The sequence below is a fragment of the Galendromus occidentalis genome, unplaced genomic scaffold (genome assembly GCF_000255335.2).
Source record: "Galendromus occidentalis unplaced genomic scaffold, Mocc_1.1 scf7180000077515, whole genome shotgun sequence".
Lineage (NCBI taxonomy): Eukaryota > Metazoa > Arthropoda > Arachnida > Mesostigmata > Phytoseiidae > Galendromus > Galendromus occidentalis.
In genome coordinates, this window is record NW_003805503.1 from 1,528,962 (window position 1) to 1,599,135 (window position 70,174).

A 70,174-nucleotide genomic window follows, 5' to 3' on the forward strand; every position below is an offset into this window, starting at 1 on the left:
GTCAACACGTTGTGAGTCGTACCTGGAGCACTGAAGTGTGTTCTGACTGTCTGCGCGTCGGAGTGTGCCAGCCAGTCACCAGTCGGCTCGATCTGTGCTCTTGTGTATGTGTTCGGTTGGGGTCATCCACCGCTCCCAGCAGCGGCGGCGGCGGTGGCAGCGGCAGAGGTCCTCGAGCGTCGACTTCACTCGAACGACAAGGGAGCCGGCAGCCGCTGCGTTGCCAACTGGTGCTCCAACGCTGAGCGGCCGACGCATGCGCTCCCTGACTGACTTCTAGCACCAGCTTCGAGAAGAGGAGCCCACGCAATCGTAGACTCATCGCAGCCGCGGCAGCGTTCCACTCACAATGAGAACCGACGGCGGCCGCGAAGAATCAGCGACCGGCCCACCAGCGTGCGTTTGTTCGCTCGATAGAGCTGGTAGTGCAGCGGCGGCCGCCGCGGAGCGCCGAACGAGCGACCCTCGCTAGCTCCGGAGCGGACTCGCTCGTGACTAAGCGTTAAACTGAACTCATCCAAGCTCACTCTGCTAGATCCAACGTCAAGCGCTCAGACAGAACGGAGTGTAGTTACGCTCTAGCTCTGTCGAGCGTTCTGCTTTCGTTGATAGATAGTGTCAGAACTAAGCTCTCAGAGCATAGTTACGTTCGCAATCGCTCGCGCTGGTGGGCTTTCGAGGTTCTCGGTAGACTTCCGTGGGGGGCGCCCGGAGCAGCCAGGGATGCCACTCCTCGGGCTCGGGCACTCCTGCCTCGGAGTTCCACGGGAACCAGAAAAAGGACGGGGGTACCGGGATATCGACCTGAGGCCCCGCAGAATTCCAGGATGGAAGAGGCTGGAGCTCTCGCTCTTCTGAAGGGAGCCAGAGCTCCGAGCTTCCGCCGGCCCTCAGAGGATTCCCTCTGAGGCACAAGGGTGACGTTCCCGAATTGGATCCGGTTCCTGTTCCCCCGATCCGCGAGTTCCGCGTATATGAAACACATCCACGTCCATGAAGAACACACGTATTTTCCGTCCCAGCTCCCCCTTTCCCTCGGCTTGGAATCAATCTCGGTCATCAGATTCCGGTTTAGCCTACTCTAGCGTATTGCCTCAGAGCCGAAGTCGTCTTGATTGAACATCGGAATACGCAACGAACGTGAAGCGAGCGAGGCAGAGACGATACGCTCCTTCCCCCTATTGACGCTCGTGTTCCGCTGGAACGCAAGCAAGATTGCGCTTCATCGCTCGGTCCCCGAGGGCCCGACCGTCGGGAAATCCGGTCGACTTGTTGTCGTTGTCTTTTTCGTGAAGTACAACACGCCCGGGAAGAAAGCCGGGCGACTGATTGGTTGCATGCTCGCCGGCTGGCTCACTTGCAGCAGGCAAACGCTGCGGGGCCCGGGCCCTGGTCTTCGTAACGGCAGCGGCGGCTGTCCGGAGATGTACCACGGAGAGAAAGTGAAACGCGGTCAACGCAGTCGAGACGATCCTTGTGATGGTCGGCCACCACTGGGCCAGGCGTCCGTCCGGCTGGCAAGAAAGCAACGAGCTTTCGTATCGAATCAAGAAAGAAAACCAAACGACATCCGCGCCTGACTTGACTATCAGCTGGTTGGGCCGATGCGCTGCCAATGCAGCCGCCGCAACTGATGCCCAAGAAGCTTTTTCGGCAACGGCACCACTTCACTGCGACTTCACGCCGAAGTCAACCGGCCGGCCAGCCAGCCAGCCCGCCGTCCAAGCAGTCGGCAAGCGAGCGAGCAACCGACGACGATCCGACGAGAGAGAAGAGTCCGGATCCAGTCGGCAGCCGCCGCCGCTGCGGACGGCTGCGGAAGTACTGAAATATTTCTTCCTCGTTCGATTTTTTCTCTTTTTCTCTACATTTTTTTTCTCTTCACGATTACAAATTACCTGGCCCGGAAAATCGGAATCTCTCGCTGCCATCATCGCTTCTTTCTGAGGATTGGCCGGCCGGCGGAAGGATCTGCCGACTGAAATTCGTCTTTTCTCGCAACGGAACGCTGTCGAAAATGGAATCTGACGAGATATCTGTGAGAAAGCAGGTCGAGGTAAGAGGAAGGAAAAGGCGGCGAGTGTCTCTCGCTCGAACAGACGACCGACCGAGGACCGTCTCGAGAGGAGCTGCTGACGGCGAGGTCTCTGAGTACACACACAGTGGACTCCCAATAGCTTACAGATATGCAAACAGAGTGGTTGGGGAGATTGGACAGCGGAAGGATCAGTGAGACAAACTCGGAGTGTTTGATCAGAGATCAGAGTGTCGTCTGTTCGGGCCTTTGTCGGAGCTGTTGAGAGTTGCTGTAAATTTTTATGACGGCGTGTCTGGTCGCCAAGACTGCTCTCGAGTACACTAGATAATAATCGATCTATTTATTCACCTATCTCTGTATCGCGAGATTCCCTGCCGAGGCAAACGTCACGCAGCGCCCACTCACCGCGTTCCAAACCCTCTGACCGGGAGAGTAGACGGCTGGAACCTCTACGTAGTATTCTCGCGCGCCAGGTGCTCACACCCGAAACCCAGCCGGGTAGAGTCGACTCCAACGTCATCGAGTATCACGGAACTGTCGACCCAGGTCGAGACACGGCTTTTGCGGAGGAAGGTTCGAGAGTACGTCGGAATTTTCGCGAAATTGGATCACGGCGAATTCCGACGCTGCGGGCTATCAGTCTCTCGTGTAATGCTCTTTGTGGAATCACCGACTGACGGGTTCGGATTCTACTCAAAGTACGACAGAGGCTGACGACTGGCTTCGGGAACGGAACGAGAGCGGCTCCAACGGCACGCTAGTTTAGTTTAAGAATTGTGCTTAGCCAGGAATCTCGAGGCGGTCTCTCATACAGAAACTTTCGCTCGACGAGTCGACGACTATTTACGCTTGGGTGTCGAGTTTCCTCGAGAGCTCACAGGTAGTCAAAGTCTTTCTGTGCGTCTGTCTGTCCGACGGACCGTCCGTCCGTCCGTGGGTCCGCCGTCATAGACTGCTCCCAAGTCTGTACGGTGCTCAGTTCTCGACAACGTGTTCGTCTCTCAAATATGCTCTCCTACGATGAGCCGTCTGGGTCAATGTCTCATTTGCCTCCGGATCGAGTAAGGAAAACACTCCTCAGAGAGATGCGCCGAAACATGGAAGATCGCTCTTTCGAGACGGCACTCGAAAAAGTCTGTTTCGAGAAAAAAGTTCTCACGCTCGGACTGAGACCTTCGTATGCCAAAACAAGCCGCGGCAAGCCCCAGTCGACGAACGTTCCGAGAGACATCGGGTTTCCATCGTGGAGCTCCCGCGAAACCCGAGACCGAGGAGGTGATCCTTCCGCAACTCAGTACCTACGGTGCTCCACGGATGGGGCACTCGCTCCGAGATTCGGGAGCGGTGGAAATGACTGCGAAGCCGTCTTCGAAGCTCGAGGAGTTCTCAAGAGCCCGAATCCGGATTGGGTCGATCTCTGGACTCGTGGCGGAAAAACGCTGTTTGCGGGTCGCTCGCTTGGTTGTCATCGTTTTTGATTGTCGGAATCTTCCCTCGTCTTTGGCTTCCTGTCTCTTCATCTTTCGGCCATGTTCTTCAGCTATGTTGTTCGACGTCGGCTGCAGCCGGCGCTTGCTTGCACTGGTGGAGGCAGAGCCGCGAGCGAGCGAGCCGAAGACGAAGCAGGCGGAGAAGTTGCCAAGAATTTGGGTCATGGCAGCCGGAGCTCCAAAGGGGGTCAACCGCGGCTCGGCCAGCCACCGGGGCTCGTTTCTCTTCTCGACGGTCGGCTCTTCGACTGTAGAACAGCAGCAGCGGCGGCGGCGGCAGAGCTGCGGCCGCGACTTCGGCTGCTGCCGTGGCGGCAAGAAAGCAAGCAGCACTTCTTTTTCCGAGGGAGACAAGACCCACTGCCGTGGCGCCCAGCTGAAGAATACAACAACAGCGGCAACGAGAAAACCGAGTAAAACGCTGTACGCGGAACACGTACCGTAGACGCCGGGACGGACAGGCGAACAGATCGGCCGAGCGACCGACCGACCGACCGACCAAGATAGACACGGACGTACAGACAGCTTAGCCAGGCAGTCGGGCGGCTAGCCATTTGTCCGTAGCTTCAGAATTCAGTCCAAAGCTAGTCGGAACCAAGGATAGTGGGCATTTCCCGAACCAGGGCCGAAAATCCAGAGGCCACAAATCGCTATCGAAATTCTTCAATACAAAAATCGTCGGCGAATCGAAATGCCTTCCTTGTGCCCACGTCAGTGCTTCTCGTTCTCCGAGTGAGAAACTTGGATTACGGTCAGACGACGTACCGGCTTGCAACAAACTCGCGGAAAACTCATCGCGGAGTTTCGCAACGAATACCGTATTTATTTCTAATCACGGAATCGAGCGAGCGCCGACGACCCGGGCAAGAAACTAACGCCAGTCAACCAGCCAGCGATATACAGGTGTCTTCGTTTCTGAGCGACCTAAATTGATGCGGGTCACTGGTTCGCGCCGAGCTCCGGCTTGAGAGTATGCGCGAGAATTGAGCTCACGGAGCGGTCGTGGACCAGCGTTCCGACGCATTTACCCACATCGGAACCTCTGAAGTCGAATTCTGGGGCGGAGCTCGACGGGATTTACCTCGAGGCTTCCCTCCTCCCTTCCGAGAAGATCACGACGACATATTTCGTATCTTCCACGGAGCTTCCTGATCCGCGAAAGAATCACGTATCGGACGTTCTCGTGCGTTTCGGTGGGCGACAGTAACGGACGAAATCTATTTCTGACGAGTTGAGATTGGCTATTTTAGAAACAACGTGGAAATCTGGAGCTTACCCAAAAGCTTGCTGGCAATATTTGTTTTTCGCACCCACAGAACGGCGGCAGTCACTTGCGTGCTGTCAGTGCTGTCATGAACGCCGTGGAACGAGCATGAATCAGCTGATAAATCACCTCAGCTCGGTCATGATCGAGGCTTCTGCACAGAGTTCCAAACTCTCAAGATCTTTCGGTTGACACAATCTCGGAACCTGCCGGGTGCCCATATCTGGCCTTTCCCTTAGGAATTACCCGCTCAGAATCCTTCGAGTTTCTGTCTCGGAGATTAGAGTGAGTCACGTCACGAATCGGCAGTCAGAGGAGGAAACAAACGATGAGCAACAAGTGATGATCAAGCCTCGCAGTAAAGTCCTGTCATCTGTTCCGAATCCGCTCCGGCCACGAAGTGCTCCGCGACCGGCGACCGAAGGCGGGAGCGAGCGCGCAGTACTCCACCGGTGATACTGCCGCGTCTGCTGGTGGCAGAAGTACTGTTGGTACCGTGGCTCCGATTGTCCTCCCGGCGCTCCGAAGTTCCTCGAGTCGAAGTGTTCCGCGCATGCGCTCCACTCGACAGAACGAACCCGAGGAGCAGAAGACGACGTGCACCGTGGACACAATCGGTTCCGTCGCTTCGGCTGTTACCGTCGCCGAGCGAGCGAGCGATCGGCCGGTTGTTCGCTCGGTCGGCCTGGTTCTGTCTTCTGGCTGGTGCTCACTCTGGATGGATGGCTGGCTGGCTGGCGGGCTCGCTCGCTGGCTCGCTCAGTTGGTGGATTCTCAGAGAGGAGCGATTTCACTCAGCTCCTCCCTTCTCTCTCAGATCTCTGAGCAGCGTTCAGCCAATGCGAGATCCGGCAAACGCCACTCTAGCACTCAGCGGCCGTGGCACCATTAACATAACCAGATTCAGAATCTCGCCGTAGCCTGTCGCTCACTGAAAACTATCCGAGCGTGGTCCGTCGTTCGCGGCTCAGGTGGAGGATGGCTGCTTACCTCAAGCCGCGGCTAGAACCTCGTGTTCGCTTCGGGCCGCGGGAGACCCCCCGATCGGAATCGGAGGGATCGTCGAGGAATTCGGACGGGACCCGGGTCCTCTCGAATATCTCTCGACGAGGGAACAACCGGAAGGGAACCGTTGAGGGAGACGGTAAAATCCGCTTTCGACTAGATATTCCGAGTTCCAGGAGCTCGATCCTTCTCGAACTGCCGTCTCCTGGCAAGTCCTGTCAGATCTCGGAAAGATCGTCGACGTCGTCGCAGCAGATCCTAGCATCGGCTCCGATCTGAGTGAGTCTTGTCCAGACGCGTGCTCCAGACATAATTATGCCGAAATCGGTTCGAGTGCGTCATCCTCGTGACGTCAGACCCACGTTGCGTCCGTACAGTTCAGGAAAGAGAGAAGAGTCAGTGGTGTTCCGAGCCGACGGCGGGAATGAATACGCTCCGACTGTCTCGTCTTGAGATCCGTCAGCCGACGGGGAAAGAAACTCCGCGGTTTTCGCCGTATCCGGTATCCGTGGAATTGAGTCCGTGAGTTATTTCCCAGCTCCATTCCAGCTGGCCTGACGAATGCTGCCGAAGGCCAGAACTCTCGTGGGAGCGAGCGCGTTCCGAGCAGAAAATCAAAACTCCGGAAGAATCCTGGACGAGGATTTGAACGGAATTCGGAGACGAGGAAGAACGCGATAAGCGAAATGGACCGACCGACTGACAGACAGACAGACCGAGCGACTAAGAGAGAATAGATCAACAGTCTCTTGGAACATTACCAAGTCTGGAAACGGTGACCGATCCGGCTGTATGCATATCGGCCCAGCATCGGAGCTGGGATTCCCACACTCGCTCAAGTTTCCGCAGAACTCGGCTGAGCCCGTGGTCGGTGGTAAGCAAGGCATGGCACCTCGACCGCGACCAACCTCGACCGGACCGAATCGGACCCAGCCCGGAGCAAGACGGGAATCAGGCCACGCGAGCTCACCGTGAGCATGAGGCAAGACCCTTGAAACGAGGAGGGCACGGATGACTCCGTCGGCGATGACTCTTCCCATGGCTGACTGTCTGGATGGATGATAGAGGGACGAACGGATGGATAGATGGATGGATGGTCAGATGTATGAACAAACGCAAGAACGGACGTAAGCCGTAAGGAACCCGTTCTTTTTCTCCATCTTCTTCGGTCCGACGAAAGCCAAGAGAAGACAGTTTCGCCGCGGCCGCAGACGCAGCAACGTCTGTAGAGAGTATTGCCCAACCGAACGCCGCGACCGGGCTTGAACCCCGCGTCTGCTGGAAGGTCTCCGACAACACGGCCAGTCATCCAGCAATCCAGTCATTCCACAACAAGGCTTGCGACACCTCGGGCCGCGCATCCATCCAACTACATCTGACTTCTATTACTTCCATCCGAAGTTGGCCCACCATCACACAGTCGGACAGACGTAGGGCCCGACCGAAAAGTACACGGACGCACAGACAGACGGACGCACGGATGGACACCGCTATCCGGACAGCAGTCCTGAACTCAGTCCACTGAGAGTCCGAGTTTCCAACGGCGACAGGCCGTAGCCTTCCGCGTGAAGAAGCACCGCCACGAACTCGAATGTTCCACGTCAGCCGAATCGAGCGTTTTCCTCCACGCCGCGAGCTCCGACGAACACATTCCCTTCTCTGGCGAAGAGAATCGCGATAGTCTTCGGCAATACGTGGGAGAGCCCGACGATATGTCCTCTGCTCCAGAAGATCGTCGAAGCGATTCCGTCTCGCTCCCTCTCAAACTATCAACATTGCTCCGTTTCCAGCGACTCGTCTGACCGTGCTCGACTAAATTCAGTGGACCGCGGACGCGTATTCTCGGTGTCGGACGAAGGACGATTCCTCTTCGAGCTTGACACACCATCGAGGGTCCGTGACCTATCGGGGAAGCTTCCAGAAAGACCGTTGCGAAAACCCCGACAAGAAGTCGGAGACCCTACTCGAACTTCACGCCATATGTATTCGGACATTTCCCGGGAAGCTCCACCGAGAAGTCTTTCCATGAGTCCCGATGACTGTCGGAGCATCGATTAGCAGACGGCCGTGCGTCCGCAACGGTGTTTTTAAAGTTCCGTTTTTGGCATGACAGCAATGTCACTGCTCATTTTGAAACCGACGGCGGCAGCATCACCCCTACCACGGAACGAAGACTTCTGAAGACTTCATCCCACGTCGGAGCTCGACGTTCGCTGTTGGGAGTCCACCGCGGAGATTTCCGAGTTCCCGTTTCGGGGATCAGATTCACCGATCTGGGGCGGACGATCTCCACGAATCGAGAGCTACGCAAACGTACCGCGGAACGATCCGCCGACGGCACGTCAACCGGTGTGCACACGAAAAACAGCTGTACTCACGGTTCGTATGTAGAGGAAGTGGAGCCAAGCCTCAGACCTTCGGGCCGGCCGACCGGCCTGCAGGCAGACGGGCTGGCGTGCAGGAATCCAGTGAGAAGGTATCCAATAGTGAGAGCTATTCACATTAGGTTGTTGCGAGCACGTTCAACTGTCTCCCCGTACACGTACGGAGTTTCGGTACTATGGAGCGAATCGCTCAGGCCGAGCAAATTGTTGGCAAGCAGTCAGGCAAGCGGGCTTGCTTCCCGAGTTCCCTGCTCGACTGGCTAGCTGGTCTCGACGGACTGCTGGTGCCTGTTCAGATGACGTCTTTCGGTATCTCTGGCTCCGCGGCTGCCGCTCTGAAGTCTGCTGCCCTCTCCCTACCCAGCAGCTAGCGAGTGAGCGAGCGAGCGAGCGAATAAACGAGTGAGCCAGCTCTTGCAAAACTGGTACAAACCAACGCAACGGCACCAGCAGCTCATCGCTACGTATCCACTTCCAGACTCTAGCTGCTTACCTGACTTCTCCCTCCCGCCCGCGGACGGCGGGCCGGCCCGCCGGCCGGCGGCGAGCTGGCCTGCTTGCTCGCTCGCTCGCTCGGCTGGCCAGGCAGCATGGCCCGCCGTAGCAGAAGATTGCCGTCGCCAGTTGAGTGAGAAAGCGAGGGAACGAGCTCGTTCTGATGCTATTTTTTCACTTTTGTTCTCCTTTCCCGTCTCGGACCCCGATGGGGACCTGGACTTGTCGTGGCTACTGCCGGCGAGGATCCTTCCCGACGACGGCAGCTCTTGCAGCAGAAGCGACAACGGCATTGGCAGCAGCGGCAGCGACAACAACGGCGGTTTCCCTGCTCTTCTTCATCCGGAACTCTTGTTCAGCGTCCGGACAGACGAACCGACGGATGGATGGACATCACTAGGGCAAGCGGCCTCATTCCAAGAGCTCTCTCGCTCACTGGCTGATATCGTGGTGGCGCTTGTTGTCGTCGTCGTCGTTGCCGCTGTCGCTGTCTGGAGAAGTCGGGACACCGAGCGAGGCTATCATCGAGGATCTAGTGGGAAAACTCCGCTCTGATCTCCATAATCAGGGGAAATTCGCGGGTACAAGTGATTCTCGTCTCGGGCAAGGGGTTCCGACGTGAGCCTTAAGAAGATTCGACTCGTACTCGACCGAGGATCCGAACGTTCTTAAGACCGGAACTCCAGCTCCGGTCTAGTTTCGGGTGGGTTCAACCATTTTCTGAACTCGACGCAGTAATCACGGAGTACGTTTGCGTGGGCGACACGGAAAACTCGTCCCGTACCGCCGAACAGGGTTTCTTGAAAGAAGGATCAGGAACCGTGATGGATGAAGTACAAGCCAGACCCTTCCATAGCGCCATTGCGTATAACGACGGTGACCGAGACGGTGGTACGTGTGAGTGTGTGGGAACGTATAGCTGAGAGAGTGAAAGACAAAGAAATTATTGAAGAGTTCAATTCACCTGCTTCTCGCTCGCCCGCTCGCCACGGGAAGAGGCCCCTCTCAGCCAGTCCGACATCAAAGGACCAACCAGGTAGACACTCTTTTATATCAGAATCATCGGAGGAACCTCCCCTCGAGTGCGAAAATAGAGTGCGTAAAGCATCTCTCTCGGCAGAGCTTCTTCGAGACCTGCTTCACTGGATTCGACGGGGGCGTTTCCGGTGGTACATGACGTTTTCGTTGAATTCCGTGCGGTCCGGGGCTGATCTCACTCGAGCACGATGCGCACGTTGATCTTGCAGTTTCTGATGTTTACCACGCGGTTGGATTCGATCGTCAGGAGTCGAAAACTTCGTTCTTTTCATCGACCCGGAGGCACTTTCCTCGTTACTGAGAGGAGGAGAACAAGGAAATCGGGGATCTTTGCCGCCTGGATGAAGGAAGCCTCTCATATGGAGTCCGTCCTAAGCATCGAGACCTCTCTCAACCGGTTCCGAACCTCAAATCCTAATCCACGAGACTCCGATTGCCATTATTATCGATTGCGTTCCCGTTTCCGTACTATATCTCAAATTGTTCGATCGGAGGTACAACGAGTTTCCCTCGCAGCTCCGCGCCACAAAAACCACAGAGAAGCTCGGGTCCTCGGCTGTAGACGGACCTACTATTATCTAACTGTGAGTCGAACGGAGGAGTCTGCCACCGACTGACGTGGCGGCGCGGCAGCGGTGGTGGTGCTTGGTGGTTGGTGTTGCTCCAGGTTCAAGCGAAGTATCGAAGATTGCCGAGTCACGAGCCAGACAGGTGGATCCGTTCTGCAACGAGTCCCGAGCGGCTTCTCAAACCCTCTGTATCGGCTTTCTGTGAGGTCATCTCACAACAAAAGCAACAACGACGACAGCGACGAGAAAGAGGAGTGTCTGGATTGGACAATACAGAGCGCTCACTCATGTGTGAGAGATTCTGATGCCCGTAGAGATAAGTCGGAAGGTGCTCCTCGTGGAGAACTCTATTCACGCGATCTCCGAATATTTTGTGGAGACTCGTTTCGATGCGACGCCCTCCAAATTCGAATTTCTCCCCGGTCGAGGAAGATGCGGAAGAGCGAATCCCACTCGAAACAGGTGCGAGTCGCAGCCGATGATATTTCCCGAGATTGAACAACGACGGCTCGGTCTCGCAGTTTCGCCTGCCGCGGGATGTTCCGTGAGCGTCCCAGCCGAAGTTGAACAGAAAGCAGCAGCAACCTGGCAAGGCAGGTGAGAGAGCCCGTGGCGAATGAGTCCGTCGTCTGAAGAGCAGCAGTCTCAGAAAGAGACACGCGGTTCGACGTCCGACCGAACGGCCGTGTCGACTTCGAATACGACTGCAGCAGAAGCGACGACAGCTGGTTACCGAGGAACCCGAGAGATGGCCGGAGCTCGACATCATACTCGGGACGCAGGCAGGCAGGCGAACGGGCGGGAAGGTAGGCAGGATGAGAGACACAAAGGACGCGATCGGGAGACCGAAGAAGACGTTTGCGGAAGTTGTCTCTGCGGCTGTCTCCTCTATTTGAGACTTGAGAAGCGTACGAACGAATCACCTACCATTTTGGAGCCTTTCAGTGATCGCTTGAGGACTGGAGTTCGGTTGGCGACGGAGAACAGCCGGACTCCTCCGGTACGCTCGTGTGATGCCTGGACGCAGCAAGGAGGAAATATAGAAGTGTAAGTTTTTTTTCGATGGGAGCCCGTGTCATGCACACGAGATTGGATGGCTGGAGTGGCGTGACTGCCGTCGGTTCGTTCGTCGGTCCGTCCGTCTATTCGTTCATACATCTGTCTGTGAGTCGGTTGCTTACTTTACGGAGAGAGGACGCCATTGAGCGGAGCTAGCCAGCGATCCAACGAACGAGTCGGTTCATGCCTATCAGAATCGAGGGAGATTTTGCCGGCGACGGAGGACGACGGATTCGATGACGACGTAGCTTCTCTCGCCGCGCCTGAGTGCGTCTAGCTGGTCCGGCTGTCTCCCCGTGTGGGTACAGCTGCAACCATCCGGCCGGCCAGCCAGCCTACCGGCCAGTCCGCTCATGGAAAGACAGATAGAGGAGACCGTCGAGGATGCTTGGAGCCTGCCTGCCTCTCTGCCTGCCTGCCCGCCAGCCAGCCAGCCCACTGATTCCACAGAAACCCTCCAAAGGCACCCTTTGGGAACGAGTAAGCGAGCGCGCCCACGAGATGACGAACTACGAGTACCTTCCGCGATGCATCGCATCTTCGTCCCTCGGGTAGAACGTCAACTCGGAGCGCATCCGAGTCCGGGAAGTTCGTATACGAAATTCATTTCGTGGGCTTCCCGCATAGGCATCCGGGTCTCGCCCCAGTAAATTGCATCTGTCGGCATGGTCAGGGATTCTTCCTGAATCAAGACACGGTCACCTCGTCACGGCTTTCTCAGCTTCGGTTAGATGTCAGCTATCTTCAGGAGCCTAAAACCGATGATTGCAAAATCCACGTCTGCGTGATGGATGACAAGCGGTTTCAGCTCGACTTGAGCCGTCCCGGGATTCTCTTCGAGTACGTATACGCATGATGACTTCCTTTCGGCATGAATCGACAGCTTCTCTGCACTCATGAGTCGTGTTCATCGGGCCAGGAGATCACCGGAGGAGAGAGAGATGCTAAAATGGGGAGATCTCACTACGTTATCAGGACGATGGTACCCACAAACACCGGCCGCGTAAAGGACTGTCCTGCGACTTTCACACAGAGGGCAGCGGAGCGTACCGACTCCTCTTTCATTCATCCGGGGAGACTTCCATTCGAGCTCAAAACGCTGACCGCGCGCTCCGCTGCGGACAGCTTAATGAACAACTGTACATAAAATGAGCTCTTCCGCTCCTTTATCATAGGAGTTTTGCAGGTGGAATAATTACGCTCTCATTGTCCGGGAGAACTCCATCGTGAGCGCCCCTCGGGCAGCTCGTACTGGTTACCCTCGTCAGCTAGGTCGCGCTCTTTTTGCTCGCGTAATTTTCGCACACTCTCGGGATTCGAATAGGATGATAATCCTCGCTGAATCTAGCTTCGGATCTTCTGATTCTGCGGAGAGCTTGACCGTGCAATTAGAAAACCGGGGGATTATGGCTTTGGATTGGATCTCGGCCTGAGCTCCCCTGGCTCCGAATCGAGACGTCTTGCGATCGAAACGGGAAGTTCTCATCAAGTCGAAGGAAATTCTCACATGAGCGAGCATGTCTGATGAACTTGTTTTTCTGCTTGGGAGGCACTCCTACATGAAGTCATACATAGACATGCGAGCCGAACGCGAATCATGCATGTGTATCTAAGTGTTTGTGTGCGTCTCGTGTGTATGCGTAAGGCTACTCCTCTGTAGAGACGGCAATCAATACATTCAGACATCGCCTCAAGATGGAGCACGTCGGGGGAGCAGGTGACAGAGACGTGGCCGCAGACGCACGGATCAGTGAACCAGGGAGCGAGCGAGCGGGCGAGAGAGAGGAGAGCGGAGACTCGTGGAGGAGAAATCATAGGACCTGAAAATAGTCGCTGTTTTCACGAGCCAGTATCTCGTTGATTTACTTTTCGTATCGACCGAGTCCACCTGAGTCCAAATCGAGGAGACGTCATGCTCAGAGGAGCCGAAACTTGGAGTGGTGGGTCTCAGCGATTTAGGCTCGGCCAAATGGTCTTTTAACTCTGCAGGTGATCCTATCTACCAACTGTTTCTCTCGACTGCGACAATCAGTCCAGAGCGAGACTAACATGCCATCGACATGGCCTATATCCGCACGTAAATATCATTTCAGGTATTTCGGAACCAGGTCCTCCGGATCGTTTCTCAGATACCATACGCATTCGTCCGCTTGACATCTTTTTTTTTATGCGAAAAACATCGAGTCATGCCCTGTCTTCATGCGGGCTGATTCCACTGAATGAAGAGCCTACTCCGGGGGCTTGTAATGAGCGAATTTTTGGGGGAAAATAATCTGTATCACCTCTGAGACTCATCACTAGGCTCCGAAAGACATGCTTCGAGGATTCATGAGTTTGTTGACTAAAAAACTCCGCTCAGATTTCTATAGCTTCTTAGCGGCAATTCGACCTCGTTCGAGCGTCGCGAACTCAACATGATGAAGCATCGTTTCGATTGAGGTGGCGTCCCCCGTCTCAGATTCCCCGTTGGCCGTCCAGTCGCCTCCGAACTCTGAAAGGCCTCCTCCTTGAGCAGAAACAGTGAGATGGCCCGGCCAGTAGCAATTACATCAGGCGTCCGAGTAGCGAGAGCCGGAGAGCTGAATAGCTTCGAAGTCTCCGAAGCAGCAGCTACAGACCCTCAGAAGTAGCGAATCTTCTTTTTTCTTCGATTACCGCTTCGATTTTCGGTCCGCCACAGAGAGGATGAGGCCCAGATAACCTCCGCGTAGAATTTTTCTCTCGTTTTTTAGGTTCTCTCTCTGTCTCGATCTTTCCGCCGTCTTCGAATTTCGGTCCATTCCGTCGTGCCGAGCTCGTTTTCCCCACAGCTCTCAAACTGAAAAAGATGCGTAAGGCTGGTTGGATCGAGCAGAGATGATGGATACTTCGGCTATTGATTTTCGACAATCCCCAGAGACTTTTCGAGTTTCTCACGGCACAGTGAAATGGTGAAACAGTCCTAAGGTCCTTCCATCAATTATTCGGTCCGCCAAAAATCGTCAGGGTGAATATCTGTGTGTAGCTATCATATCCGCACTGCAGCTTGAGTCGCTTCCTACAAATCATCTCAAAGTTAGGAGTTATGTCAAAGCTAGAAAGAAGCGCTCAGGAATCCTCAGAGATGACTGCTTCCCTTGTGTATTTTCAGCGTGGAAAACGATCCACGGGAGCAACCGAGTGAAAACGAGAGAATAGGGTCGCTATATTCAGATCGAGTGATTTCCCGGAAAATCACAGGCCTCTGAACCGAAGTAATCCGAATCGAAGCGGGAATCTCTTGCGGGTTTTCCTGCATCTTTGCTTTCAAGTATTGTCTCTGTAAATGGCGTGTAACAGGTCACCCCACGCGAGAGAGCAAGGGCCTCTGCACAGCGTCGCAGGTAGGCCATTAGAATGCATATATTCCTACTCACAGACTCAGAGGCTCTCACGGCAACAGCACGGACAAATAAATCCTGAGCGCTCTCAACGGGAGCTTGACTCTGCTCGAACTAAAGAATGCCTCTAATCAGACTGCTAAGAGACGGGCGATATGATGCTGAGCAAAACATTAATATCGATTTGAATTCGACTCCAACGAGGGTTCGGAAACCGCGGAGGCGTCCTTAGTCTTCGGAGATATCGTGGCAATTTATCGATCTCTCGTGAAGTCATCTTGGAAGACCGTCCTGCCTCAACGTCCGACGCCGTTCCGGTACTTGCTGAATAACAAATGGAGCTTGCTGCTATAGGATAAAACCACCTCGACGACGGGTTCTTGATCATTCATACCATGTTTCCCACACAACCGTACCCAATTTCTTCGCTCGACGTCTCCGTAGAGAAGTTGTGCTTTGAGCCTCCGTGCCATCGGGAGGTGAGGATCTTCGCAGCCGTCGTTGCTCTCATGTTCTGGAAATATCGGGACCCGAGCCACCCGAGATTCACTTTGGAGCCCGACAATCAGTCTCTGTCCCCCGCACTTGTCGGTTAAGAATCCGCGAGCAGTTCAATCAGACTTCGACAAAAAGCTAGGTGGAATGCACCCGGGCCATCGATCGGACGAAGCGATCAGAATTATTCAAGGCTTTTGGAATTCGAGCTTGCGATAAGTCATAAATGTGTGCATTTAGACAGTGAGCGTTCAGAATGGTAATCTGGCTACTCGATTCTCCGGCAATCGAATCCTCGACTCAGCTCCGGCTTGTGAGAAACATGTGAGAACGCCGCTGCCGGGAGCTTCCTGAGCGGAGACGTGTGTGCAATGCATTTTCAGGGAGCACTTGGCTGAGGAAGGCGCTGAAGACGAAACATAAAAACTTCTACAAAGCAGCCAGTCTCAACCACCAGAGTCGGGATGAGATCTTGAGCCACCGTTATGCTAGCTCAAATTTCTCTCGGGCAGTCCTCATTAACGAGGAAGATAATTGCGGCGCTAAGAGTTCACTGAGCCTGACTGACAATGTAAAGAGCGCATTTCGCTTTCCGGAGACTGTCTATTTCGGAGACGTGATCGACCTCTTTGTCGGAAAAGTTATCGAGATCCGCAGCGGAGCTCAGAAATCGTGGGGGAAATATTCGCCCCCGTATTCATGCCTCATTTCGGACAATTGTCCGTGTGATTCACCATCAAAACGGGAGTTTCTAGGATGGGGCGAATCTTCGAACTTCCTGCAATCCTCAATGTGTGAATTGTTTCGTCGCTTCCCGTCTCGCCGATGTTTCCCTCGGTTCCATTGCCGGAAACAAAATTTGTAGGGATCGTCTTGTTTCAGAAATTCTCCACAGTAGCGGTTTCAATCGTTGGGAAAGATAACGGTGCGAAGAAAATTGCGCGGAACGGTCGTTATTCATTTCCATTCCTTTCCTGGCTAGCGCAATAGTTGAACACGGGCTGAGCAGCATGAGGAAAAAGGAACTTCTACAAGCATAAAATAACTCCAAGAGCCGTTTTTTCGACTTGAGCCGCCCCGGACTTGGAGAACGATCAGAAAGAGTCAAACTGCAGGTGAGTGTCTGAAGTCATTTCTCGATGTTCCCAGGAACCTAAAACACGAAAGCTGTCTGGCTCAGAGAGAGAAGTCGGCTTGAGGTCGTTGGAGTTTTCGCGAAACGCTCGCTCAACCCAAAAGGGTTAGAACGGGGAGCATCCGTGGGCGGAGGCCGTACGTCTGCGACCTATGCCGACCGAGACTTCAAGTGGACGACGATAGAGTTCTTCTGAGAAGGCCGCGGGTTGGCTGCCGCTGGCGAGACTAGTCGCTCCCTTAGCACAGAAGAACTCGAGGTCTTCGGGTCGATCGATCGGAGCTTGGTTGGAAAGATGGATAGACGGTCCGACGCTTCTAAGGCGTTCTCTGAACTCTCTCAGCTTCTAATGACGGTGTGCTTTGAATAAGAGTTGAACCTCGAATAGATTACGTCTTGAACTCGGTGAGTCGAACTCCCCCGGTCCGCCTCTTGAGTGCGGAGCCAGTCTCTAGAAGGACGCTCATGGATTCAAGGCAAAAGCAATGCGATTGCTCGATACTCTCGCATATTCTCCCCTCGGGAAGAAACGCCACGAGCTCCCGGGGTTCATTTCGAGCAGCGACTTATTCGCGTATTCTGATTATTGAATAATCGGATGAGAGCCCTGCGGCTCAGAGTTCGCGACAGCGGGCTCAAACCGATGTTCACCACACTATCATCTGTTATCGATATGGAAGCCGAGCCCGGTTTCGAACGCCGAATTTCCATAGAGGCGCCAGCGGAGCGTTCACCGAGCAGTCCGAACAAGAGAACGAAATCTAACGAACGTATTCGGTTCCCACAGCAGAGCGTCATCGCACTCCGTACAGCGTGAGACTCGCAGGACCAAGTAAGCGATACCCACCGGCTAGGCCTCCTCTGATAGAGGGATGAGTGGCGGTGGCCACGACGTCAGGTGGGTAGGACTGCAGTCATCGAAAGGACCGAAGATCAAGTATCGAAACTCTACGAAGAAATGAAGGTACAGCTGGCGTTTCCGCAACTCGGCACCTCAGACGCCGCCGCTCGTGATGATCCACTTCGCTCGCCCGATAACAGGCTTGGGAGCCGTTCGGTTGTCGTTCGTGCTCTAATTTAGATATTTAGCAGCCGAAGGGCAGCTCCACATGCAGACAGGACGCCGATAGATGTATCGAGTTCCTAAGAGGCGAGAATCACGAGCTAACGAGTCCATCAACAACGTCTCAATGTACGATCAACCGAAATCCCGGCAGTGGAGGGAGCTGGTCATGATGCCTGTGAGTGTGAGAAAAAATCTTCTTTTCCCATTCTAGCTTCTGTTGTGAGTGAGTCCGCCTCGGAGGAATCAGCATTCATCAGACGGAACGTGCTATTTTTCTGCCTCCAGAAGTGTAAAGCAAGAGAAGCAACTCTTCTGTGGCGATGACCCGCTTCGAAGAAACTCCTGCAGAGTTATGCCGCAGCGGCTACTGCCATCTCCATCGCTGCGGCGAGCATCGCTACGTCCGTCGTCGGGATAATTTCGAATTCTTCTCCATGTAGTGTCGCACTCCGCCGATGTCCCCACTGAGCCGACAGAGGTCCCGGAAGAGCCTGCATGCACAGAGACCGTCACGTCGACTGCATTGACTCAGCCTGGGTGATTTGGCAACCAGTCGTTAGACAAAGGAGCTTAACATAATCCGGCTGTCCTCCCGCTTGACCCTACGGCCGTTCGATGACAATCGCTCTGAACCGAGGAATCACACGTTACAAGTGTTTCGGTTCGATCACAGCCGAGCTGGCGGATTCGTTCAATAAATCCAGTCCATCTTCAAGTCTCTCATTGAGACCTCCGAGATGGTTGAGAAGCACGGGAAATCTCTTCGGGCACTAGGCACTTCGACGCGAGAGTATTTCACCATCATTAATTGGATGGTGCACGCATTTCTCGCTTCTTTTGCGCTGCACGGATGGGACCCTCCCTAGAGTACGAGATGGGTCGCCTCAGCATGGCTAAGTAAATTTGTTCCCAGCCTGTCCCAGGGAATATCTGACATCTTCGATGGAGCGAAACCGAGCGGTGTGTTGGTAGACGGCCAGGCCAGGCTAAGCTAGAAAAGTGTGGCATGGATGTTTGTCGCCAGTCGCCCGCTCGCACAACTCGAACGAGACCGCGTCCCCCGTCGCGTTAAATAATTGCAGTCAAAAACCTGGGCCAAACGACACGCAGTGAGAGTCTGCCGCCTATCTCTCCTCATTCTCCTGCTAGTGCTTCCAATGAACTCGTTTGATACTGATTCGAGTGCGCAAGCAGGCTTCTTGTCTCATGAAATCCCTCACGAGAGACATCCGGTGTCTTCTTTTCTGAATGAATTCATCTGGAGACGGAGTCAGTACTCCAGATTCTATTTGTCGGAGCCGATCGGGAGACATCTCCACCCCGGCTTGCCAACCGCGATCCGGCGATCGGCCTTTTCTCTGCGCAGGTAATCTAGAACGGTGGAAATCGTGCGAGGACTGGCGCCGGGGGTCCGCATCGCGATGGGGCGTGAGCTCTCCCGAGATTCCCTGCTCTGTACTCTGACGGTAATGAGCTCCGGGAGAGCATTCTATCACGCTTTACAAAAGCCCGAAGCTGGAAAGATGCGCGCAGAGCGGATGAGGAGTTCCGAGATTGAGCTCTTCTCACCGGAAGCTCCTGTTCACTGATGGGAGGTGAGTTTCAACGAACGATTCAAGTGTTTGATCTTGCCTCCTTGGTTTGCTCACTGGTACCGTTGACGACCCTGTGAGGAGATAAGTGCTCTTCCATAATGAATGGTTTGGATTCCATGCGATAATTCGGGAGGATTCAGCGGTCCGTCGGTAAGAAGTTATTCCGCTTTTTCGCTCGTCCGACTACGGTCCGTCGGAACTCCCATCTCGGGATATCCTAGTGAGTGGATTAACGGAGGGGAAGTGACCACCGTAATAGCAACTCTTCCGCGAAAAGATCTTCCGAGCATGAATTCTCTATTTTCCGTCAACTCCCCCGAGTGTTGAATGCATTCACGGTGAATTCCCTCGGTAGGAACGGTTGCAAACAATCGAGCAGTCAGCTATTCGATTCCGCTCGATATTGAGCAACTCACTCGAGCTCTCTCATCCTAGCTCCCGATGTCGGAGCCGGGCTTCCTGTCGTTTAGGGTCTAGTTTCAAGGAGTTTGCTATCGAATTCTCATTCGTTAACCAGGTTCCGTCACATCGAAGAAAGAAACGGGAAGATGTATAGAGATCCGCAGGCACTCGGATAAATCAGGAGATAAGGCTAGCCTGGTCTTGTCTCATCACTGGTAGCGGCGCGTCTCCGGCTTCATTGAATTATCGGCAAGGTGAAGTCGGCATAGGAGAGCAGGAAATAGCGAACTCACTTGAAGCCTCTCTGAGGACTTCTCGCCGTTATCGTACGTAGTCTTGGGGAGACCTCAAGCCAGGGAGCACTTTCCTCCCCTCCTTCGAATGCCGCGGAGATGCTTCGTACCCTGGCACATACGAAAATTCCCATATGTGTAGACTTCGCCGACTCTGATAGGAACAAGCGAATCGTCGAAGCATCTTCTGGGATCTAGGAAATTCCAAAACTATCGACACCGGGACACCAGGTTATTGTCACCCGAATAAGGGGGAAGAGGCTTGGGACCGCTTGTCACGTCCAGCCTCCAGACGGAACCCTTCCACCCGCATAGCGTTTTCGCTAACCGGTCGATTCAAGCGGGATCCCCGCTCTAACATGCGGTGAGCTCTCTTTCGCGCAGTTCACTGATTCCACTGATTTACCGATGTACCGACGAATCAAAGGATTCTACAGTGCATATTTCTCTCGGAGCTTGTCACATACGTGTGTCGTGTTGTCTTTTTCACCAACCGGAATCGCCTGAATTCTTATAGAAGCTCACGGTCGGCATTGCGTAGGTCATACGTCACCCTTGAAAACCGAGACCTAGAGGCCGATCGCAACTCTACGACCAGAATTCATGTTCTCTGTTCGAGCCGTTTAGCGTGGATTGCGGCGTCCTCAACGGTGCAGTAGTGGCGCTTCGAAACGGCTTGAAACACACCCGGAGCCTCATGAGTCATGTCAAGACCTCATCGGTAAGTCAGCTATACGGCGACACGAGTGGGTAATTTCGGAGGATTTCGACTTCCATCTCTACGAGAGAATGATAGATGCCGTCTATATCTTCAGAGACGGGCAGTCTGAACTGTACCTACGGGCACGCTTCAATCAACGGGCGGCCTTAGGGTCGGAATTCAGCTCACCGAGTCGCGAAGGGTGCAAGCGTCTCCCGCGGATTGTTTGCGAGAGTAGGTGGTATTCTCGAGGTAGTCAATCAAGCAATTCAATACAGTGGGCCAGAATCGGTGACTCGACTCCCTCGGAGGTGGGCGGGCAGTTTCAGATCACGAATGGGCAGGTTTTGAGTGGTCGCAAAGAGGACGGGCATGGCTTTCATATATTAGATTATTCGCGGTACTTGGAAAAAATTATGTCGCGAGATGTTACTCCAGATAATCTTCGCAAGGTTGCTTTATAAAGTCACAATTGTCTCGAGTATGTCGCTAGCTATCGTGGACGTAGTGGATCCTAGAGTAATAGCCCGGTAGGGATTTTGTAAGATATCGCTCCGGGCGCGCAATACATGCCATCATCGTCCCGGGATCGTCAACGAACTCGCAGCCTCTTGGGCTGTACTACGGCAAGTCCACCAAGGGACGGCTCCTCAACCGTATCTTATTCGACGGAGTCTAAGGACGAAGCTAGTGCTACAGATGTACGGTTTCGGTTCAGAGGTGGCATAGCCGATTCAATGAGAAAGAGGTCGATCCACCTCGCACATCGCTTTTGAGTGGAGGCGCTCAGGGAAGTCGTAGAAGAGCTCAGTTGCGAGTACGCCAGTAGATACAGGAAGTTAAAACCGAGGCCAGCTGGATATCTCGTCCCACGAATGTCGATCTCTATGAGTGCCCTCCTCATGATCAGTGGGTGAATAGCGGGATCGTCAACTGATCCAGATTCGTCAGCCCTTCCTTCTATCCGCGCCTCCCATGGCTCAGCTCAACAGCTAGGCTCGAAAGAGCTCTGGCTCAGAAGATCTGCGACGGCATTACTAGAGGAGCATGTGATCCATGGGTTTTTCGAAGGATATACCCTCATCGCTTACGGCCGGGAGAAGCAGACCGCCGGATTCGAACCTCCCGCCGTAGACGAGCAAGTCATCAGCGCGAGCCTGGATTTTATCCACTTCCCGGTCTGACCGCCCAACCATGGTTTGGTACTCGTGCATTAGTGCTCTTACTATCCGCCACGGGTAGTAAGAGAAGATTTTCTTGACTCTCTTGTAATTGAGTCAAGGAGACGAAGCTCATGGTAGTTCTGGCATGGATAGCGTCTCTTTAAGATGGGACGGGCGGCAGAACCTGTGAAGCTCCTCGGATCACCCTAATCAAGTATTTGTGGTCAATTGCGAGCTCGTACGTGGGTTTCTCGTGGCCTCGCAGAGCCTCCCGGATATTTCCCTAGACCATTGAGGATGAACCCGCGCGGTGCTCGATGTATCGTGCTCAGCCCAGAGCAGCGTTGTGGCGTTGCACACGATTCCTCCTGCTGAAAGCTGGGCCCCTCCCCTTGTCGCAGACCTTCTCTCATCCTCGGTCTCGCCCCCAGGAGTCTGATCGCCTTGTGTAGGTGGTGCTCAGCGGGGTTCACCTCTGTAATTGCAAGAGCTCAGCTCGAGTCGCTTAAGTGGGGTTCTCTCGTGCCATGTGTGGACACGCTCGGGGGATGAATAGTCACAAGCGATTAGATCCGAAAATAATGGAACCCTGGAAGTCTCGGGAGATATGGATTACCATGAGACTTGGGGAGAGGCTGCAGGAGATCCTGCCGTGAAGGAGAATGTCGCCGGGAGCCTTCATGTTTTTTCCCATCTCGGTTCCTCTATCGTGAAGGGCGTGCGGCAGACGAGCCACCTCGGGACCATCATTTTTACTGGGACCGAAAAACTTGTATTCAAATTCGAAGCTGTTGCAAATCAAACATGACGTCATTGGATTTGCGGTGGAAGACGCTGCTGCCTCTGGGATGGGGTCAGGCGCCTGTTCAGGGGGGTGGGGGGGGGAGAATCGGGCGCCAGTGCCCCGATCGGCGTCTTGCATGTTCAGCACTCCACTTTAAGTGATCAAAGTCATTCTATTGACGTTAAAATTCGTCAATCTGAGTATGACCTCAAATCCCGCGAATGTCTTCGATACATGTACTTGGTGCTCAATTGAATTTATGTAGCCATGCTCGATCCTTTCGGTTGAGAGTCCTTCTGACCTTCGTGATCCAACAAGTGATCGCTGGAAGCATGCCTCATGTGTGATATATGTATTTCCTTCGTGGGATTCAGTATTTCCGCGAAGTGCTCCCGTCTCCTACCTTCATGCCGAAGGTCTCGACAGAACGCGGAGGATGATCGGAGTCTCACAGATTTCGGATAGAACAGCTTCAAGGGTGTGACGTGTGACCAGAGAGAGTAAATCCAAGCGGATTCTCGAGGAAACGAAATAGCGTGGAAAGAGGATGCCTCCAGAGGTCGGAGACGCCCATGATTCGCCCACTCTTATGCGGGGGCTGAGTTCATGTTGTCCGTACATTCAGAAGGGAGCGATTCTGGTTGTTTCTTGAGAGAGTTCCCTCCATTGTTGAGTCGTGCGACCCGGTAGGAATTCGAGATCGAAATAACCTCAAAGACCGTGCATCGCGACTTTGATCAAATCTCCATCAATTCCATCGTCAGGGAATTGTCCCCTTGATCGACTGGTCCAGCCCGATAAGTTGTGTTCCGCCGGTCGAGCCCATCTGAATCTTCGCTACTCTTCTCAAATATGTACATCGCACAAACTCAATATTTTCAGAGGAAATCCTGTATTTATACATTATCCGGAAGTATTCCGGGTGCATCCAGAATCACTCAGGGAGACCTTCAAAACCGCCAGGCATAACCACGTATATTGAATGGCAGATACCTCCGTAAATTCCCTTCCCATCGGTGCATTGAACAATTGGATCCGTTCTGAACAACACGAGTTATCGGGTCGCAAAGTGCCTCAAGTTTCGTTGCATGGAGGACGAAGTACATTGATTCTACCCCCTGAGTGAAATTAAAGACGTTTTCACGTCAAAATGTTTGCTTCATGCTACTTCTGTCGCCGTCTGGAACCGATTCCCGAGTTTTCGGGGCCGCAGTCATAGGGGTCCCCCAAAAAAATTCTGTATACGCGCCTGCAGGGGGTCATTCCGGGGGGTAGGGGGCATCCAACTTGACCCAGATCATCGTCCAACGAGAGCTCTCCGTTGTCGATCTCTGCGCGAGCAGGCATCCGAAGCCCGTTGTGTGGCCGAGAACTTGTTGAGATGATCTTGGTGCCCACGGTGCTCTTCGGGATCTGCGGCGTCATCTCCTCGATTTCAGTTGAGGAGAAACCAGGAATGACAGCGCTGCTAAGGGGTCTCCAGGCAGATTCGTTATTGAAGGAGACTAAGCTCGACACCCCGAAAATTTCTCGGTACCCAGGGGAGTTGGGAGTGGCGCGAGCAATCATCATTCTCTATACCATTTCGTTATCGATCAACCCGAACCAGCTGACTTAAGGGACCGTATCACCTTGCGGGGCTGATCTATATAAACGGAACCAATGCGGTTAATTCGGGGGATTCGAAGCGCAGCATCAGTCGTCACGCATGCGAGCTTCGCGAAGAATACCAGAAGCGCCGAATCGGCTGCAATGAAGTATTCCTATCTCGACAGGCGGAACAGTCTGCGGCCAGCATTTTTGCATCAAGCGTCAAGTGGGATAAGAATGGAGCGATCCCAGCCCATCCCTATCCGGGAGGAGAACAGAATGATTCCGCGGAATCCAGTCCGAAACTGGAGACATGAGCCCCTCTCGGCTAGTTTTTGCTTGCCAGCTTTCCTTACACGCTCCTGACTTGCAGCTCTGATTGAAACAACGGGAGCTTTCGCTGCACGATCGGCGTCTGGCGCATCCAGTAGCTCGAGTGCAGCTGGCTCGAGTCCATAAAGAGAGTTTCTGACGCTTCTGCTTGTGGGGGATCTTCGGGAGATTCTTTCGACAGCCAAATCGATCGCTTGACTATGGATCGCCACACCCCTCACTATCAGATTCTAGAAATCGGGGCCACCTTGAGCCCGAATCCTATCAATGGGTTAATGAGCGACATTTTAGAGAGACATTTCCGCCTCGAGTCGCCGCTTCGCTCGTTCCGCGACGCAGAGCGATCGGGATGATTGACCTTGGGGAGTACCGAACATTTCCTCGATAACCGCCTGCTGCCTGATTGTGATCCTGTCCTTCAACATCGCGAACTGCATCTGAACGGCCTCCTCGGGAAGGACGGGAGCTCTTCGCTTGAAAGTTCCATCCATCGAACGTATACAAAAAGCCCGTTCATGACTCCGGAAGTTCTCGTTCTTGGAAGGAGTCGCATCGGAGCCACCTTCAATTCGATGCCTCGGTATTCGGCATGAGTCCATTTCCGTCATCAACAGTGGACGTGTCATATGGTGAGATGAAAAGGCCAATATTACTTCCCATCGTGAACCCCTGCAAGTCGTGCGTCGAGAACCAAATCGGGGAGTGAGCCGTCGTCCCTATGAGGTCGGCGGCTCTCTTCCAAAATTTGCTCTCTCTCGATCAGCTCAGGGCTCTGGGGACAAGCCCAGGTTTGACTCCTACGAGTTCTCGAGCTCAAGACCGGGTAAACCGCACCGTTCGGAAATCAATGCTCTCCCTGGCTGAATGGTGAGAAACGAGCGAGAGAGAATGCGTCTGAAAATTATCTTTGAGGAGTTTATTGTTTTGTATTCAGATAATTCGCAGCCTCTTGAGCTTCACTGCCGAGTTCGGGGGCGGACGGGTCTGGAGATGGTCGAAGGAGTGGGCTTTGGTTTTGAAACGTCTTCGTTCGCGTCTTCATATTCGTAATCTTCTTTTGGTTGCTCTTTGGGGGGCGCTTTTTTCCGGTGGAGAGTCGCACTGAAAGATAAGGTCGAGTTCGATAATTTTGATTCACTGCGGCTCGGGGAGGCGTTGGAAGCTTCCCTAGGACATCACCGACCTGAATCTGTGGGGCTTCGGAGAGGTGGCTTTCGGCCGCGGTAATGGTGGCTCCGTGGCCTTTATCTCGGGTGGATGTTCATGGCCGAGGTCCGCGATATCTGAGATGGGAAGTGTTCAGAACATTTCGAGACATCACCTTCTTAGTTAGGGGAGAATCGAAGAATCACATTCGATTGCATAAATCCCAGCCCTCAAAAGCTCAGTCGGACTCACTTGCGGGATGTTTGATGAAGCTCGGTAGTGTGGGTTTCGTTTTCACAGCAGGATGGGGGGACGGACGACTTCGAACCTTAAAATGATTTTTGGAGAACAGACCCTTAGCGGGAGCCTCTTCTCCTACTGGGCCGGGCGTGGTCGACGGACCCTCGACAGACGCGTTTTTCGTAGATGGATCCTCCTCAGTGGCGGCGTCGTAGTCGTCGTAGTCGTCATACGCCGGGGCGACCGTCGTTTTCTTGCTCGACTTCCGCTGAGCGTTGACCGTACCCAAACAGATTGCCAGGCTCACGACGATGATGATGTGAAAGACGCGCTGAAAGACAGTCCTTGCTCAACCTGACGCACTTATAGCAATGTTTCTACAAACTCGGAATTGGATCCCAAGTTCCTCCGTCCATACGTGGGTGCAACGCTCTGGGGGATATATTCAATCAAGATCTAATGATTCAACACTCGGGAAACTATATCACGCGTCCGACAGAAGAGGAGTTCCCTCCTCACATCAGAATGGAAACTTCAGCGCTCGTTCTCTGTGCTGAGGCGTATGAAGCCGTATTGACGCACGTCGCGAATCGTCGATACGTCCAGCAATAGCCGCAATCCGACGTTCTGTTTAGCCTGCAGCTCCTCATGGGCGGCAATATCTGCGGCGATAGACACCGTAAAACTGTCATTAAATCTTAATGACATTCACACCAATGGGATCGATGGTTAGCGTGCCGAAAACGCTGATGTATATCAAACCACGAGCTACAAAACTGGTGAAATGAAACGATTGAGAAATACTAACGGCGAGCAGATCCATATGTAGGTCTCAGAAAAAGAGTCGATCGAAAGTAATTCGAAGGCCTTCCACCAATTTTGGATGGCGCTTACTAGGTGTCGAAGTCAGTCGGTTAGGCGGCGCTGGTGGCTCTAGTGTTAGCCAGAATAGTAGGGGAAATAGGAACAGGAATCGTCTTGAATCGATTCTCGATCTACCATCGGACGACTTCATAGCGAGACCAGGCGCATGAAGAGGGATGTAAAGAGTTCCATCGGTAGCTCATGGTTGTCGCAGCGGGACCGAAGTCTCCCTCGATGACGCGAACTCATTGCACGGGGGTCTCCCACATACTAGGAGTCTCCTCTAAGACGGAGCACGGAGAGCACAGCTCTGATTCGTCAACACGGACTTCCGCCGTCCACTTATTTACCTCGTGCGGTAGCGGCTTGAGAAGGGTTCCACGAGAGCTCCGGAGCCTACCCTCACATCTATCAATATTTAGGCGGATCCAGATCTTACCATGGCAGCCTCCCTTGTCCACCGTGTGGACGTCTGACACAAGCGCGCTAAACTTTCTGCGCCGAGCACTGCACCAAGCGATCAGCTCTAGCCCCAAGCTTCGGGAAAGGAGCATTGCGCGTCGAGAATGAAAGAGCTACACCTTCCCGAGCTATCCGTATCTTTCTGCTCCTCCTCCAGGGCTACAATGTCGCCCCGATGGTAACGTCGACGCATTCCTGGCGTTCACCACGTCGGTTCCTCAAGTTCGCATCTCATGACGCGCAATGACGTATCTTTAGTCTTGAGCCTCTTGGCGGTCCGCCGCTCGTGGTGGAAAAATCGCCATTTCAGGTGTCTGGATGGGATATACGAACACACTCTCGACATCAGAAAAGGATCTTATTCGATTCAAGGTCGATCATTCGTTACGCATGAGATGCTCCTCGAGAGAACACTTCCAGTCAGCGATTGAGGGGATTTTCGTACTGGATAGGCCTTCACCGGATAACTTCGCTCCCGGACTGGAAGGGATATACGAACACACTCTCGACATCAGAAAAGGATCTTATTCGATTCAAGGTCGATCATTCGTTGTGCATGAGATGCTACTCGAGAGAACACTTCCAGTCAGCGATTGAGGGGATTTTCGTACTGGATAGGCCTTCACCGGATAACTTCGCTCCCGGACTGGGAGGGAGTTGTGGGGGGAAGCAGCGGACCGCCAGCCGGGCGTGTTTCTGCGCGGCTGAGTTCTGGACTTAAAATGTACCGACGACAGCTCGGTGCATTTCCCCATGTTGGGATTTGAGCGGCAAAACTGTCCGCGGGGACGTTCTCTTCGCCGAAGAATCGTTTGATAGAGTTTACTCACTCTTCGTGTAGAGAAAGGGGCTGACAAGCCGGAACATCACTTTCCTACATCAGGCGTTCCTGGCTCCCAGTATCTTGTGCGGTAGCGAGATCGCCGGCCTCAACTCGCCCATTCTGTACGGACGCGCTCTCCGGAGTCACCCTTCTATTTACCCCTTCTATGCCGAACGACTCGAGCTTCTCTACCCTCAGGACTGGGAGTTCATGTGTCTCTCTATACCAGAATACCAAATGTCGACTCCTCTTGCCACCTGGTCTCCCACCGGATGGCTCGCTTACGGCCCCACCCCCGTTTCCTGATACAACTCTAGTATTCAGTCGAGTTCAATTCCGCATTCTTCTCGGAGAATTAAGCTCTGTGAAATATGTCTTCAGCCTGAATACCGAGTGTTGACGCAGTCAGCCTACCGATCGCTTCCCGAAGAGCCAACAGTGCTGTCTGAGCAAAGATCATCACCAAGCATCTGAGCAATCCTTCGGGGAATCGTCTGCTACAATGCACCGGAGAGCGACGTTGCACTCCGTTGCCGTATCATGAGTTATTCGTCCCCCCAAAATCCTCCGTGCGGATGGACTGATCGGGAAATCTTCCTCCTATACCATTCATCTCCCAATAAGCGCCTGCGAAGCTGAGTGCGAGTGATCGGCGCGGTCACCCGCCGCTCTTCCCGCTGGCTTCTGCAAAACAATAACAGACACAACCATCTTTGTGTTCGTCGTCGCCTGTCGGAGGTGCGGAACTCAACACGGCCGCGAATCGTCGGGACAATCTGCAAGCTCGGAGTCGAATCACCGACGTGCGTTGGCTAAGCTCATTCGGTTGAATCGAAGATGCCGGAGGTGAGTCTTGAAAATCGCTCGGTATACTTTATCGTAATCGTAATATCGAATGCCCACAGCGGCTCAATGACGATGTCATTCGATGTCTCTCCGGTTCCGCCGGATGCTCGTCCTCGTCTCCGAGCACAATCTTCGCACGAGGACACTATAACGGGGCCAAGCTAGCTTCCGAGGAATTCAGTGATCTTCTGCTTCCGCGGAGCGAGTTGAAAGAAATACGCTCCTCGAGTATTGAGGATTTCCGAAACGCTCCTCAGTGTGAGTGGAACGTATTCCTGCGCCCCAACTTCGACGATGGACGATATTTGATCATCTGTTTGGATTTTCAGAGAGATCCGGATGGTGGACGTCTCGCGAGACGGGCCATGAGAAAAGTTGCAGAAGTGAAATTGAAAGCTCGACCGGAATTGGCGGCAAAGACCGAAGACTCCGAGGACTATTGGGAGAAACTAGGCTACGCCCATAGAACCGATCTTGTGGATCCTCGATTAGTCGTCGACAACTGTCCCAGGATCCATGTGAACGACTATTCCACGCAAAGATTCATCGAAGACTTCGAGAAACCCTACAGGCCGGTAGTTGTTCGGGGCTGCACTGACAATTGGAGGGCCCAGTACAAATGGACCGAGAAACGGTTGGATCGGAAATACCGAAACCAGAAATTCAAGTGCGGAGTTGACGACGACGGATACAGCGTCAAATTGAAGATGAAGTACTTCGTGCACTACATGAACAAAAATCTAGACGATAGTCCCCTATATATATTCGATGGACATTTCGGAGAACATCGGCGCAAGAGAAAGCTCCTGGACGATTACGAGGTTCCGATCTACTTCCGTGACGATCTGTTCCAGTTCGCGGGGAAAAGTCGTCCCCCCTATCGATGGTTCATCATGGGGACCGCCAGATCCGGAACTGGCATTCACATCGATCCGCTCGGAACTTCTGCTTGGAATGCGCTGATAATGGGTCATAAACGATGGTGTCTCTTCCCGACGAATACACCGAGAGAGCTCATAAAATTGAGGCCCGAAGAAGGTGGGAGACAGAACGACGAGGCCGTTGCTTGGTTCGATATAATTTATCCGAAAACCAAGAGACCCGAGTGGCCGGAAGAGTTCAAACCCCTGGAGATAATCCAAGGGCCCGGTGAAACGGTTTTCGTTCCCGGTGGCTGGTGGCACGTTGTGTTGAACCTGGATACTACGATCGCCGTCACGCAGAACTTCTGCTCTGTGACCAACTTCCCGATAGTTTGGCACAAAACCGTGAGGGGTCGGCCAAAACTGAGCCAAAAATGGCTCGCTCAATTGCGCATGCTCAAACCAGAGTTGGCGGATCTCGCCGAAGGCATCAATGTCAACGAGGATTGTGGGGTTGCCTCGGATTCCTCTGGAGGAGACACTTCGTCGAGCAGTAGCGAGGACGAAGACGAAAGCTGTTGCTCGAGTTGCTCATCCGATTCTGGCAAAGAATCTCTACTCGAAGTTAGGAGGTCCCTGAAGAAACGGAAGCGGAGCACTGACGAAGCCGAGTGTGTGATAAATAAGCGGACTGAGATTCAGACGTGACGGTGGCAATCGCTATCAGGCCTGGGGCCACGGGCTGTCAGGGCTGCCTACAATAATAATTCAGTTTCACTGAGCACGTAAGACGCGTATGATTTGTGGAGTGTGTCTGTTTCATGACAGAGAGCCAGTGCGGATTCTTCTTTCCGACCGGTCGCGCTAATGCCGCCTAAATGTAAATGTTAAGTTGTGTATATTATATCAAAGTGCAAGAAGGATGCAAGGAGAGAACGAGCGCCCGTACGTGATTGCTGTTCGGATGCATGTTTCGAAGACTATTGCGTGAAACCAAATCATACCAAGTGTGTGCGCGTTCCCCCGCAGTCGGGAGCGGTTTGCAGAGATGTATTTTTAAGCGAGGAATAAAGTTATTCCACGAGATCCATCGAGTCTGCTTATTCCCGTAGTCTGATCCGAACATTCCGTGAGCAATGTTCGGAATGCAGGGAACCCCTCTCCAGGAGGGCAAAAGGTAACATGTCTCCAGGGGAAAAACAGCAATTCCCAGGGAGAAATCAGAGTTTTATTCAATCACCTCGTCATCGTCAGCGACTTCGTTCAGACTTACAACTTCCAGGGAACCTTTGCCCTTGGTCTCTTTATTGATGAGGTCATCAAGTGCACGGAAATTTCCCGGGTCTGTGAGGAACGTCATTTCTAGGTCTCCTCGCTCGGAGATCTTTTCTTCCACAACCTCGGTTACGAGGTCCCTCAGACGGTCTTTGTGTGCTTTTCCATTGGCGACTACGATGTGAAGGGTCATCTGGGTTCGTTGTAGGTCGATCGTATCTTCCAGAGCGCGGATGACTTCGAGGGCTTGCTGTTTAGCCGTTCTGTTCGGCTTGACGGAAAAATGTATGTCTTTCATGGATTTCTCAATGATCGAAACAGGATACGGCCGTTTGGTCTCGGGATTAACGGTCTTGTCGGCCACTATGTTCGCGATGTCTTTGAATGTTGATTCCAGCTGTGTGTGACGTTCCTTCTCAGAAATCTGAAGCTCGCCCTTGCTTAGAATTTCCTCGCAGATCTTTGTCTGATCGTCGGTGCCGAAACATTTGACAAGATCCTCCTTCTTCGCGACCTTAGTGAATAAAACAGATCGTATTCGTCAAATCCTCGGAATTTTCCTTAGCTCAGGTCTCCAAGCCTCCAATCGCGAGGTTTCATGTCGAATCAGCTGATCGTCTCACCTGACCCTTCGATACGTTCGTGTAGACAACTTGCATCTGCAGGACTTCGTCCAGATTCCGCTCGACCTTGTTCCTCCACGACACAACCTTGTTCTTGTAACAGGCAATCTCGAATCGAGTACCGCATTTCTTCATTCGCACGATGGCGACATTCGTGAGTCGAATTTGATTCGTGGGAGTGAAGATCTTGGATTTTGACATCCTCGCTACTCTGGAGTATTAAGGAGAATAGGGAACGCCAAACATTCAATCACCAGAGTCAGGACTCGGCAGAAACTTCAGTGTCTCCTTCAGGCCGTTTCGATCCGAGATAGTAGAATTCCTGATCGCAAGTGTGGACTCCCTCGCGAGCGAGCTGGTTGCAGACGAGTGATCATATTCAGCTCTGACGATGATCTCTGCCTGGAGTAGGCGGGACGAGCGACATTCCCATTTCTTCGCCAACACCTCGCGGGGAAGGGGTGAAATTAACCCAGAAGCTCCCTGGAGCCAGATTTGCCAGTACCCATCGGTCTGAGAAGGATATTCGTATCCCTGAGCTCAGCCGCGGAAATCGAAAGAAAAAAAAAGCAGATGGTGTCAGAGACATGACTGGTCATTTGGACGTGATACGTCATCTGTGCCTGGCGGGTCCAGTGAACTTTCGCGAAAGTTCTCGCGGCATCCAGAGGAGGCAACCCCGGAGGTCGTAGGAGGTGCCGGATAAGATTCCGGATGAGTTGCCCTAGTTCCGGAATTTCAGTGCTAGATATCCTGGGGCCGCTTTGTCAGCCTCGGGTCCTGACTCCTGACGCGATCCCCCAGTCCGATTCTTTACCAGTCACAGGCGAGACGCAACAAGGAATCGTATTCACCTTGCCCGTGGAGTGCCTGTGGAATTTCGTCATCCTGATGCCAACCTTGATCGATCCAGCTGCCGAGCGGTCTGCTTCGATGGATGCGTCACCGTCAACGCTAGAGGCTCATCTATCGTACCTGCTTGGGATCGATGGAGCATACCTAACGCTGATTTCCGAGTCCGAGGGAAGATGTCATCGGAGGCTCATTGTCAGATCAGTGAAGCGGAAAGTCTTCACGACGTGGCAGCAAACAGCCACTCCGAAGGGCGAGGTCGGATCTCTCGGAGGCAGGGAGAGGCGCGAAATCGGCAAACGTGGAACGAGAAGAGGAGGTTCCTATTCGGAGCGCTCTTCAAGAAATGAATTCATAGTCGGAGGTTCTGACCATTGCGATTCTTCTGAGTCTCGAACTTTGTATGTACGACATCGGATCAGCAAAGGAAGCACAACAATGAAAAACGCGGGACGTCGGTCTACAGGAGTGGCCTACAGTGTCCCGGAGAGCGGGGCGTCAATCTATATGCGATAACAGTGGTCCGCGATACCCTCCAGCATATTCCACTTCATAGATCGACTCACGCTCTCGATTCTGTGCGCGGGCAGACTTCGCTCAGGAGCTTCATTCATCACAGGCCGATGATGACGGCGGAGGCATCCTGTCGCAGGATCGAGTTCTCTCCAGAAACCGAGAAATTCTTGGGGTCTTTGGGACGAGAATGAGCAGAATGGAGTTGATTTTTCCCCGGGAACTGGATGCAAGAAAACGCGGTAAACGATGCGAGGAAACACCGCGCTGCTCCACATCGTGACTTCACTCCGTGAGTTGACGTTACGCCGACTGGCCGGAGCGGCATAGCATTGAATGCTCCATACCGTAAATTCTGCTCACAAGGATTAGAATAGAGCAGGTCATTGGAACGCGTACCAGTCATCACCTCGTGGAACCTTATCTCGACGAGGGTACTTGCTCCTCTGGCGGTCGCTTCTCCCCGCGAATCCCCACTTAGAGTCTCCACGAGGAGCATCTCGTCAAACGGAAGCACCGGACCGACCGACGGGAAGGTCAGCGTCCAGGATCCGAAGCAAGGAGAAGCCTCCTGCGACGGTCGCTCCGAACTCGCCTCCTCTTCAGAGTGAGAGGCGGGAGCTTCAAAGATATGCTTGGAATTGTGACGGGGGTTTTCAAGAATGAGGCCCTTACAATCATCCCTGATGATATCAGCTGAGAGAGACACAATTGACGTGTACACGATTCTCCGAAATCGGCGGAGTTTCGACACCTCAATCAGCGGTAAGACACCACAGTCGTTAACCACCCTTCTGATTTCTCGATCAAATTCTCCCGATTGCACTCCGGAACCTCCTAGTTTTGCCTGACGATGCCGCGTCGGACGGGGCACGCAGCGAGGACGGCATAGGAGCCGGCCAAGCTTTTCCCCGTAGGGAACATCCATTCGGATGTCCGTGCCGAATCTGGAAAATTCTGACAAAATAGATAATATACACTATTCTGAGCGCGACACGTGCATGATTTTCCACGAGAACTCTCGCTTTCCGCCCGCGGTGTTCGTATAGCGGAAAAATCGAAATTCTCTCTGAGCTCTTTCATCCTCTTCTCTTTGGTCTCGATCTTGTTGTCGCGACGAGGCATTGAGATGGGATCGGATAAGCCATCGAATCCCTGAGCCCTTCTCGGAATTCTAAATTGATCCGCCGGCTCATCGGTACGCGGGTCTCTTTGTCAACTCCATTGTGCGTCTGATTGTAACAGACGAATTCCCCAATCGACTCATCCTGCCAAGTCTTCGGATTCGACGAAAAAGAGGCTCGAATTTCATCGACTCTTTCTATGTTCCCTCTCTTGGCTTACGCGCTCGCATTCCAAGGAAGCGATTGCTGTTGTAAGCTTCCGTCGCGAGGGATCTTCACTTTCAATTCGCAGTTTCCCTTCAAATCTCTCCGATAGCAGCCAGCAATCAGTCACGAATCGTAGACGCTTTTCACGTCATTATCAGTGCTCCATGAAATCTTCGGGAATGGCCCTCATCGATAGCGCCGAACGCACACTTCTCCGTGATCGGTCCTGAGATCAACTCCATCATTCTCTGCTCTCGAAGTCTAATCTCGAGAGAACAGCTCTCTCGAAGCACCCCAGTTGTTTCTCTCGTCGCCAGGGGGCGCGACCCCATCGAGCGCATGGTCACCAGGAACCTCCTCGAAATACGCGGGCGACCCGCGGTACAGCACTGTTTTGGTTCTGTCTTCTTTCGGTCCAATCGTCGCTGAGACGCCCGATGGAGATCTTCACTCAGCTGCTCACTTGGACGCCATCGATGAACATCTTCGAGTCGCGTGTTGTGCTCTGACTTCAGTGCTGCCTTAAAATTAGGAACAAAGTGATCGGTGCAGAAATCCTCCACTGCAAGCTATGGCGGACTCCTTCTGGCAGCTCACCGAAGGTGCATCAAAATTCTGTCGGGACTGTATGGGCTCCGTGGGAAAACGGTGAGTTGGGAGTGAGCTCCAAGGAGAGCCACTCGATACGGCGCGAGAAGTCCAATTCTGCGAGACATTCAGCTCCTTCTCCTCCGGTTCAGCCATCCAAAACAAAATCGGATGCAAATTCTCTTCCACCCGACATGCATGGGCTCCTACCACATAGTCCGATCTTGATGAATCCTTCTCTGATCGGGTTCATTGCCGTTCGAAAGGTCGATATCCAACGGCAGGTAAGCAACAGAGCTATCTTCTGCCTCCGATACCGGATCTTTGACTTAAAACTCTCCCATGGAAAATGTGTCTCTCCATCGAAATCTTCAGTAGTGGCGCTGAGTCGATGGCTGAGTCGAGCAGAGACAGCTCGATCAATGAGGTTCTGAGCATACCGGGATCACATGAGTCATATGGGGCGGTCGAACAGAAGCATTCTCTTAATTGAGAAGCTGTGGGTTTTCGTAGCGACCCATCTCAGGGAACTTACTCTTCGCTTCATGTTCGGGCATGATTACCGTGAGACTTTCGCCGTGCCAGGGCTCTCGATCGGTAGCAGGAGAAGCGGATGAGCGATGAGAAGCAGGGACCAAATATCATTCAAACGAACAAACGGTCTCGGGGAATCGATAAACCCATTCAGATAGAACAATCGAATATTGTGTTCATTAGGTTCAACTGCGATGGATGATCATTCTTACAAATATCCGATGTCGGCTTCCGATTTCGAGAGAACCCCGCACAAGAACAGCTTGAGCGCTCAGGCTGTCTCGGTCGGCTCCCACGAAGAACATCTTGGGTCTTCATTCCGGGCTCGCCCGACCTTGTTATGATGCTCTCCCGACCTACCCATCACGAACAACCGCAAATCGAGCTGTTTCGTCTCCCAAGGATGACTAATTAGATCCATGCATGAGGGCGAATCTTATGAACATATGCTTGGGATTGCACAATCGGCCTGCCTTCCGCTAAGCGACAAATTCAATGATTTGGAATGGAGTTGTTCTGCTGACGAGCGAGTGCGGATTGAGATTCGCATCGATTTTCTATCAAGACTGAGGTGTGGAGTCATCGTACGGACATTCATACGCGTTGACCGCATTGTTCAATATTTCCAATGTCATCTCCATGGTCACTGCGACCGAGGCCGAGGTTGTGAAGTTTATGGTCAGCTCCATCGCATTGGTTCCATGAGTTTGTGGTTCTCTTAGGAGGCGTAGGGTGAGCTTTGCCGAGAAATCCACAAACGGGTAGTCGTGCGATTGCGGATACTTTTAATTGCACCGAGCTCCGGTACCGAAACGAAGTCCCGCTGAGCTGAATTTCGTGGAACACTGAAGTATGACGCCTCCGTCTAGCTTGGTGGGGATGAAGTTCAATAATTATCCCAGTCAGCCTGATCGAAAAATGCCGATTCGCGGAATATCTCAGGCAGAGCCGTTCTTCATGTGTTGTTCTCCGGAGAGAGCGTATGGCGGGAGCGATTCGTCGATCTTCGGGAACAAGAAGCTCAAAGGAGCGTTCCTCCTTGTGCCACGGTAATCGCCTAGTGGAAGAAAAACTAATTAAACCTAGAACCTGCACATGCGAGCGCGGCGGCCCTTTGCCGCTCCACTCTGGATTGTAATAATCAAGTCAAGTGGACAGTAAGCGAGCGAAGGCGAAATCATCACAATAGAACGGAAGGGGAGGGTCTAACAGAGTGGAACAAGCGTTGAATTGCGGTTACCAGTTGATCGGAGCCATTGGCTGGAGTCATCGACGCTTCCAATGAGTTCTTCAGAAGTTATCTTCTCCGCGGCATCAGGGACAGGAGGTGTTTCGCGTCTTTTGCCGACAGAGATTCGATGCTTTCGAGGGAAGGACCCTCGGAGAGCATCGGGTGTGTTATTCAGGATCCGTCAAGATTAGTTTAGCCGATTTCCTCCATGATAGGTGAGTCCAAGCCGCCTTGGAATTAGCAGACTGACGACCGACACGCGGGTCCGCGACAACACATATCTGTCTTCTCGAGCTCCCGGTTCCCGGTCTTCCGGGTGGGACCAACAAAGGGAAGTGATCTGTATTCCGATCATTTTCGGGAAAAATTGGCTCTGGCGGCTCGATAACCGCTCTCTAAGGATGCGGGGAGATCGGAGTTTAACTGCGATCAACGCGATAGTCTTCGCAGAATGCAAGTTTTCCACCGACTTCGAAGGGATCGCTCCCATCAGGCGCTCTAGGGTGCAAGCCTGCTTAGATGTTTCTCAGCAAGCTCGTCTCCATGCGCGCATCGAGGGCTCCCGATAGCGGACAAGAGCCTTTCCAAAGTCCAATGTCCATAGCCTGTTCATATGCACATGTGTCTGTGCGCGGAATATTCTCGCAAAGAGTGGTCTTTCCCGACGATCGCCGATGACTTCGAGCGGTTGGCGATCGAAGTTGCGAAATACTGATTATTATCAAAACCGATGTGACGAAACCGAGAAGTTCCTTGCGCAAACGCACCCTTATCGAGATTGATCCCGATACGGGGTGCTACGCGAAACTCGTTCCGGGAGGACTCCTCATCAAATGAGCGGGAAGTTATTTCAAAAACCGAGCGTACATGTAAGCGAACTTTCCAAGGCTGGATGGCCTTATTCAGATTGAGCTTCCGACTGGATGGCCCGTCAACCGATCGCTGCTTGCCCGCTAGCAAGGGGGCCAACCTGAACTCCGTCTCCGAGCCGGGTAGAGGCGCGCGGATTGAACTACCTATGGCATTATTGCGTATGACGATACTATCAAATGCGACTGTCCGAGCTCACGGTGCGGGCATGGTTCCAGAAACGAACCTAATGAAGCTTCCTCTTCCGAATCGGGAGAAGACGCTCCTGAATGAGTCGAACAGATGATCTGTGGTCCTCGCTTAGCGTGTACCTTTTTATACGTCGGGCTTCCCTTCAGTGTGCTCGAGCGTGAGTGTATCGGAACGATAATCCTGGAATTCGGCGACATCTGACGCTACAGTATGTGGAGTCTCCTTCTCTCCTGCTCCATAGGACAATGGGCTGCGTCCCCTTTCTACGAGCCGAAAAGCTCCAGAAAACGCTGACCTTGAAGTCTCGCATACGCGCGAGTCTAGATGGGCATGTCATCGACGTCGCGTCGCCGATGCTGCCGCCGCTGGCATGGCGCGTTCTTTATGAAGACGGCTTGTAAAGTTTTCGAAGGTGACATGTTCCGGATGAGAGCCCCCCGCTCTCGCTGGCATTTCAGGCTCTATCGTTTCTTCTCACTCTGTGTTTATTATTCTCAAAACCTTGACTTTGTCGCGAAGAGCGACCGTAGACTTTTCATCTCGAGACAAATTATCCGGCCATCGCGAGGTTTTAATCGAAACCCGCGATACAAGGGTCGTCGACGTCTGACAGCGTGAACGAATTGTCAAAGAGATTGTCATCGCGTCGAAAGCGTCTTCCGCCCAATCAGTGCTGACATGTTCAATTGAATCTCAGAACGTGGATGCGTTCTTTTTTTGTTCAATTTATTCTACTTCATCGCTATTGAAAAGCAGGCGTCGTTTTCTCAGATTCTCAAGTCGTTCGAAAGGATCGCCTCCGAGTGTCTCGAGTTATCTTCCCCGCCAGCTCGAAGCTGAATAGCCGCAAGCTTGGCAGCTCGGAATGTCGCTCATGTCCCATTAAGTTTCACTCTCGTTCGACGCTCGTGGATCGTCCCTCGCAGTGGCGGCGGCGGCGGCGCGGTAGAATTCCGCGTTCGATGAGGGTAATTTTCTCGGATGAAAGTGAATGTTGAATAATTATGAATCTCTCCGGAATCGTGTCGATCCGTCTCCATTGACGCGTTCGCAGTCCACGGCGTTAGGCTAAGACTCAAGTCTTACCCGCTGAATCGATCGTCAACTTCTGTCCAGGGACCGATGCGAGGCGACCGCGCGCATCAGGAGTACCATGGCACAGCCTTCAGTCCTTCGACGCTCGTGGAGCGCAGCGCTCCTGGGCTGTAGCATGTAGTAGGATGGAATTTTCACGGTCGGATCGGGTTGCCCTCCGGTTGGCATCGAATAGTCCCTGAGGTCGGACTATCCTTGTGGTTGCCGATTTTTCGTGCGGTCCACGTTCTCCTCGCCCCTAGCACTTGCCCCTGACGCTGTGCCGACGCTGCGCCGCTGGTCGGCTAAGACGAAGTGCTCACAGCCCCCGCCGCTGTATGAACGGCGGCGCTGAGCGGTGCCAATCTTCCAGTTGTCTGGCACAGAGATTCCGGTTGAGTTGCGTGTGTGTGCGAGTGCGTCTCTGTGCTCCAGTGTGCGCGGAGGAGGATGCCGTGTCCCTCTCCTGAAGAAGATCATTCGTGGGGCGAGTCGGTGACCATTGATTTCCGTGATTCGCTCAGGAGACGATCGACTTCTTACAAGGATACCGACGCATAGTGAACAGAAGCTCATCGCACCGTCGTCGGCGGCGGTGGATTTCGAAGCGCCGGGATGCCGCGACATGTGTTAGCGATCTCCCCGGTGAAGACCGTCAGCGGCGAATTAGAGGATCAATGGAATCGGTAATGTTTCCAACTTGTTCCTTAACGTGCGCGCGATTTTCCGTTGCATGAATAATGATCACACGTCGATTCTCAACGGTGACGAAATAGATCTACGAAGTGATCGGCGATTTTCCCGGCGAGAGCAAAGCGTTTTTGGGTTTCGAACACTTTCGCTCAACGGTCGGCGCGACTGATGGGACGGGAAAAGCTCCTGCGCGGTCGGGTCGCAGGCGCTCATGAAAATCACGCCGAAAATTAGAATGGACGACGTCTTGAGCGTTCTTTCGATGACCGCGGCGTTCAGCCTGTGCTCCTCACACCGTACGTTTCAAATTGCGCAGTGCGAATGTACTGCTATATTCTAGTGAATGTCAGTCGCAAATAAGCGAACGAGCGGCAGGCGACCGTGGAGTTGCGTAACCAAATTGTGGCAGAAAGGAGAGGAGCGTCATGGTTTACCAAGCTTCGCAAAGCTACATTTGAACGACGCAGCCACGGCTGGAGCCCCGACCCGCTATTCAAGTTCTTTATTTACTCCCTGTTTTTTTCTCGGCTTCCTTTTTCTTTCACGACAATCAATCAAGAGCTAGACCGCAACCCCAAATCCCGAAATAACAGCCGAATCCTAAGGAGAACGAGGTGACGGGAGGAGAAGTATCGTAAAGGGTTCGATCCCTTTGATTCTACTCCCAACAAATACTGACGAATAGAAGATTTTGAGCTCCTCGCTTTCGACGTTCGATGTCAATGTCGAACCCGAAATAGCCCTGCCGCTCGAAGCACAGATATGAGTCGATCGGCGGCAGTGTCGGCGTATGGCGTCTATCTATTGCTGTAAGAATACTTCCGCTTCCCATGAATAACTCGAACTGGCCGCGTGTCAGGGGCTTGGCAGTACGTCCTCCGCTCATTATACCCGAACTCGAAAATCCACGAAGAGGGCCTGATGCCACAAGTTATGGCGCACCAAGTTCCTCAACGATAAGAATTCGGGGCAAGGAAGGAAGAGAAAAAAAAACATTTGTCCAGGTGTTGGCTCCATGCATGACTCCATTTGAACGAAGATGGCTTAGTTTACTGTCCTTTTTTTCTGGCGTTATTACTTTTGAAGCGCACGTACATTCGTGCGACGCTGTAACCGCGCGGCGGTTCTCGTCTGTCCGGAGATGTTTACATTGGGCACTGCGTATTTGGGTTGACTACCCGGCCTGGCTGCTCTCAAGAAAGAAGCAGTGAAAAGAGTCGGCCGAGGCTGAAATGAAGGTTTGAATGCGCGCCCAACTTCGCCTCCTAGTCCCGAAAGGCTGACCGAATGAAGCGAGTTTTCGACAGAATAATTTGGGATTGCGTGTACTTGAGCAAACAAGCCGCAGCCTTAGATAATGGGTGAGTTGGCTTTACTATCACTGTATCGGGTTTCACTTTCTCGAAACACGACCATCCAAGAACTCTTTGCCTCTGTTGGCTTCAATGAGATAACCACGGATCCCAGACCGAAAAGCGTTCAACCAGGAAGAGCTCGATTCTTTTTCTTCGAACAACTCGAGTTCCTTTGAACTCTTCGATCTCCTTCGGGAGTGAGCTGCTCGCTCGATATCTCCATTCCGCTCTGCATAATCAGCGTAACATTGCTCTAACAGCAGGCGAATGATGAGAATCTCTCTCGGAGGCGATCGAGCCCGGGCAATGATCGAATTCGCTGAGTTGCGGGTTGCGGTCGAAGTTCCGGATCTTCTGAAGAAAACGAGAGTGTCACTCAGAATTGAGCGGAACCGCGATTCGGTGAATGCATATCTCTGTGTTACATTTTCTCTTCGTGGGAGTCTGACCGACTGCCTGTGTGCCAGTCTGACAGGCAAACTGAATGGCTGGCGGACCAGCGACACCTGAAGCCACAACAAGCACCCGGTGTCCGAAAGCTCCTTGTGCAATGTTTCGCGAAGGTCGCTTTACACTGCTCGAAACTATAGCTAGCTGGCTGGCTAGCTCACACGATCATTGGCTGCTCGGATCGCTTGCTCAGTTGTTTGATGCTGACTAAAGAATTCTGGAAGTCGGGCTCCGTAGGCAGGGGCTGGGAGCGGGAACCTTATCTGGAATCCATTGAGTAGTTCCAACGATATGGGAAGGATTCAGGGTCGGGAGAAGCTCGGGAGCAAAGCTAGGCGCTGTCCTCGAATACCTGCGGGAAGATATCGTCGGAAAATGCAGAGAAAACGGAGGCAAACCAATCTTATCGTCATGTGCCAACCAATCTTGTGATCCTTGACCGTTGGATTTGTAGACAGCAGTCGACGGCTCAACTGCCAGCCGGTGGAGTGCGTCGTGCAGGCGTCGAATTTCATTGGTTTGTTTAGAAGAAAATATTGACTCGGTCGTCTGATATTACTGAATATTAGAAAACCGTGGAGTGGAACAAATGCCCTTCGACTTTCCCTTGGAGAACTTCCGAATCGGTTATGCAGATCCGACGACAGTATCCAAACCTAGATTTCAAAATACTAACAAGTAAACATTCTTCTTTGAAAATGACAATCGCCCGGTTTGACATGCTTTTCTGAAAGTTTCCGAGCCCCGGAGCAACCCCGAGTCGTTTTTCCCTGCTGTCCTGCATTTCATACCCCTTTCCTGCGGGCTCCGAAACGCGGAAAAAACACCATTTACATTGAAATCCGGGATATTTTTCTCGGATTTTGATGGGATTGTTTTTTCCCCAGGTTCCGAAGCCCGGAAAGACTCATTCCCATTGATATCCGAGCAAAATATCCCGGATTTCGATGTAAATGGTGTTTTTTCCGGGTTTCGGAGCCTGCAGGGAAGGGGTATGAAATGCAGGACAGCAGGGAAAAACGACTCGGGGTTGCTCCGGGGCTCGGAAACTTTCAGAAAAGCATGTCAAACCTGGTGATTGTCATTTTCAAAAAAGAATGTTTACTTGTAAGATAGCGATCTGAGATCGTAGTCATCGAATCGACACCTCTCCGGCACCGGGTGATCGTCCGTCTTTGGGAGCTTCGAGCCCTCCCGATTTCCGGAGCGACATCTGTCCGCCACGAGAAAAATCATCGAGTCGATAGACGAGAGGCGTCTGACGTCAATGCACTTTTAGCGTTCCTTCTGTATCGAGCGTCGGATCTGGCTGAGGATTGACTCCAGAGACTCCTGGGACTGTGCACACGGCGTGGCTCATGGTCCTCATCGGATGATTGCGACCAAAAAAATTCGGAGGCGGCGCGAATCCCTTCTAGAATCTCAAGCTAATCATTGGAACGAAGTCCAGCGCCCCCTCACGCTCATCCATGAGCATGCTATTCGAGAGCCACATGGAACCTTGATGTTTAGAAAGTCGATGACTTGAGCTCCGCGGAACTCCGAGAATTCAGCGACTTTCCGTGACAGCACTCAGGTGAGCGAGGTGACGTCTCCCGGTGTTTTCGGAGACGCTTCGCTGGTCAGGGGAAAACAGGGCTCATCTACGATTTGTGACGTCTTCTATCCGGTAGCCTGATCTGTTCGTTTCCATCAGCGTAGGGAATTCATGAAGGCATTTGTTCTCTAGTGCAAACTATTTGTAGTCGCAGTGCCATGCCTGTGATTGGCTGCACGATAGGCTCAAGCTCATTGCAACTCAAAGTCGTCCGGAGATCAGCATGTATTCGTTTCGGAAATGTAGGCTGCATGCTCCCGAAATTTCCACCTCTCAGCCGAAAAATGCGATTCGTTTCCGCACGGCCGGAAAGTACCGGGAATCCCTCGTATCAGCTGTATCAGTACTGTATCAGCTGTTCTGAACTTGAGACAAGGATAATGAATGTCTTTCGACGAATATCTGAGAGAACTTACCCGAAGTCCGATGAGTCCGTACGGGGAACTCCAAGGAGATAGAGAATACGAAGGCTCGAAATATTGTAGTCGCATAAAGAGTCGGGAAAATCACGATGCCGCCGCGTCAATCGGAGTCATGTCTGGTTATTCCCTCCGACTTCTCGAGTGACAAGATTTCCCCGGGTATCGATGTTATCGAGGCTCTGTCCAATGGTTATATTTTCGAATTGACTCGCACAGTCTTTACCGCCCTCCTGTTTCCGGTGATTCTCTAAAACAAATTAATCTGCTAGGTGAACCCGGTCTGAATGAATCTGCTAGGTTTCGGATGCTTCGCATGCTTAGAAGCAGTACGGGTTCGATCCTCTTAGCTCGTTTGCGTCAAGATTTCTCCCTGGGTCAGTCAATCTCCAGGGCTTCCTCCTTTTTCCCAGAAAAAATCCCCGTGTGGAACGTCAGCGAACCACATTCTCATGCCAACTTCCCGCGCATCTTCCTCCGGAAACCCTGTCGGGTGCTCGAAATGATTCTCATAAACCCTCTTATTGTTCTAAGGCTGTTGACGATTCGGACTGTCGCCGAGCCTTCCCAATCAGTGTCAACGAATTCTAATCATATGATGTATCTAATAATGTTAGAAACCGAGTAATCCCGGTGGCCGAGCTCGCCCGGCTCATGCAGCAGTGAGGGCACGAAGGATCAGCATATTGAAATATCACGGGGCCTGAGTTCCGGGAAGACTGTAGTTGGGCGCTTCAACGATAGTTAATGCATCGCAATTGGTGGAAGCCTGACCTTCGTCGGGATAGTGAAGGAGCGCATCTCGAGACTTTTCAAATGACGCTGATTCTTCGAGAACTCCGCAAATAGTTCGTTTTCAATCCGTGTCCGACGATTCATTCCGTCGCCCAACTCCTACGTTTGAGCGAAGGAATCTTGTCGCGAGAGGAAATAAACAGCCGCCGAGTAGGACAACTGGAACGATCCTCAAGGCGCTCTCCGGATGGAGGATACAAGACTCGGGATAGCTTTCCTCCAGCCTGTGACGCCGGCGTGAGCCGAAAAAAAGAACGAGAATACCTTTTACCTATACTTCTTAACATACTTTTCTTACATCGTTCCAGATATGATGCCATGACGGCGAAGAGCCGAAATGTCAAAACGAAAGAAAAAATCGAAAGTACCACATCATCCTCGCGATGCTGCTGTTTCAGCTATAGAATTTGTTGTGAGTATATTTCATTCCTTTCACGAGCCGGACACTATTATTTATGTGGGTATTTCATTCTTCGGCTCTGAGCATCGTCCTCTGACGGAAGTCCGTGAGACATGGTTCGCAAAGTTGCGACAGAATTTCTTTATATCGGATCGGGAAATCTCATGCGAAGTCAACAATTCCTTGCCTGTCCAGGAGACACGAAGCCAGAATCTCCAGAATGAGGAAAAAAATCCCGGTGTCCATCGGAAACTAGAGCCTTTTCCCTGAAGGTTGTTTTGGTCTTGATGCTTTCCGATCCATTGCACAAGTCCCACCTCCGAATCGACATAGATTTCAAATGACGTGAAGAAAATGAGTCACTTGTTGTGGAAAAATTACCACATTCGCACACGCAGCTCCACCAATCCACTTCCAGGAATATCTCGTCCGATTAAGCACATAGACTCTAGAATGCGCCGTCTCCCACATTGGGAGATCCATCGTGATGTGGTGACAGAGAGTCGTAACTCCGAGCTCCCGGAAATGATAACTCCACTTTCCATTGCAGCCATCCTCCTGTTAATTCTTGCGTGCGTCATGACGGGCGTCGCGACAGTATTGTTTACGCAGTTCGACAAATTTTTCGACAACGCCCTCAGAGATCAGATGCATCTAGGCCCGAACGGACTTGTGTTTCCCGCCTGGAGGTACTCGCATTGGAAAATTTGGATTCAGAACTTTCTGCTCCTTGCCATGCGGACATTTCTAACGCTCTCTTCTCCGTATCCTAGAGTATCCGAGCTGAGGACGAACATGCGATTGTATCTGTTCAATATAACGAATCCAGATGAGGTGATGCTCGGAGACAAACCGATCCTCCGCGAGATCGGCCCGTACACGTGGAAAATCCACATGGATAAGTTCGACATCAACTTCTACCCGAATTACACACTCAGTTATCGCGAGAACAAGTGGTTCGAATTCCTTCCTGATCAAAGTGTAGGAACTTACGACGATATAGTGACCACGGTGAACGTCCCTTATGCGGTAAGTTCTGCCCCCGGATCCAAACCAGGAAATAAGAAACCGGGCCAGATTTGCTGTGCGAGTCGTCCCCTCCATGTGATCGAAACGATCGTTTTCCGCAGGCGGTAGCTCAGCGATTGAAAGGCCAGAACAGTTTCGCAAAATCGACAGCAACGTTCACTCTAAATGGGCTGGGTCAGAACCTCATGCATTATCGTCGTGTGGGAGAACTGACTTTCGAAGGTGAGTCGGAGGTTTGATGGTGGAAATTCTTTCATTCAAGAATATTGGTTCAACCGACCGCATCATGTCCTGAGCGGAGCGTGGTTGATTCGAGCAAATGTTTTCTATCCTTAGCAGAGCTGAGAGCTATCCAAATGAATTCCTTCTTGTTTCGTCATTTCTAGGATACCCGGATTTCCTGATACTAGTCGCAAGCGCTGTCGAGAAAGGGAAAGAAGAGGAATCCGGACTCGGATCTTTCCTTGGGGCCGGTTTCCGATTCGTCACGAATCTTCTTGTCGATCAGAACCTCCAAGGAAACTTTGGCTACTTCATCGATCGGAACAATACAGATGACGGCGTTGTGACCATTTTCACCGGGGAAGATGAACGCAGCAAGATAAACAAAGTCGATGTTGTTAATGGTAGAAAAGAGCTTACTACATGGCCCGTCGCACGATGCAATAAGATCACTGGCACCATGGGTCACTTACGGCCGCCAGCTAGTGGTGAAAAGCCGGTGGATGTTTTCGTGCCGGATCTCTGCCGCTCTTTACCGCTACGGTATGAAAGAGAAAGCATGTACGAAGGCCTCTCTACCCTGCGTTTCGTTGCGGGCAAAGAAACCTTCGACAACTCGAAGACCGACGCGTGTTTCGCAGGACCGCGTAATTTCTCTAGTGGTGAGTTCGTCGCTCTCGTCGGACTACGGCTTCAAAGAATCGAGCCGCGGGCCTCTCCTTCAAGTGAATCCAGATGAATGATCATTCTCCTCTTCTCAGGTGTCATGGACATTGGGCCTTGCAAGAAAGATGCTCCCCTTGTCGTTTCCTTCCCCCATTACTTGTACGCCGACGACAAACACTTGGATTCCGTAGTTGGGATGAATCCAAAGAAAGAAAAACACCAGTTTTACTTAGAGAGCGACCCCTTGACTGGCGTCACGGTCTCTGTGAGAGCGCGATTCCAAGTCGGGGTGATCTTGGAACGTGTCTTCGGACTCGGGTAAGTCAGGTCGTCTCGGAGTGCTACCTGTATACCTATGTCCCATTGGAAGGCTATCTAATCGACAGCCCGAAACAAAATGCTAAACTTGCGCCTCTCTCGCTCCAGAAACCTCGGCAGGATCTTCGAAGGCAATATTCCATTGTTCTGGCAGGAGTTGCAATTGGAAGCGTTGCCCCCTACCGTCTTCCAGCTGAAGTTGTTGCGTGATCTACCTTCGTATGCGAAACAAGCAGCCGTAGCTATGGTGGTGATGGCAATCGTCACTGGAATGATTTCCGTGTTCTTAGCGCACCGGTGAGTATCTCCTGCGCCTGATCAATCACCTATACTCGAACAATCTCTGCCCCGAAGGCACATCCACATGTTGAAAGAAATAGTCGCATTTTTCGAATTCCACCCTTATATCATTTCTCTGAATGCATTGGGACGCTGAGGACCGATCGAGGTGTCTCGCCAGCTGGGCGATTTCTCATTCCTCTCTTTTCAGGGATTGGCGGAACGGGCGTCAGATGAAGGTCGTTCCCGAGAGATCGCTACCCGTGGTCGAACAGGCATACACGAATCACGTCTACGAGAATCAAGACGAAGCTGTCCGATACAAAGTTTCTCCAGTTCGACCACAGAATGGCACTAACTTGCCCAAGCAAGTTCCTTCGTAGGCTGCGCGCACATTGCAGCCCTCATGGGGACAGCTATAGTATTATGATGTTGTGGTGGTTTGGTTTTGCCATATGAGTTGTGACTTTTAAATGAACAAACATTCGCTACATTGTTATGAAGATGTCCCTCCAGCATCCACCGGAGTATTCTGCTCAACTGGCACGTGCCTAGTCCTAGATAAAGACAATTCCTCACACGGCGTATAGAACGATGGAAACCCCCCGAGCCTCATTCCGCGGGCAGCTCATCACTAGAACGCCTCAACCATGTTTTCGTTATCCTGGAGGTTCTCAAAATCGGTTCGGGAGGAAGGAATCACGCAGACAAACGTGGAGAACGTATGAGAAATCAAAAACAGAGGAGCGCGGACACGCTCACCTGGCATTCTGAAGGGAGAAACGGAGGACCATTCCATGTAGAAAAGGCAGTATTTATGCAATCGCAGATTGTCCTACCTTATGGTGTAAACTGCTCTGTAAGAAAGACCATGAATATTACTTGCAAGAAATAAGTCCCGCCTCGGCTCGTAGCAGAAAAAGAGGAGACGTTCAGAGCGGTGCGATTGGAATTTCGTTTACTCATGATTTTGCGGATATGAGTGCAGAGTTCGAATAAACTGTAAACCCTGCAGGGTGCTGAAGAATGTCTCTTCTTTATTTTCGGATAGATCGAATGTTCCCGCTGAGCTCCGCTGAGCTCTGGACTCATCTGGGCTTCGGAGAATTGGCTTGGATCTTCGCTGCCTCGCCGATCTTCTTGCAGAGAACGCAGGTCTGCCCTCGATCCCGGGTCGTCACCCGAAAAGTCCTTATCGTACCGGCTCTCATGGTAATCGAGGATTTGCGCCTTCACCGTCTAGAGTCGGGATTCTCAATCAGTCGGAAGTCTACTAGGTGCGCTGAAGAGCGCCTATTCGGGAACCAATCAAACAACACCCCAGCCGTCCGCCTATCCTCGCTGTATCTCGAGATAATTCAACTGGCTCAGACTAACGGCCGAGCTAATGAGGTGCGCAATTTCCTTCCACTTGCGCGGCCGTGATTCAACGCCGTGACTCCATGCCTCGACAACACAGACCAGAAAACACTGACCTGTGTGCGGAGTTGCGTCTCTCCAGCCGGAGGCTCCAAGCCTGTGACGTTTCCCGTGAACGTCCTTCGCACGAGGATTTGACGTCAAAAAAATTTCTTCAACGGGGGAGTTCGCATTGAAACCCGTAAGCATGGGCATGCCGGCTGCCGATTCAGGGATTCAGTACGGGGCTTCCAAGATCATTCAACTTTTGGTGGGCGAAAATGAGAGCCCCTATCGTAGCTGATTAAAGAGCGGTCACGCCGGTCACGCCGCTTGAGGACATGCTCGTCCCTAACCTCGCGCTCTTTTTGTATCGAGAGAGTTTTTTCTCTTCATCAAAGTCACAGACGTATCGGAACGATCCGGAAGCCCCCTTAACGCAGCCCGTCTTTCGGGCGCTCCTCCATCTTCAGCCGCCGGAGCGTCATCGGAAATTACCAAAAATGGATCTCGGACTGGCAAGGAGACTCTGATGGAGCCTCTGTAGGGAATCGATTGCCACGGATTCTTCCAATAACTGCCCCGCTGTCAATGACCGTCGAAAGAAAGACAGAGCGAGATCTATCTCCATGAGCGTAGAATCTTCCGTCTCAGGCAGCACTCCCCTACGACTAGGTGTTCTCGATGTCTAGGTGCGCGATGACCTAGCGGGACCGATCCCCTTTTTTAAGGTTTCAGAGAAACCGTTAAACACACAGCGCAGCCTTCGGTTTATGACGCTATTCTCACCGCCAGAGCCGCCAGTCAGCGCTTCCAAGGTGAGGGAAGAGGAGATGGTCCGGAAAGACGGCTGTGTACCGTGGAACAGCAACCCGACGTCACACGCCCTCGATAGGAATGGCAATCAACCACATCTCGTCTGGTGAGATCATCAAGCCAACACTCTTCCTAGAGAAGAAACTTAGACCTCAGCTGAAACAATTCCTGGACAGACTTTCCGGTTTCGTCAAGTCCGTGGACGTTTCGAAGCTGCGCAAGCCCTTGCGCTGCTTAGATTTCGGTTGTGGGCCATCAGTGTGGAGTGCGTTGTGCTTAGCGAGAATAGCGGATGAAATCGTTTTCGCGGAGTACGTCACATCCAACCGTAAAGAAGTTTACAAATGGTTGAAACACGAAAAAGGATGCCGGGATTGGAGTGTCGCCTCGAGTCTCGTCGGCGACTTGGAGAAAATCCCCACGCGTCAAGTTGAGGAGAGACTCCGGAAGAAGTCTTGCTCGGTCGTTCCATGCGACATTCACGCCCAGAGCATAATACAGAGACCCAGAAAGGGATCACAGAGCCTATGCTTCTACTCCGGACCCGACGACCTCTCGAAGAACAATGACGACCTACAGACGCCGTCTAATGCGAATTCATCGCGACATACTCCGAGTCATCATTCGGCCGAATTTCCCCCCGGAGGATATGAAGAAGACCTTTTCGATATCGTTCTGAGTAGTTGCTGCTTGGAATGCGCTTGTTTCGACGAGTTGTGCTACAAAAAATCTGTGAGGAGATTGGCGGAGCGGACCGCTTGGGGAGGCTATCTGGTGCTCGTGGGAGTGATGGAGTGCCCGCGTTGTGGACCGGGTCGAAGTTTTCCAAGGCTCTCCCTCACCCCGGACATTATCAAACAAGCCGTTGTATCGGCGAATTGTGTGGTTGAATCTTTCGAAACCTTTTTCGTCAGTGGTTTGAGCGACACCTGCTTCTACTTCATGGTCGCTCAGAGGAGAAGCGACCCACACGCAAATAAACAAGAAACGTCTTTATGATGCGCCTCTGCGCTTCCCAATTATTCTGATCAGAAAGTCTCACGGTCCTCCGGAAACGACCGTTCCGAATCGGGAGACGTTATCGAGACAAGCTGCGCCTGTGAGACGACTACTGCTGGACCCTCTCGACGCATGTTGCGTGAATTTCCCTAGTGGCATTCACACAGCTCGCCGCGGAGGTCTTGATTCCAAACCCGATTCATCGCGGCTCTCCTAGAGGGAGATATTCCGAGATTTAGGGAAAGTCCGAAGCTTTCCCGAAGTAAAGAATGTCGATTCCCGAAAGTCTCTCTCTTCTCTTTCTTTAGGTATCTAGTTTCTAGCCTATAACGGAGTGTGAGGTTCGATAATTGCTGTATTAATAGCTGAGAGAACGAGCATCTCAGCCAAAGAATCTTGAGAAGCCACGCGAGACCGCGGAGCGTCCCGCTCCGTACTCGACGTTGTCGCGGCTCGGAGCTATGAAGGCTGTCATCCGAGTGTAAACGTAGTCGAGTTCAAGACTCTTCAAGGTGTTCCAGGACATCGCTTTCAAGCCTGTTGCGGCCTGTTCCCTGAAGCGGTATACTGTCGAACTGGATCATCCGAAAACGAGATCGACGAATCTTCTCCTACAGGAAGAACGAATCCGCGTGAACAATCCAGGAACAGTGTTTGATGCTTCCCTCTTGCATACGCAGGTCGACGAGTCTTGTCTTGAGCGCGTCTGACTTTCCTTCTCCCTGAAGATTCTCCTATAGGGAGAGCCTCCACCCCGTAGATGAGAGCCTCTACCCCGCTCTCCTGACGGGGGTTGGGAAGCCTTCAAGCTCCCGATGGAGCTCCTGGAATGGAATGACGATCGTTCTGGCTACTCCGAAGCTCGATCAATCCACGGGAAATTAGGATCACGCAAGATCATTGCGACATCTCCGGCACGCTTACGTCGACTTGATGATTGTCGACAGGAGTCTTCTACAAGTTTATTCATTGACTTCGATACTGACCACGCGGATCATTGTCCTTCCAAAGCAGAGAATGACTCGTGGATGCCAGGCGCACTGTAGTGTGGACCATTGTCAGCTTTGAGATTCTCGAGCACGTCGGTACCGTATCGGCGGAGGACGGACGCTCGGCAAATTGTCCGCCCTCGGCCTGACGCGCCTCTTGGACTGGTAATCAAGCTGTCGACGTCGCGAGATGACCCGCCGGCTGGCTCGCCGGGGACGGCTTCCGCGTTTCTTGGTCATAGCTAGATGCTCGACCTATAGGTTTTCAGCAATATTGTGGCGGCTTGTCTCAACCCTGGAATGTAGAGCGCGTTCAACATATCCTTACGTGCTCTTTTCACTGGTCATCTTGCGAGAACGGGCTACGAGTTCACTCGATTGGTTCTCGGATTCGAGAATCTCCAGATTTAAAATCAATACGGCTTGAGCAGCTTACTCTCCGTCGAGCTCGCCTCGAACTGTTCCTAGACGTTCCGTTTCGTCTTAGGCAGGGATCCTGGATCGACGGTGCGATGACAGAAAACAAGAGAATTTCGAGCAAGATGCTGAAAATCGAAACGGAACGAAAAAGGAAACGATTGTTACCGTGTTCTGCAACTCAGTCCTGCTAGCGCTCGAAGAGATAGAAATGAACCATTGCGGACCTGAATATCTTCATCCCCGATCACAGACGGGTAGATTCGATCGAAGCGACTGTTCGTCACGGAGAAAGACCTTATATATAACGAAAGTCCACCGCAACGAAGTTGATCCCTACGTGAAGCATGCAGATTTGAAGCGTGAAATTATACCCCGCCGTCTGCCCCGCTTGACAATTGCTGCAGATCGCTTTGTGCTCGGTCAAGGTATCGACGTTGTGGCGAGATCTCGAGTTCGGATGAATGAGTTCTCTATCGTATACTACGATCCCGTCAATGGACTTTTGAAATCGCAATCTTGCCCGGAGCAGCGCACGCCGTGGCTCTGAATGTGCGGACCCTGGAAAGAAATCAAGAAGGACTTCCACGAATCGAAGGGACAGCCTGATAAGACAACGGGTGAAGGAGAGAGTAGAGGAGGAAATGGATCGCAGTGATGACACGCTTCCATCCGCGAAAGCAGCGATCCCATTTGAGGTCGACGGGCGCTTCTTCTCGAGATGATTTTCCGTCATCAAGCTGAATGCGCAGGTGGACAAGTTCGACCTCCCGAGTTCGGCCAGGGAGGCATTCACTTCGTGGTTGCATGGTCGATGTCCACAGAAGGGGGATTCATCGGTAGCCGAGTCCGAAGCTCCTCCGCGTGAAGTCAATAGAAAACTCTCACTGAGCCCTCGGCCGGGACGACAGCTCTCGCTCGAGCGGCGCCGCCGCGGCGACGTTGCGGCAAGAATTGCTGAGTGGGCGCGGTGAAGCACAACGACCCTGCATGTCATCTCGATGCCTGCTCCGGGGCGGCGGAGGAACGCATAGACATCGACGGATCACTTTCGCGACCGTCTCCGGTGAAGGACGCGCCCGTCAAGCAGCCGGTCGGCCTATGCACAGACTCGAATTACCGCATCAATCAAACAATAGACGTCTCGGGGTCGGGATGATCTCAAAGTATCGGGGATTCTCAATTCTGCGACGACAACTCCGCATTCATTCGCCGCGTGAACGGCGCGGCATCTCATGACACAGAATCCGCGAGTGAGCTCGTTGCGTTATTGGCCGAAAAGGGTCGATCTTCCTTCAGAACCCTCCGATGTCAGACACTCGTATCTCGAGGAAGCTCTAACCGACTTTTCGGAGATGTCTCCGTGCGGTTGCTGACGATATCCCAGCTCCGAACCTACTCTCTCGAAGTTGTCTCATCGGAGTCGGCATGTCGCCTATCCACGCTTCCGAAATCCTCAGACCATCGAATCGTTGATAACCTATGACTTATTCGGCTTGTCCCTCCGGTCGGTTCCAGCTCGCTCAAACTCAGTGGACTGGTCGATGGACGAACATCGGATATGGATCTGGATCATGTCCACTGTCTTTACGCAAGGAGCGCTTCCCCAAAACTCCGAGACAAGCGCCTTCTGAGAGCCCAGAACCCGGAGAGCCGCTCGGATGCACCCGCCGCCTGGTGGGATTTCGAGTCCGCTTCCGCAGAAGCCTTACTCCTCGACTGGGGTCCGTGCTCCTGAAGTCGAGTCTCGTGAGATCGTTATTCTACTCTCAAGCCCTCCGACTTGTAGTAATGATCCTCCCTCGAGATCATTCCCGTACGCTGCCATCCTCGACGCTGATCAACAAAGTCTTTCGGGCTGGACCACCCAGCCAAGGTTTCCAATGTCCCGGGTAATGTTTTCCGCATTGCTTCCGAGGATTGATCCGGAGAGCAAATGTACCGCGGAGGATCAAGGCCGAATACCTGGGCTTCGAACAGTAATAGTTTGCCAGGAGTAGGGATCGAGCCTACGCCCAGCCCGCACCGTCGCGGCTGTGCACGTTCGCTCGAGAATCAACAGAAGCCCAGAACACCCGACCACCCTCGGTTCAGATGGAGGAGAACCCTCTTTGTTGATTCCGCGGGGTCTCTCCATGACTGTCAGCGACATCTTTGATCTGACGCAATGACTACGACTTCTTGAAATCAAGGTCACCCTGGCCGCGCGAGCGAACCTCAGCCGGCCGCAGACCCGCACCGGGTCTTACTGTTTTTACTTGATTGAGCGTTCGAGCTCGCGATTCCATATGCGAAATTCTCTGATGATGGCTCCTTCCATACGAACCGCTATCTCCGGACGCGGCAGATCCAGGAACCGCTCCACTCTATGCCCTGTAAATGTGCATGCCCGGAAATCTGACCATAGTCGATCAACTCTTTCTCGTCTATTGCGGCCACGGATGTCGCTCATCTGTCTCGAAGGGAGCCTCTCCAGGATCCTCTTCCAAGGACGCTCCAAAGCTCCGATTCATTCCCGGAAAATTCTGTCGTTCTCCGGGAATGAATCGAGTCCGTTGGCCGCCGCGGGCGGCCCACTACACACCAGCAGTGGTGGCGCTGACAGGAAGCTTCTGAAGCTATAGCTTGCCAGTCCTTGCCTGCTGAGCTTCCGGAAATCCGAGTCCTTGAATAAATTCGGCATCTCAATAAGCGTAACGCAGATATCATCGATGCCTTACCCCCCGAAGTCATCAGTAGACGATGGAGCTCCTCTTTCGACCTCCCACCTCATGTCGTTCATGACGATCCGATTTGCCGCATGAACCGCTTTCACGGAAACGCACACACGGACCAGCGATTCCTCGTTTCCCTCCGGGAATACCTCAGCTGATCATTCTCACGAGTCATTCGGAGAGAACCGAGACATCCACGACACTCTTGACGGCCACAGGCTACCCTGGGCAATCAGAGAATCTCAGGAGTAAGAGTCGATAAGAAACTCCTTCATGAAGCCACGGTTGTTCGACGATATGCACAAGGCGCGGGTTGAGAGAAAGAGCTTGGAAAATAATTTCTCCCAAGATTCTTACTGGGTCAGTCTGAAAGACGAAGCTATGTACGCCCCTGAGAACTTCACTGAGCATGAATATTCAGAGAGAATGATGGTCGCGGGTCGAAAAGCATCATTGGTGGAAGTTCAAGCTTCACGAGGAATTGGCTCGCGCTGCTGTGACTACCGGACATTGCGCCTCTGCTAGGTCTCAGGTCGATTTGATAGAGGTCCCGGTAATACGCGGAACCTATATCCCAATTATTTTATTCCCCGCGAAAACTACAACGGCATTAACACTCCCGACCAACCACATAAAAGGGCTTGACCTCAAGATCGCACACTCGTGATCCCGACATCAACATCATCGAACTTCGAACGGATGTCGAAGTTCTAAAGCATCCTGAATGGCTGGACTGAATTTCAAGTAGAAGACAGAGGCTGCGAGGAGCAGGGCAGAGACAAAGGGACTAAATGAGGAAGCGGGAGAGTCGCCGGGGATCGGGACCGCGGGGAAATTGGGCGAAGCCTAATGATGACCAAGCAGAGGATCTATCGGGGGAGAAATAGAAGCTCCCGATGCTGACTTGTAATGAGTTCGCTCCGACCGCTTGCAAAACAGAGTCAACATCAGTTGTTTCTCTTCATCGTCGACGATATCTCCGCAGTTCCTGTTTTTCAGCGGCCAATTCAGCGAGCTCTCCATAGAGCTTGCCTTACAGAATGATCTGCGGTTTTCCCACTTCGTCGATCAGGCCAGGACGGCACTCGTCGAGTTGACAGTTTTCAGCGACATCAGAGCCGCTCCCGTCGCTCGGACTCACATGACCGCACGGATAAAAGATGCCATATCGATGCATCCGATGCATCGACCGTTCCACATGGATAATTCTCTCCGTGGAGTTGGAGATTCGGCTCGTTTCTGCACCTAGGATTACTGATTTTGGGCCACATAGTGTGGATGAGCGAATCTTCCCCCTATCCATACCATGGATGTCGGAATCTTACTGGCCCATCTCGAAATGTGACAAATCCTCTGTGCTGCCGATCATTCTTTCAAGCTTCTCATCGTCCCCGCACAAAAACGTTCATTGTGTCTGTCCAGGTTCCGAGCCATTTCATGCTTCGTTCTCCCTTGGCTGTGTCAGCGAGTTTCGCTTATCCCATCTGCAGTCTGATCTTGCCCAGGGGGACCCGAACGACATTAACGCGTTTTTAGCTTGGTTGTACAGCTAGCTTTCAGCCGCGACAGAACAGCAGCCGCCCTTAAATTAAATTTATAAATGAACTCGGATTTTTATCTCAGTCCGTCAGCTAGCTCGCTACCGAGCAGCTCTACAAGAATCCGCGTTTCTCGTCGTTGTCGTCGTCATCATCGTTGTCGACGGTCACTCCAAATTGGGATTCAGGTTAAAGATTTTCTCCCTAAGCCATGAGGCAGCGTCGCTTAGGCCTTTTCCGAAGGGCGGTCGATGCAGATTGGTCGTTGATTGCCACAATACATTTTGCGAGTCGGGGCTCGAGATTTTTTGCCAGCAGGACCGTCGGGCATTCCATGACCTCATCGGAGACGCGCAAATTCACCCCGAGCCTAGCTCCAAGGGCCGATGACGGAAAATACGTACACGGTCGGTCCAAGGAACGCAGGCAGAAAATTGTGGATGAACCGATCCGACGCTGCGTTGCAATCCGTCTGGGGAGCCGCTGACCTGGTAATCGCAATATCGATAGACACTAATCTGCAGAAGGGGTGCAATGTTATTTACGAGCGGACAAGGTCCGTGACCGGCATTATCTGGTGGACGCGGGCGAACGGCCGGCATGGTTGACTGCGGCGGAAAGCTTCAGCGAACGGATGAACAGAGGGGGGAACGGATCCCAGGCGAGAACCACATCTTTCATCACCCCGAAGCCGGGGATCAACTCGTCTATCGTATTGGCTTCCTCGTCTCTTTGCGTTGGTAGACCCCAGCATTGCAAAAACCAGGGCACGAAATCTTCGTTCGAGATTATCGTGTGCCGCACGCGTGACTGGAAAATTTGTATGAGGTATCCTTTTTCCTGCGAAGATGGGCCGAGGAATAAGCCTATGAATGCCGAAACAACGGAAACTCTCCTCTCCTGGCCGAGTTGGTTGAGAGGTCGCGGGCTTTCTTCGAGAGCCCCCTATTTCACTCACGGATCTTCCTTAATGGACGCCTAGATGAGTCACTCCTCGCCGCTTCCGGAGAGGAGGTCGACGCGAAGCGTGTACTCCGGCGTTATTTAAACGCGAAATCGCCTACGGATAGTCACTTCGGTGATCGTTCTCGAACATGATCTTCGAGCTTATTCTTGCAACATGTTTCTCGTACCAAGCTTCAAGCTACCCCGTATTCATCTCCCTCCCTGGTGCTATGGACCTGCGGGTCTCCGGATCCTTCCCCTCCCAGACTTCCGCTTCCCGAGGCTTGTCTACCGGCCTATCCGCTACTTTGCATGCTGATATCGGCCCGCTCCAAGTGCCCGTTGCAGGACGACGGAATGGAGAATCTGATTCACGACCGAGTTCGGAGGAAGTGCCACACTCATCGCGTGTGCTCAGAGCCCGCCTCTACAATCGGAAGCGCCTTGGCCTCGTACGCAGCAAAACACTCCGCATACGAGGACCCAGAATCAGCCTTCACTCTCTTTTCTGGGATGCAGCTGAGCGAATCAAAAACGTTGGTCTGATTCTCTCAAAGTACATCAACACCCCGTTCCATGATGTTGTGCGCCGAGAACCGATCACCACGGTCGACACGTCGATCTACATCCGGGACTCACGGCGCAACCGAACTTCTCGCGACAAGCATTTGGACGAGCTCATCCAATGGGCAAAAGCGAATCGAGAAAAGCTATCCGCCGAAGGATCTGAGCCCACAACAAAAACTCCTGCGATTTCGGCAGATTCGGAGCACAGCGACACGGTCACTTCGGAGAGCGCAACCTCCACTCCGACGGAAGACACTGATTGCGAGGACGATTCCGATGGCCGCCAAGTGGAGCCCTCCGATGGAAACACCTCCCGCAGCGGATCGGAGTGCGATAACGACGAAGAAGACGAATCGACGACGGACATCCCGGAAGGGAGCGGAGAAATCCCTGCCACGACTCCGAATTTCGAGTCTGAGAACGACATAGTCACCGAGCCGGACGAAGACGAAGAAGAACCGGACTCCACGGAGCTTTTCGACGTGATTAACGAAGACGAGTATGATCCCGAGTACGACAAAGAACCTCCGAAGCCGTTGTCAAGCAACGAAATCGAAACGAAGAGGTAGTTCAATTTGTTTGTTCATTTTTTCTAAAGTTCTACTGAATAAATTATACACAGCGAGACGGAGACTCTTTTGTATTCTGGATCGATTCTCGAAGATCCGACCCCGAGTAAACAGCGTCCCATCCCTCACTTCAAATAAACAGGCGATTGACTGCGGCTAATTGCCGAACAAAGAGAGGGTGAGAATTGTTTGCTTTTCAAGATCACCGGCCGCGGGTCGAGGCGATGATTCAGAGAAGCATGTTTTCTTGTGGTGGTCTCGGGGGTCGGAAGTCTCACTGAAAGAGCCCCTCGCGGAGACTCTGAGCGTTTCGTCGCATCCGCAGTCTTTTCGGTGGCGCCTCGCAATTCTGAAAGCACGATGGCAATATTCCCCAAGTTGTTGTGTCATACAGCCGACATATCAAGTTCAGGAATCCCACACGTCGCGGAATTCAGTCGTCCATGCGAAAGCGTCCCAGCGGAAGTGAGTTCGCAGGCTCAGTCCGCTTATTCCTTCCGCATCCTGAGAAGACTGAACGTTCCCCAAGATGTCGGATGCCGCTCGGCCTCAGGTTCCGCAGCTGAACTTTTCTCGTCGTCGACCTCATTCTCTTTCACAGGAGAAGATTCTCGTCCTCGGTCAAGGTGGAATGCGTTCGCGTCCGAGTTCAACTCGTTCCTCGCCGCAGAGTTTGCTCCCGCCGGGCGCTCGACAGATTCTTGGCAATGGCTTACTTAAACGCTGCCCTTTGTGTTCGTCTCGACGACAGCTCGCTTTTCTTTTCTCCCATGCATATTCTCCGTCGGTGTCGGCGACCCGCCGAAACAGACGACATTGCTTGAGAACGTGACTGTCGACGACGTCGTCTTCGCCCGCCGCCTTCGTAGTTGTTACTCGGCGTTATTGCGGCTTCTTCGTGTGGCGGCGGCGGCAGCAGCATGGGGTGATGGCTGCGTTGTCTAGTCGTTGGGGACGAGCGAGTGTCTTTGCCGCCACGAAAACGACAGTCTCGACGACGACATCAACAACAATGTCGGCTTCTTATTGGATCCGAAGGGAGTCGGGCTTGGACGAGAACTTTTAAGTGCTCCACTCCCCGAGGAAAGCTTTGCTCGTCGTCGTCGTCGTAGTGGTCGTCCTTATCGTTGTCGCCTGTGTCGACGCGGGCGAGCACATCAGCTCTCTCTCTCACTCCTGGATTGCCAACAACGTTTTCGGAAGGCCTTCTTCGAGACTCGACGTCAAGCCAATTTTGAAGAAACTTCTCCGGCTTTCCCCGAAATGGGGTTTCCCCGTCCTCGCTCCCGCTCCTGAAGCCTCTCGGTCGCTGAAAACCGTGCGAAAACGGACATCCGGATTGAGCAGAATCGTACGATCGATAATAATGAACAAGATTCGATGCTTCCAGATAAAGTCGTCAAAATCCGCTGCATCAACTCCTCGAGTGATCTCATCTCCGACCTCGGTTCGCGTTTGCGTCCGGATCGCCGTTTGCCATCCAAGTATGTCACGAAGATTTAATCTGTCTCCAAGCGGCGATCGGAGGCTTCAAAATATACAGCTTGACGGAGGACAAGCACAGGTTCCGAGAGTGGACGCCTCCGTTCAAGGACGTTTTCACCGAGCGAGTCGATGGACTCAACAAGATGGCCCAGGAGGCTCGACTAGGAGTTCTGAGAGCCAGCGGGAGTTCACTGCAACTAAGCAACCTACGCCGGCGATAGTATCATTGCCCTGTGCACTGATGAGAATGAAAACTACTAAATTCGGCATTCCTCTCTACGAGCTTGAAGTACATCGATGAGCTAATCGGATTCCGTGAATCTGAGACCTCCTTTCGCGAGCTATTCCGAGATCATCGTAATCTTTGAACTCTCAGCTTCAAAGCTGCTGTTCACGATAAGGGAGAACTCTGAGTTCTGATCGAGGAAAATTCTATCGGAAGCGAGCGAGCTCGAGCCCGTGCGCCGCAACCGTTGCAGATGACTCCGCCTGTCTCCGATGACGGTATCTCTCTCTGCCTGGAGAGGGAGGGGCGTCGAAGTATGACATGGCTGTCGGAATGGGAAGGTTTCGATCTGCCTGACTGGGAATTATTTGTCTGCTGTCTGTCGCTCCTAATGCGTTTTCCTTGTCCGTCGTGTTCGTTGCGAATTCTCGTCGCGCTTTAAATATCTCCGATTCCGACGTAGAGCAGCCCGCATGGGCCTGCGACGAGCGTCGCACGGCCGAACATAGATTCCAATCCTTAAATATTTCTTTCTATCTGACGATGCTCTCGACATTTCCCCGCTATCGGTCGTCATGCGAGCGGCGTATGCGAGTATGAGCTTGAATATCTGCTGTCAAGTTCGCTCTGCCGGAGTCAAAACCGAAAGATTTCGAGATATGGCTCCGAAAACAGTTTTATCGCCTGCCTGGGTGGTGAGGTCGAGCGAGAGACCCACCGAGAACCTCGACGGAACCCGTCTGACTTTCCAGTATCGATATGGCCATGGATCGCCTTCTGCCGTCCGCTTGTGCGTTGTTGTCAGCGGCGGCGGCGGCTGCTTAGATTCGTGGGACAACTTAATAGAGCGCAACAGTGTGGGGCTAACGATCTGTAGGCGATTTGGGCGACCGGCCGACCCGAGGATGACAAGAAAGCCCCAACAAACGAGCGGAGCCTGGAGCACACGGAGTTGTTGTCGCCGTCGTCGCTGCGGTTCGTCGTGATGGTGGTCGCGATGACCACCAAGCTCCTGATTGAGGTGTTGGCGAGGAGGAATCTCTCCGCGTTGGCTACGACTCCCCGGAGTGAAGCTGGAAGCGACAAATGAGCTCTCCGTTGTGTTTCTGACGGACGACGCTTTTTACTGAGCGGAGTCTGCGGACAGGCGGGTGGCGACCGGCTTGGTTACAACTCCCTCAAGCCCATCTACGCTATCCACTGCCCGGTCGTGCTGAGTCGTGCAGTGTCATGTAACTTGGTCTAGATCATGGGAGCGATGACAACGGCGGACGGTAATGACGTCGGAAGCAGCGAGACGGCGGGACCTCCTGGTGGGAAGACAGATCGGCGGATGACGTTGCCGGTTTCTCCTTTTCTCCTCGAAGAGAACATCTCGCGTCGCGATTTATTTCGTCGAACCCCCGCGATCTCCGAGCTTCGTTCATAATGAACTGATTTGCTCATCGCGATATCTCGCCACAAGGACGGAAAGATCGAGCAAGCGAGAGGGGTCGCCGGGAGGTACTTACACGTATTTCATGGAGCTCGACTGGGTCGGTCGGGAAAACCGCACGGAATTCCTTCTTGCCGTTTTCTCGCGCGTTCCGACATTCTCATTCTTTGCGTTGTCGATCCAAGGCCCGTCCCAGCAGTTTGGAAGAATCGTTTTCGGGAACTCTTGTGCCTCGGTCGAAGTGTTTGCCGATATCCGAGTCCGCTCCGACCGCGCATTGCGTCGCTCTCTCGCCATAAACAGAACAGTGCCGACGACAAAGGCAACAAAAGGTGGTCACGAATTGAAGAACACAATGGTCAGAGGGATAAAAGGGAGTGAGGAACGAATTCGCAGCCGTCAGACGGAAGGAGCGAGGCGGAAGGGGAAGAATGAGCAAAGGAAGCGGTTTTTGCTGCGGCCAGAAGGGGAAAACTCAATTGTCCGAAGGTAGGGAGATCTGGCGGAAAATTGACGACGATGCTAACGGACTTTAGCTACAACCCCGCCATGCTCAAGTTCTAGAATAGAGATGATAACTGCACGCTCTACCGTGGGGCGCTCAACTGACCTGGTATTGGCGGAGCGAGGACGTAATCGAGACGTTGATCGACATACCTCGAGGAACCGCAGAGCTTACGCCAGCGTCCAGGGCGTTATCATGAGGGTTCCATGTGGGACTCCCCGACGGAGCCGTGCGAGACCGGATTTCTAGGAGCTCTTTCCCGCGTAGATTCGGATCGCGTGCTTGGTATTGCTAAAGCACCGTCCCAACGACAATCGATGCGACGGCGGACAACGCAACGGTATACCGGTCGTTTTGACGCTTGGAGCGGTGGTAAGAGGACGATGCTCACATCTCGAGTCTCGGAGAGAAGACAGGCACTTTGGACGGGTGTCGTTTGGTGAATGAAAAAAAGAGCTCTGAAACGACCGAATCGACGCGTCGGGAGGAAATAAATTTCGTTTCCGAGTCCGCTCCGTAACAGTCGCTGGTAGTGGTCGTTGCTGCTCTGGCTGCCGGTTGACGGACGGACCGAAAGACCGAAGGTTTTGACTGTTCTAATAGGACGATCTCGGAGTGCGAGGAACGGGAACCGAACCCCGGAGGATGGCGCCAGAGCCACCAGCTGAGCCGTCCCAACCAGTTGACTGACCGGGTGAGAAACTGGCCAGTCCCCATTTCTGCAGCTGGTCGACTTGTAGTCGTTGCTCGGCCGTTCATTGGCTTTATTACCTTGAGCCTCTCGCCTGCTCGCGCGCGCAGCTACACTTAAGTGCCAATTGCGGCTTAGGCTGGCCTTCTTCGTTTCCTTTCTCTTGCTTTCCGTGTGCCCGCCGAGCACAGTGGCCTGCCAACCAGCCAGCAACGGGACAGGGACGGGAGATGTGTGAGGAAATGGTTCTAATTCCCGGGAGAGCTCCATTGTGGTGCCATTGGTCAGAAGGACTCTACGGTCTACGGCTGCACGCGAGCAAGCCCGACGGCGTCCTTATGAGAGTCTCCGCACAACACCCTAACCCCTAACGGAACTTGCCGCGAAACCTCACGACACTTCCCGCCGCTCGCTAGACCAACTCGCGAGGCTCAACCGAGCAACCATGCGATCAACTCGGCCACTTCTCCCTCAGCCAGACAGAGGGGCGACCGGTCGGAAACGGGGGACAGGCCAACGAGAGAGCACAACGATGTTCGGTGAAAAGTGTCGCAGTCATTAAAGATTTCCTCGAAGTGACGACATCCACTCCACGGTGGTCGAAAAAAAGTTTGAGGGGATCGACAGACGAGACCAGTCACCGATCGACCCGTCCGACCCGTCCGACTCGATCGAAACCGGCCTAACTGACGGTGCAGTGGACATCCAAAGGACAGACAAAAAGACATATGAGCCAACTCAAATCGCTAGTTGTCCTTTGCCGATCGGGAATTCCCGCGGAGTAGTCGGCGGCCAATTGAGTTCAGTTTTTTCCCCAGACAAATCACATAGACCGTGCCACACCTGGTCCACCGATCGGGGCAAACGACTAAAGCGAGGAACGAGTAGTTGCCACAAAGTAGCAGTACACGGGGAGAGGGATCTCGGTCGGATGTGAGACCGGTGGCCGGCGGGAGCAGTGACGGCAGGGGATAAGTCTAAGTCGACGGAGGAGCAGTCGGGTGGGTGCTTTGAGTTCAACGACCGAAATGAATTTCTCCGAAATCGAGTAGTCTTCCGACTTGCTCGGCAGTCGGTTCGTTGCTCTCATTTAGAAACTTTCTCGGTTCGCTCGAGGACGAGAGGTGTTGCTGCTGGCAGCCCACGCGTATGTGGAGGGTACGTCGTGCGACCCTTGCCAAACTTCAAGTTTGGACACGAGGACAGGACGCAGCTGGTGGACGAATGCCACTTAGACGAGTGAGCGGACGAATGGGTAGCGCGCGGATCGACCGAGCGGGCACATGATCGGACCAACAGACGACTTGGAGGAAGTAAGCTCAAGTCGATTAATCAACCGCCGCCGCCGCCCTCAGAGGAGACTTTCGTTGCAACAGCTTGGCACGCGCAGGCGTCAGCCTACGTCACATATCGACTCCGTTCAGTCAGATGTTGCCGGTGGCACTCGATCCTAGCAAGCGATCAAGAGAGAATTATTCGCAGCTTGTGCAACCCAGCCGAAACTCTACTCGCACCTTGAGATTTTTCGCTGATTTCCGAATCGACCCTGATCCTCCCGAAGTCAATCGATGTCGATGGAAAATACCGGGAGAGCCTTAAGCAGACGATTCGTGTCGGGAGGCAACTCGGAAAAGGAGCTACTGAGCTTGGAGACCATTTCGAATGTTCGACGGCAGTTATTTAAATAGTGTGGGCTCGGTAATAGTGTTGGCGCTTCTGAGGGTAGCTCCTACAGGGTGCCGCCGCTTATCTTTAAAGGTTTCCTTGCCAAGAGTCAACAGAGCGAAGACAGTCTCCCGCCGAACGAGAATCTTCCTCCTCTAAATGGGCTCCTCGTGTCGTTATCAGTTAGTTGGCGACCTATCTCCTGTTTCTGCTCGCTCGCTCGCTCGCACCCCCACCCGTCGCTCGCGCGCTGATGGCTGGTGCTCTTGGTGCCGCTTGCAGTTCTCCCCGTCCGCGTTTCTCCCGCAATATAAAATGTATATAGTCCGAAGCGACAACCCTATGGGGCGAACTTCCGCCGGATCTCATTAAACACTTTAATGACCTCGATTCCGGCAGTCAATGACGAGATGGAGTTTGCTTGCTGGCCGACTTCCTCGCTTGCTGGCCGACATCCTCGCTTGCCCGTCTGCCAAGATACTGAGAGACACCATCGTCACCAGATGAGAGGAGCGCTCGTTCCGTCTGGGAATTGCTCAGTACGACCTGACGCGTCGTACTGAGTCCCGTGATGCTTCTCGGAATGCGGGAACTCATCACTTGAGTGAACGGATGATGCACGGATATTTACCTCTATATTATACATATATAATATATACCATTTTACACGGAATGAGCGGTGAATTCAATGTTTCCGAATCAATTTCCTCTGCAGCAGCCGCCGCGGAAGTAGAGCTGACGGGGTACAACCACGCTGGGTGCTTGCCGATTTTCCACGGGCACGCTCCCTAGCGTCCGTCAGAAATAAACGTTCGCCGATATGAGCGGATCGAATGACCGAGCGTATACACAACATGCAGAGATGATGTGGAGTGGACCATGCCCGTGTGCAGTCGTTGAAATAGTTCTCGTTGTCCATGCTTGGTCAGGCACGTCAGGGAATCGAATTGTTGAATTGCATTGGGAAAAAATGAAAAAAAATCTAGCTTGTCCGCTTGAGTATGTCGCAGCCGCTGCCGACGGCCAGTCGGCAAACTCGAGATCTCTTAGGCGCGCCCGACGAGCGGCGTCCATACGCAGACTTGTGGGTCAGCTCTTGAGAAATGCTTAGGCAATGAGCACCATTGCGAACGAAACCCGGGGCAGCCACGCGGACTATGGAGCATTCGACAAGAGCCAGACTACGATCTCGGAATGGGATCACGTACGGTCTACCTCGAATTGTACTCAGTCAGCCAGCCGGTCGTCCGCTGTCCACGTGCTGGACAGGCCGCTCACATGCACGGTGAGCTCGCCAACCGAAAGAAATGCTCACGTAAATGACAGCGGCCCTGTTTCAGGAGAATGCGGTGGACCGCCGGGCGTGGTCAGGGAGAGCCGCCAAGAGATCGGCTGACGGTCGGTCGGCTACCGGCATCGGAAACTTCCGTGAGCTTCCTGCAGCCAGCTATTCGAATCTTTCGCGCCGTCTTTTTGTCTCCGTAATGACAAGTCCCTCTCACTATAGGATGCCAGAATGACCGCAAGGATCGTATGTCGAACTCATTGGTATCCGGCCTGATCGGCATCTTGCCGTTCCGGACCATCTCCGTCTGTCCTCTCACAGCCATGGAAGAAACGCTCACGTCTCGAAGTACAGCGGAATCTCTTCATTGGAAACTGCGGATCTAATTCTGAGAATCGTCGTCCTGATGGATGTCATGTCCTGTCATACAATTTTCGGAGAATCATGACTAGAATGCGCCGCGAAGAAAGATGACGCCCGCCAATCCGGAGGTATGCGCTTTTATTCGGGGCAATTCACCTCAGATTCTCCGGAGATTTCTAATTTTGTCGGCGTCGAGACATGGTTCCCGAATGCCGAATACTTCATTCATTGTTCAAAATGCGGGAATCCGAGGGAATCCCAGCATATCGATCGATTAAATTATTTTTTGGGTGCGGTATATTCCCCCCGAGATTCCGCGAGGTCATTCTGGGCTCATCAGCCGCTCCCTCTGATGCTCCGAGCGCAGATCTATACATCTGACGCCAGTCGGGATACTAACGGAAGAGTCCCAAGAATCGCGAAAAAAAGATTGTCGACGTTTTCGACTTCATAATACCCGGAAGAACTCGCGAGAAAACTCGAATTACGATCTCTTCTGTATGTTGATGATTTCGTCGGAGCCGTTGGTCGCAAGCTTTCGCCAATCTCCGAAACGTAACTCAAAGAGTATCGACCCACAAGTTCTATCCTTGCTCAAATGTAGCTTCGTCACTGAGGAAGATACACCAATGGAACTTGAGAATCCCTCAGGTTCAGAGGATCCTGAAATCCCGATGGGTTGCGACAACCCCGGAGATCCGAATCCACCGCTTCCATCCGGAACTTCTGGGGAAAGTTCCAGTGATAGCGACCTCTAATATCGAGAAAAGTGCTCGCGAGAATACCATCAAGCATTCATCAGTGTCAGTATCTTGTATACCCTGATTTCTGCCGATTCCAGTGAGCGAATAGGCTATTAAACTCTTTCTCAAGCTTCTCCTTCTCTTCTGAGTCATTTATGATCGGAAAATCTCATAAAATAATTTTGTCCACCTAAAAGTGGCTTTGGCACCACTGTCGACGTCACGTAACAAGGTCTTCCCTCCGCCGTGGTTTTGTGGGTGATCGAGGCACCACACCTGGGACGGTCATCTCTCCTTTCTAATTTCACTTCGAAATCGTCTCGTTGTCTTCCGATTCCGTCTCCTCTCATAGCCTTCATCCACTCCAGTGGACCACATGTTCCTCACGGGAATCCCCGTTTGCTCAATCGAATTCTCGAATGCTGCGGAGTCGCTGCAGATACGTTAGCTCATTCCAATTATCGCATCCCGTGGTCCAGGCTCGATCGAGCTCCTGTTACGGTATTGACATCTTGACCAAGGTGAGGCGGACCGCCTTTCGCGGCAACAGGCTATCAGCAAGATCGGGCGATCGCCGCACGAGTCTCTGTCTCAAATCTCTCTCCGTCGTCACGATTCTCTGCTATCTACTGCTCTCGCTGGCGTCGTGGGGGTGAGGGAGTCAGTGAACGAGAAGCATGAAGGAGAGGAGCGGGCCATCAGAGAACAGAAGCACGGGAGATCCTTCCGATGGGAGGACCGCACCGGAACTTGCGGAGCCAGGCGAGAACGGCCAGTTTCATACCTCAGAAATGTAGCGCATTCGTACGATCAGGCAACTCATATCACAACGCCTAAGAGCGTTCTTCGCAGCCCATGAGGTTCATCCCTAGGATGAGCCATTGCATGCCTTGGACTTCATCTCTACATATATGAAGACTAGTGAGATCCTCCTCACCTCAGTCGACGGAGCGCTCTAAACGGGACGTTGTCGAATCTTACGCCATGGTCGGAAGATGTGGCGATGTGAGGTATCAACTCTTCCCGGTCGTTTCTTCGATAAAATGCGACCGACAGACAGGGGCGTATCCGGGATTTCTTACGGGGAGTGAATTTTTTCAAAGTGCTCAAATCGATTGCTGTCATGGACTAATGTAACAAAGCGCACGATTTATTCTCGATTTTGGAAACACTTGAAATATCCTCATGGGATGTTTGTATATTTGTATTTAAAATCGGTGCCTGGGTCGCGACTTGCGATCCGTCGCAGTATGACCAGTTCCGAAATCTGGAAGCTTTCGCTTCAGAGTATCACGGCACGAAGTCAAGTCTTCTCGAATCGACGGCGAGGCTGTCGATTACCTCTTCCGGGGTAGCCTCTATCTCTGGGTGCATGGTTATCGACGTCAATCCATTCAGCCTTTCCTCACGCATAGTGGATCTGACATACGTCTTCGAAAGACGGAGAACGCTGAAAGTTCGCTCTGCAGACGACGTTGTGACCGGCAAAGTGGCGAAGATTTGTAGAAGAGTTGCTATCCTCGGGAAACTCGGTCTTCTGATTCAGAGCGTCTACGGCGGTTGCGGGTCTCGCATCTGCGGCTTCGCACATCCATTTGACTCGCGATATGCGGTATTCTTCCTTGACAACGCTTCCGCTGGAGTAAAGGTCTTTCACATAGAATACAACGGCTCCACTTACATCGTCGACTGAGCCCTTCCCGATGTATTTTGGTATGAGGAACTGCAATTTCGCAACGCTACTTCGCAAGTCATGAGGAAGAGAACTGAAGCCCTCGAGCAAGCAGTCTGCGTACGGCAGATAAAGCGATACGCGAAAGAAATGTAGGGTACTACTGATGGAGTGATTATCCCGATACGTCTGTCGACCACAAAGCCGGGGTCGTCGAACATCTACTCCGAGCTAGGCGCACACGGCTATGGCTTCCTCGAAAAGTTCGTTGAAATCCACGACCGCAGTATCTCTCTGGGTCTTCTTCTTGACAGTCTCTATGTCAAGTATAGCATCTTAAGCACTGAATATAACTAACTCCTTAGACTGCAACTGTATGCAAAGGGGTAGGGAGAGTGCCACAAAGCGTTCCATCACGGAGAGATAGACCATGAAGTCACGCTTGCAGACCAGTTCGTTTGCACGGGCCCCGGGCTCCCCTCTTTTCTGCGCGAGTTCTTCGAGAATATGGACGATGGGGAAAAGAAGTTCCTTGAACGTGATATATGCATGGTGGCTTTCTACCAGTCTAGCGGTACGAAGCGGCTTCAGTCGACGAGCTTTCGATTGAGGCATCATGGACTCCACTGAGTCTTGCAGTGACTTGATTCGTTCCGATGACCTGCCAAAGTATGCACACACATTTGCAATAGTTCTCACCGCGAGCCTGATCCGAGTGCTGTCCACTGTGTGTGCCAACACAGTATGAAGACAATGGCTGGCGCACTGAAAGGAGAGAGCTTCGTGAACCAGTTTGGACGTGAAAACGTCTTTAATTTCACTCAGGGGGTAGAATCGACCCTTCTGAAACTTTGCGACTCGATAGTTCGTGTTGTTCAGAACGAATCCAATTGTTGGATGCAGCGATGGGAGGGGAATTTACGGAGGTATCTGCCATTCAATCTCCGTGGTTATGCCTGGCGGCTTTGAAGGTTTCCGGGAGCGATTCTGGATGCGTTTGGAATACTCCCGGATAGTGTATAAATACAGGATTTCCTCTGAAAATATTGAATTTGTGCGATATATTCGAGAAGAGTATCGTATATTCAGATGGGCTCGACCGGCGGAATACAACTTATTGGGCTAGGCCAGTCGATCAAGGGGACAGTTTCCTGAGATTGATGGAGATCAGATCAAAGTCGCGATTCACGGTATTTGAGATTATTTCGATCTCGACTTTCCACCGAGTCGCACGACTCAACAGTGAAGGGAACTCTCTCAAGGAACAATCAGAATCGCTCCTTTCCGAATGTACGGACAACGTGAGCTCAGCCTCCGCATGAGAGCGGTTACTCGTTCCCCTCTTCCCTTGATTCTCGACAAGCCTTCAGCTATTCGTTTTTGTCGATTCGTTGTTCCGTCTCATTATGATTCCCTGTCTCTTGTTCGACCAGGTTCCAAAACTCTTCGAGTGATCGTGCGCCGGGCTGCATCGGTTTTCTCGGCCCTGCCTCAGCCTCCTGTTTGGACGGTGAGCCCGTCTTCTCTTTCTTTAACCAAATGTCTACGGTTTCGGTACAACACCGTGCCGGAGTTGAGCTGGACTTGATGTCGCCGGTAGGGAAGATTGCTGATGACTCGCCCTCGAGCCCACTTGGTCTCTCCGAGTTTGCTCGGTCTGACCCTAACCTGATCTCCTGGCTTTAGTGGTGGGGGGTCGCGCGCTCCCCTGTCATATGTTTTCTTCATTCTTTCGATGTGCTGCCGGCGTGCACTGAGTGCCCTTCGATGCCGCTTGATTTCTGGATTAGGATGATTCGTTCTGACTGGGAGATTCGTTTTCAGTCTTCTCGAGTGGAACATCTGGCTTGGCGTGGCTCCTTCCAGTTCCGCTTGTGGAGTGTCGTGGTAGGCCATTACTCCTCGTTCACGCTCCTGGTCCACTGCCCCGGTTATCTTGATCATTCGTTTGACTATTGCGACGGCGGCCTCTGCTTTGCCGTTAATTTGGTGGAACATCGGAGATGACTGAACGTTTGTCACACTCCATGCTCGATTGAGTCTTTTGAACTCGTCTGATCAGAAGAGAGGATCTGCGTCTGTGACTATGATGTCGAACAAACCGAACATCGCGAATAACTGTTTCACCTTTTTAACGATGCTTCCCGCGGTAGGTCGGTCCGGTGGCCGGATTGCTATGAATAGATTGGAATAAAAGCCGACCATGACTAGAAGTTTGGTCGGTCCGGTGGCGGCGATATCCATGGCAATCTCCTGCCATGGCCTCGAGGGTATTTCATGCGGCATCATCGGCTCCTTTCTCGAAGGGTTCGGATAGGTTTGACAGCCCGGGCAACTTAGGATGT

The 70,174-nt window shown here is 52.7% G+C and overlaps 4 protein-coding genes across 4 annotated transcripts; 2 read left to right on the forward strand and 2 right to left on the reverse strand.

Annotated features, from left to right (window-relative positions):
• Positions 1-25,163: 25,163 nt before the first annotated feature.
• LOC100897460 (uncharacterized) lies at positions 25,164-27,003 on the reverse strand. The gene is made up of 4 exons (XM_003747313.3): positions 26,947-27,003; positions 25,656-25,974; positions 25,441-25,540; positions 25,164-25,358 (listed from the first exon to the last, which is right to left on the reverse strand). The coding sequence occupies exons 1-4, from the start codon at positions 26,947-26,949 to the stop codon at positions 25,214-25,216; spliced, it is 567 nt and encodes a 188-aa protein (XP_003747361.1). The 5' UTR covers positions 26,950-27,003; the 3' UTR covers positions 25,164-25,213.
• A 1,492-nt stretch (positions 27,004-28,495) lies between these two features.
• On the forward strand, positions 28,496-30,581 carry JMJD6 (Bifunctional arginine demethylase and lysyl-hydroxylase PSR). The gene is made up of 2 exons (XM_003747268.2): positions 28,496-28,638; positions 28,968-30,581. Exons 1-2 carry the CDS (start codon positions 28,630-28,632, stop codon positions 30,207-30,209), a joined length of 1,251 nt encoding a protein of 416 aa, XP_003747316.1. The 5' UTR covers positions 28,496-28,629; the 3' UTR covers positions 30,210-30,581.
• A 131-nt stretch (positions 30,582-30,712) lies between these two features.
• Positions 30,713-31,766, reverse strand: Sbds (SBDS ribosome maturation factor). The gene is made up of 2 exons (XM_003747270.2): positions 31,400-31,766; positions 30,713-31,290 (listed from the first exon to the last, which is right to left on the reverse strand). The coding sequence occupies exons 1-2, from the start codon at positions 31,598-31,600 to the stop codon at positions 30,730-30,732; spliced, it is 762 nt and encodes a 253-aa protein (XP_003747318.1). The 5' UTR covers positions 31,601-31,766; the 3' UTR covers positions 30,713-30,729.
• A 2,693-nt stretch (positions 31,767-34,459) lies between these two features.
• LOC100903236 (lysosome membrane protein 2) lies at positions 34,460-47,834 on the forward strand. Its single transcript, XM_003747269.1, has 9 exons — positions 34,460-34,743; positions 44,202-44,305; positions 44,844-44,982; positions 45,067-45,322; positions 45,424-45,544; positions 45,709-46,206; positions 46,306-46,528; positions 46,637-46,825; positions 47,019-47,834. Exons 1-9 carry the CDS (start codon positions 34,667-34,669, stop codon positions 47,188-47,190), a joined length of 1,779 nt encoding a protein of 592 aa, XP_003747317.1. The 5' UTR covers positions 34,460-34,666; the 3' UTR covers positions 47,191-47,834.
• The last annotated feature ends 22,340 nt before the right edge of the window (positions 47,835-70,174 follow it).

What these genes read in the sequence shown, in the direction of transcription:
- LOC100897460 (XM_003747313.3), bottom strand. An exon ending in CTTCATCAAACATCCCGCAA is followed by an intron (nt 25,541 to 25,655) that starts GTGAGTCCGACT and finishes TTCCCATCTCAG; the next exon opens with ATATCGCGGACCTCGGCCAT. An exon ending in CCGAAGCCCCACAGATTCAG is followed by an intron (nt 25,359 to 25,440) that starts GTCGGTGATGTC and finishes CTTATCTTTCAG; the next exon opens with TGCGACTCTCCACCGGAAAA.
- Sbds (XM_003747270.2), bottom strand. Translation starts at nt 31,600, where the DNA reads ATGTCAAAATCCAAGATCTTCACTCCCACGAATCAAATTCGACTCACG. An exon ending in CGAACGTATCGAAGGGTCAG is followed by an intron (nt 31,291 to 31,399) that starts GTGAGACGATCA and finishes TTATTCACTAAG; the next exon opens with GTCGCGAAGAAGGAGGATCT.
- LOC100903236 (XM_003747269.1), top strand. Translation starts at nt 34,667, where the DNA reads ATGGCGGACTCCTTCTGGCAGCTCACCGAAGGTGCATCAAAATTCTGT. An exon ending in TTTCAGCTATAGAATTTGTT is followed by an intron (nt 44,306 to 44,843) that starts GTGAGTATATTT and finishes TTTCCATTGCAG; the next exon opens with CCATCCTCCTGTTAATTCTT. An exon ending in TCCGTGTTCTTAGCGCACCG is followed by an intron (nt 46,826 to 47,018) that starts GTGAGTATCTCC and finishes CTCTCTTTTCAG; the next exon opens with GGATTGGCGGAACGGGCGTC.